This window comes from Pyrgilauda ruficollis, unplaced genomic scaffold (assembly GCF_017590135.1).
Source record: "Pyrgilauda ruficollis isolate IOZ18807 unplaced genomic scaffold, ASM1759013v1 scaffold24, whole genome shotgun sequence".
Classification (NCBI taxonomy): Eukaryota; Metazoa; Chordata; class Aves; order Passeriformes; family Passeridae; genus Pyrgilauda; species Pyrgilauda ruficollis.
The window spans coordinates 8,296,035-8,367,911 of NW_024523648.1; the positions used below are offsets into that span (position 1 = coordinate 8,296,035).

At 41.6% G+C, this 71,877-nt stretch overlaps 1 protein-coding gene across 1 annotated transcript; it reads left to right on the plus strand.

Moving 5' to 3' along the window:
* The first annotated feature begins 554 nt into the window (after nucleotides 1–554).
* Nucleotides 555–50,751, plus strand: PPP1R14C (protein phosphatase 1 regulatory inhibitor subunit 14C). The gene is made up of 4 exons (XM_041469969.1): nucleotides 555–957; nucleotides 40,138–40,221; nucleotides 41,554–41,586; nucleotides 50,585–50,751. Exons 1-4 carry the CDS (start codon nucleotides 670–672, stop codon nucleotides 50,657–50,659), a joined length of 480 nt encoding a protein of 159 aa, XP_041325903.1. The 5' UTR covers nucleotides 555–669; the 3' UTR covers nucleotides 50,660–50,751.
* The last annotated feature ends 21,126 nt before the right edge of the window (nucleotides 50,752–71,877 follow it).

The following is a 71,877-nucleotide window of genomic DNA, read 5'->3' on the forward strand; positions in this document are numbered from 1 at the left end:
TCCACATGGCTAATTGTTACACTGATTGCTGATAGCTTGAAATATCAGCTTTTGGGGTTCACTGTCCTGAAACCATTCACGCGCACCCATGCCCACACAAACCACGAAGAGAAGAAAACTATCGCATTCAGCGTTTTAGTGCTGCAGGTATGCAATGCATATAAACGTAGCGTGCGTGACGGGGCAATACTGCATTTCCTTAGAGAAAAAAAAAAAAAAAAACCAAGTCATAAACCACCCAGCGAGCGTATGCTCCCCGGGAGCGCCCTGCCGTGGGCACAGCCGCCTCCGCCGAGGAGCGGCCGCCGGTGCCTGGCCGGCACCGGGCAGCCCCGCGGCACTCTGGGGGTGCTCCACGCTCCGCTCCAAGCTGCTGACGCCGGGCACGCTGTGCTCTGCCGCGCCGAGCCGCTCCGACCGTGCTGCGCTGTGCCACCGCGACCCGTGTCGAGTCGCGCCGAGCCGAGCCGCTCTGAGCCCCTCCTCTGTCCCCGCCCAGCCGGTCCGGACCCACCCCCGGCGGCGGGGCCGCTGCGCCGCCGAGCCATGCGAGGCTTTAAGCGGCAGGTGCGGGGGAGCGGAGCACACGCGTAAGCGGCGGCTGCTGCGGCCCGGCGGTAGCGGCGGCGGGCGCCTTTCGGCTCGGCGGGAGCCGCGGCGGAGCGGAGCATGTCGGTGGCGACCGGGGGCAGCGAGGCGGCGGCGGCAGCAGCGGGCGGAGGCGGCGGGAACCGCGTTTTCTTCCAGAGCCCCCGTGGCGGCGGCGGGAGCGGCGGCTCCTCCGGCAGCTCCTCCCGGGAGGACTCGGTGTCGGCAGCGGCGGCCGTGGTGCAGGTCCAGCAGCGGCGCCACCAGCAAGGAAAAGTGACGGTGAAATACGATCGGAAGGAGCTGCGGAAGCGGCTGGTGCTGGAGGAGTGGATCGTGGAGCAGCTGGGGCAGCTCTACGGCTGCGAGGTGCGGGGCCGGGGTCGCGGGGTCCCCGGCGCGGTCGCTGTCGCCTCAGTCCCCTCGCCCGCCGCCGCGTCCCTCGCCCCCGACATCCTCCTCCTGCCCCGAGTCGCATTTCGGCGGTGGGCAGGGGAGCACTGTCACCGCCACCTCCAAATGACATTCCCGGTCCACCGCCTCCACCCTGCCGCTGCCCCGCGCCCCAGTGGTGCCTCGGCTCAGGGAATGGTAAAAGGTGCCCCATGTCCTATCGACAGGGTGTCCCCCGTGCCCTCCCGAGGTGAATAAGAGGGGACCGCCCTTTGGGGACGGGCGGTGGCTGCCGCACGGCCGGGCATGGAAGGGTGCTTTTCCTCGGGGGGGCCCGGCGGCTGCGGCAGGTCCGGGAATGCCAGGAGGTTCGCCCGCGGCTGTGGTGGCCGGGAGCCGCTGTCCCCGTAGCCTTCCGGGGCAGGGCGGACCGGGGCTCCGAGGCGCCTTCCACGGGCTGGGCGGGCGTCGGTCTCCGTTAGACGCGATCTGGCCCGGCGCCGGGAGCTCGGCGGTCGGAGGGCAGAGCGGTGTGCTGGGCACAGCAGCAGGAGGGAGCGGGACCTGCGCGGGGGCTGTGCGGAGGCGGCTGTTGGAGAGGAAAGACTCCGGTGCGGGTACGGTCCCCTCTGGATCGTGGTTTTGCGTTATCCCGACCTACAGGAGCGGGGAAGATACTGGCCAGGAAATCTTAGTGAGCAATTCGGAGGTCATTAGGACGAGAATCGAAAACGCTGGGGCTTGTATGTACGTGATTTGTACGTATCAAATGTGTTTTTCTGTTACTCTGGGCAAAGAGCGAGTGTTGCCAGAATGAATTCTCTTTTGTAGAGGGCAGATGAGCAGGAGGATGTTTCAAGATTGTTCAAAGAAATGGCAACTGTTGTCTTCCTTGTGGAGATAACGATGTTGTAAACCTTCTAATCCCCAATGGATCGTATCTTCCTTCCACTTCAGGTATTTACTCTTACCAAAACGTTAACGCTAAACTGAGGTTCACACATACTTTTCCCATCAGTCGTCTAATTCACTTTTGTTAGAGACTTCTGAAGTGAGATTTGTTGAAGCCAGATGTGAATTTTGCAGCTAGCATGTCCAGGAGCCAGCATCTCACTCCTGAGCATGCTGGAGCTAGGAAGACAAGAGCTTGACAGTCCTTAAGGTGTGGATGTGAAAATATAAATAACCTGGATGGAATATCAGCACACACGTAATACAAATGTTTAAAGAAACTCCTTTAATCTCAAAAGTGATTTATTGGCAGATTTGTTAGAATGATACATAAGAAATGTGCATGTCAAGTTAAACCTCCTCAACACACATCTATGAGCTGTGGGAAGGAAAGATACAAATGGAAACTCCAGTTAAAAATAATAAAAATAAGCAGTTCTTAGTCTTTGTCTTGGTGTGACTTGCCTCTCCAGTCTCATGACTTGTTTGGCCCCATAGCCTGTAGGCTGTGAGGGTTTTTCTGAGGCCAGAAGTGTTTACAGTCGTTTGTGTGAACTGATGATTCTGTGCCTGTGTAAGCTGATAATGTAGTTAGTGTCTGGCCTGCTGGATCTGTCCTCTGGTTTGACTCTCACTGTTCAAAAGCACCAGGCCTGTTTGGGCTGTGTGCTTTTGACGTGCAGGTGAACTTGTTCTGTTCATAAGAGAGGATGTGGTATACAGGACCAAAGCCCAATGGAATTGTTGCTGCTCTTCACAGTGTTCAAATCACAGGCTTGTTGGAGGAAAATAATTCATTCTTTTCCTTGCTATAGTTGTTGCTTCCAACTAAAGTGGAAGGATGTATGCTTTAGAATGTCTCCATTAAGGTGGAGACCATATATAGCTGAATAAAAATAATTTGTTAGATGGTTTGGTTTCTGAGGTGACTTTTAGGGGGAAAAGTGGTTTAGCATAACAGAACAAAATGTTTTTAGATTTGAAGGCCAAGGGCAAAATATTTAAGTCATTTTCTGCTCTTCTTTGCTATTATCCAGAGTCAGCACAGATGATGGTAGTGAAAAGGTCAAGCTATTAATATGTTATCAGAATAAAGTTGAAGATGTATGATGAGTGTAGTGATTAAAGACAATAGCAATTTAATGCAAGATGCTTTGCTTGAATCTGCTTGAATTACTTCTAGGCTTAGAGATGTAGCTCTCAGGCTGAAATTTAATCACCTATGCAGACAGTTAATAACCCTGTCTGAGGGCAGGTTGGGAGGGGGTTGGGAATTGCTCACTTCAACTTCTATGGAAGATCTACAATAACTTCCCAATGCAATGACATTTAAATTCTGTAACGATCTAAAATCTTCCAGGTTCTCAGAAATAGCCATTGAATTTTTAATCCTGGAAGAGCTAACCAATGTCAGTGTTTCATTGCTATTCTGATTCAGAGCTCTATTTCTAAGGAGCAGTGCACTTCATTTCTGGGAAGAGCAGAAATAAGTAGAGGGTGCTTCCAGTGTGGTACACTGAAAGTCTGTAAGAAGACTTGCATGTCTCTTTGTTAGACTGCATAAATGTAGAGCCTGCTCACTGTTTTCCATTTAAATAATGTTTGCTATTATGCTGAGATTCATCAGTAAGTGGATACTTGCAGAAAGATTCCCTTTATTCAAAACTAAACATGTACTCATAGTCTCTCAAGTACTTGCAAGTTAAGTCAGCTATAAGCCTGTCTTGGCATGGCGACAAAGTTTAGGAGATGAGGTTGGGAAATAACGAGACAGGTTTGTTTGTGTTCTTTTTCTAGTGGATGTTGTCTCTACTGGTACATTTTTAGTTTTAAAAATTGGATGCCAAGCAATATAATGGTGTCGGGAGTGTGACTTAGAAGGAGCTATTTGAGACTATTTTTAATGCATACCTCAGTAATATGACACAGAGATTAGCTTTAGAAAGGTTACTTCCACATGATGCAGACTCTAGGGATAAAAGACCCTTTACCTGAATGGTAAAGGTTATCAAGGTAGAAAGCTTTAATAGGACCAGGGAGACTTAAGCAGGATTTGCTTGGCACCAGAACCTGCCAGGCTAACGTACTCAGGTCAGGTGCTTCAGGTGAGTATTGGTCTGGCTGTCTGCTTCTGGGACTGCTTCATAAAAAAAAAAAATATATATATATATATGTATGTAACCTGTTTGTTCTGGTTTCTGTGAATGCTGAAACTGAGGTTATAATTGCAGGTTAGTACATTGAAAATGCAATGCCTTAATTGCAGGACTTGAACTGGCTTCAGTGATGACTTTTAATAGGTATCTTGGTACTAAAAATAGTTTCTCCACAGATGCTTTGTGTTTTGGGCTAAGTCCATTATTGGTCAAGAATTGCAAAATAATGCTGCACAGAACTACTTACATCATCACTATTCATTCCCTGATGGTTTGCAACTTGTAGTTCAGCATGAAAGTGGTGACAGACCAGTTTTCCAGATGTATGATCTATGTTGTGTGCACCTGCCAAACTTGTATGACTTTGTATATGAAAAAAAGAGACCACTGGACTTGTCCCCAGAAACCATCCAATTTTGCAGGTGACTTTCTGTGCTCTGGGGTCCTGCCTGTCCAGGATGATAGCATTTGCTATAAGTGGCACACAGATTTTTGCACAATAATGAAGAAAGGTTTTGCTTGTGCTTTGGATTTGTTGCTGAATATTTTTTAATGTAGAGATTTACATGTGCAAATCAAATGAGCCCCTAGACTTTGCACTCTAAAAAGCTTAATATAAGACTTGCATTCTGAGATATTGTTGAGCTTAGCTGAGTAATCAATTATTTTATTAGAGTATGTCTAGTGATGTATGGAAGTCAGTGCTTGGCAGGGCACATGATGTTGGTCTGGAAGTGCCAGAGCATTATGTCCAAGCCTATTATTTTTCCATTCCAGGAATGGAAATACCCTGAGATTGTTTAAAAATTCACTGTACAATAAAATACAGTTGGAAGAGATGCCCATAAAGGCCCTTCAGGCATTTCCTTTAAGAGTACAAATCCAAGTCAGACTGAGAATTGTTATGTGTAAGATTTTCTTCCATCTTCTGGTACAGATACTGCAATGACAAGAGTGGCATGAAGCACTGAAAAGAGTCGGGGATTTCATGTTGGCAGTGGAGTATGGGAGGGAAAGGAGCAGTTTAACTCAGTCCTGCACAGATCAAGAGCTCCCTTTGCCTGGTTGCTCAGTGACTGCAGAGCTGGAGAGCACCCTCTTTGTCTGTCTTCCTGAAGCTGCTGGGATATGCTAACATTTCCCTCCACACACTCTGTCTTTTCCAAAACAGCCTGGTCAGCATGCTGCTAAGGCTGCCATGTGGTGATGTGGACCTGATGGTATGATCAGGTACTACTTATGCCTCAGGCTCTGGTGAGGTAATGTTTGAAATTCATTATTCATTTCTCAGAAAGGCATTTGGTAAGAAAATCCACTGAGCAAAATGCTACAGAAACCAACTTTTGCCTACAGTCTCACTCTTTGAATAGACTTCTAACTTAGACTAAGATCTCAGAGATGGTAATTGCATGTGGATTCCTTTCTCCATGGATTAGAAGGTGGAAAGCGGCCGAGAAGGCTCTGAGAACTAGAGAGAGTGTCACTCCTTTAAAAAGATGCAAGTTAGTAGGAGGCATAATGAAGGATTTCTTTCTTCGGGAGATTGAGTTTTACAGTTCAGATGCATTGGAGTAAAGAACGTGTAGGTCCACCAAGGTGCTTAGAAATTTATTTGGATTATTTATTTTGGACAGCTCTTACAGATCTCCATGTTCTACAGCACAAACTTTCGTGTCCTCTCTTGAGGCAAGGGATACTGTACAACATACTTGTGTCAGCTGAAGAGTTGCTGTGATCAGAGACCTGTAAAGGACACAGGCAAGACAGGTGTAGCAAAGGCTTATTTTATCATGTAGCAGCCACAGAAAGGCATTTGAATCCCAAGAGCAGAAAATGGGAAGCCTAAGAAATGCATGTTGTCTTAAAACAAACCTTGTAAAATGCATGCAGTACTTTTTGGAGGAGTGGGCTTAAGGATCTGTAAGGGTAGCAAACACCTGACTGTGATAAAGCCAGAACCTTTTGTTTCTAAATGAACTTAAGATCTTGCCTTAAGTTCTAAAGACCCTACTCTAGTAGGAAATGTACCACTGTTCAGCTACTGCACTTGCCTTCTTTTTGCATGCAAAATGTGTACAACAGTGCAAAGGAATTCGAGGAGAGAAGTTCATCACAGTCAGGTACAAGGTTCTGCACATGGGTCAAAGCAGTCCTAACCACAAATGCAAGTGGGGTGGAGAATAGATTGAAAGCAGCCCTGAGCAGAAAACTTGGGGTGTTGGTTGACAAGAACCTCAACATGAGCTGGCAGTGTGCACTTGCAGCCCTGAAAGCCAATTGCATCCTGGGCCACATTAAAAGCAGCATGGCCAGCAGATCAAGGGAGACAGTTCTTCAGCATTTGCTTCACTCTTGTGAGACCCCACCTGGAGTACTGCATCCAACTCTGGGGCCCCTAGCATACGAAGGACAGGGACCTGTTGGAGGGAGTCCAGAGGATGGCCACAAAGATGACTGGGGGCTGCAGCACCTCTCCTGTGAAGGCCAAGAGTTGGGATTCTTCCACCGGGAGAAGAGAAGACTTCAGGGAGACTTAGAGAGGGCTGGCAAGACAGCTTGAGAGGGGTGTGTAGTGAGAGGACAGGGTGGAATGGCCTTAAACTGACAGAGGACAGGCTTAGATGAGGGTCTTCACTGTGATGGTGATGAGGCACTAGAACAGGTTGCCTAGAGAAGTTGTGAACTTTGCATCCCTTGAAGTGTTGAAGTTGGATGTGGCTGGCCTAGTGGAAGATGTCCCTGCTGATGGTAGGGGGATTGGAATTAGATGAGCATTAAGATCCCTTCCAACCCAAACCTTTCTATGATTGCAAGAAAATGATTTTTTTCTACTATTTGATCTTTGTTTAGTCTAGATGTCATTTCTGCGCTGGTCATGGTTCATTGTTTTATCTGAATCAGCAGCAATATTCTTGACTTCTAATTTAAAGCTTCACAACACAGATTATTGTTCAGCAGCTATTCATAGCAATTTTTTTGTCCTTTTCCTCTCTGTTCAAGATTCAACTGGTTGCTTTGCTGAAGCAGTAGGTGTGGTTGTTTTATAACAAGGTGAATAAATAATTGATTGCTTACATCACTTCAGATTTTATAATTGTACTTCTTATTAACAGTAGCTTCCAATCTTTGTGGCTACCAAGACTCTTGTGCCTTTAGGCAAATTGTTTTACATAGAGCCGGTACTTGATTATCCAGGGTAACAAAGCAAAAGAGGGGGTGGGTGGGAGAATGTGGATACAATGGAAAAACTGTGGATAAAAAAAAGGTAGTCTGCTACAAATCATGCAGTGACTGTACAGCTGAAGGGGAAGAGGGGGAACTGGTCATTAATCTACAACTTTTAGTCATTCAGGTTTATAGCAAAAATTCATTATATTGCTTTTGGACTTGAGTGTAGCTTGGATGTGTCTGTACTTGTAGCACAATTAAACTACAACATGGATGATCCATCCCCAGATAGCTGACAGCAGGTTATATTGTGCTTTGTTGAAGGTGCTGGGCTGACTTGTGCACTGTTGGTTCCTTGTAACCCTGTGTTATGACAGTCTCTCCTTATTCTTTGCATTAGCTGATCTAACCTGTGCTGTCAAAGCAAATGCCTGAAACAAAAATAACCCTGTTTAAATGAGGAAAATACCTATTTCATGGAATGTTTGACTCCTCTTATAAGGCATAGGGAATATTTCTAAATAGGTCTTGACTGTAAATAAAAAGATGTGAAATTAAGTCTTACTTCAGCTGGAACAAGTAGTGTGATAGCTGACTCTCATGACCACCCTAAACTCATTCTCTTTTGATTCATACCTTGCAAAGACTGGCTGAGCTCCTGGTTGCATTCTCATAATTCTCCCTTTAAAACAGGTTATCAGCCACTTTAAAAACACTGTAACGGGATTTAAAACCCAACCAAAAAAACCTATGTGGTTTGAAGAGCATACTACTGTACATAATGTGTACATACTTTACATAATATTCTGACAGTGCAGGAGATACCAATGGGGGGAAAAAAAGCTATCCCATCTCTAACCTGATTCAGTCTGAATTATGGTTCCCTTGTCTCTTGTCACTACAGGTGATAAAGCAGCAGCAGCAATATCAATACATTCTTCCAGTCTTGTGTCTTGCCTGCAGTATTCACAAGCCAAGATCTCATTTTTCCCTGCCTTACATCTAACTCCAGAAACTTCTATTTGACAGCACAAATTGAGTAGGTTAGACATGGCCATCCATCTTTGTCACTGCAACTTTTGGCTGCCTGTTGTAAAACATTAGCAGCTTCTTTTGCTGTTCTCCCATGTGACACATGGAATTATGGAAGTCAAGATTTCTAGAGCTTATTAATGCTGGAGAAGGGGTATAAAATCTTAATTGTATGCAGTCCCTACAGCAGCAGTACAACTTTATTTCAAAGGATAGAATAAATTTAGCCTGTTAAAGATCTTCTTGGAATAAGGAATTGTTTGGGCAGAGGTACACACTGAAACAAATCAAATCTTCTTTGAAGTGATAAGTATTTAATTCTGAGGATCACATTTCATTAGCAGAACTGTTACCTCCCCTCCCCACCATTCCCTCCCACCCTGGAAGCATGATATCTATTCTAGGAACCAGTTCAGCATGGCATCTTAAATTATTTTCAGGGAACACACAGATTGCAGCCCCAGAAGGCATCTTGTGTATTTTCAATCCATGTGATTATTTATCAGTAGCATAGATCTAGTGGATCTAAATATAGAGAAACATCATAACATGTTACTATAGGTCTTTAATTATTGGAACACTTGCAGATCATTAATTCAGTGCAATACTGTTCAGCCTGTAAAGCAAAGGTAGTATAGAAGGTAGTATTAATTGAGAGGCATAATGATAAGTAAGTCAATGGCTGGTGTGTGTAGTGGTGCCAGTCTAGAAGTGACACTTCCAGTGGTAACTCAGAAGAGTTCAGCATTCCAAATATGCTGCCAACAAGAGGATCACACACACTTCAGTCCTCTGTGTTTGACTTCATAAAGTGCAAATGATGGCACAATCAATGCCTAATGAAAATCCTCTTACCAGACTGTCTTAATACGATTACTTTCCAGAACACAGAACTGGGAAGGATCTCCTAGGTCACATGGTCTGCCTTCTTATTTGCAGATAAGCTCTTTGCATTTAATATATTTTTTTAACAGAGTAACTTGGTTATGTGATGTTTCTTTCCACATTATTTTATGTATTAAAATATTACTTTTAAATCCTTTAGACACTAGAATCTTTCCCATCCCTTCCATAAAATATAGAAAGACATAAACAAAAGACCAATACTTGCTTGGAGTGCGCTTGCTTGGACTTTCACTCTGGGGTGAAGTTTAAACAGATTGTAATTGTGCTTTACTGCCCATTCTTACTCTGGGCATCATCAGACTCAAGTGATGACCACAGCTAAGGGGCAGAAGTATTAAGACAGTGATTCTCCTGTAGGTTACTTACTACCTTATACCAAAATCTGTATTTTGAGTATGTCTGCAGACTCTGGGAGAAATATGCTAACTAATATTTCATGGAATTCATTTAGCACTCCTTAGAAAATATGTTAGTGGCTTAAGATCCTAACTTATTTTAGCACTTGAGTGATAACTTTTTTGAAGTAGATATCTAAATTAATTCTAGCATGATACAAGTAGTTAGTTCTACTTTAGGTGACTGGTATATAACATTTCTTACACGCTTTAAACACAAAGCCTGAGCCTTTACAATTGGTTGCTTTACATTTTAAAAGACAGTACTGAAGCATGTAGTGCATTTTTTTTTTTTTTTTGGTCAGAAAAGAATTCCAGATGTTCTGGAATAAACTGTTGCCTTTTTGTTTTTGTTGTGCTGGTAGCAATCATGCCATTTTAGGTTTATAGTCAGATTTTGTACTTGTGTTTTAGGTGTGTTGAGGTAAAAACTGCATAGTCTTCTTTCTTAAAACATTAACAAAAATGCCTAGAATTTGGATTATGTTCATACTGAAAACTGAATCCTTTCTGAGTGCAAAAACTGGTGAGGGGAAGGAGTGCTGGTGGTAACTAGCTCACTGGCAGCCAGAAACATTCCAGCTCTTACTTCAGCTTTTGCTGCAGTACTGCCTAGTCTGCTTAGCTAAAGATTTAATCAGCTTGCTTATAGCTAGCCAACTACTTTTTGTTTATTAAACCCAAGCTCCAGGCAGAAGATTTGGCTTAGTGTTGTGAAGTAATTGTGATAACCAGAGAATTCATTTATATGACAAAGCAAAGTATCAGTCTTTCACCGTATGATCTGGAGACTCTCGTCTCAGGTTAGGGGCAACAGAGGCTTCCAGGTCTAGTTCTGTAAAAATCAACACCTAAACAACATCTCTGCCTTTTTTTTCCCCCAGTAGGTCTCTGAACACTTTTTCATCTTTATTATTTTTAGGTTCTTATCAGATTTCACCTTAAAATATGTAATGACTACATTTAATATTAGATTTGTTAGCTCTTACTCTTGGTTAGTAATTTGCAGTACATTTAATGTAGCAAGTGGAAGGAGGCAGGACCATGTGCCAGAATACTTTTCTGGGAATCTGACAATGAGATTGGAATAAAATAGGGGTCCTATATAGTCTTTAGCTCCCTTTTCTTTTTGTCATCCTTGGTGGGATAGTCACAGCAGGTTATGCCACCTCCTGGATCTAGAGTTGTTTGTGAATTCATTTTAAAGATCCCTCAGGCACTTTTCCGTGTTTTGCAGTTCAGGGACTTGCCTGTGTGGCCAAGTGGTGTCTCTGGCCCCCAGGGAAGAGGAGTGTCTGCTTTAAAGCATGTTAGAACTCCTGCTGATATTTCTTGACACCAGTGGACCAGAGCCAAAATGCATTGACTGCCAGTCCCTGGCCTGCCTGCTGCTCCAAATGAGTATCTGGGGGGAGGGAGAGTCATCACTGTGTAGAACACACTGATATGCCCAGGCACCACTTGGAGGAATGACTTGTTACAAACCATGAGAAACTCTGTGTATCTCTTGCATGCTAAATTTCTTCAAAAGGATTACATTGCTTCTAGATTCTGCAGGATGTGAGCGCACTTGTTTTGATACCACTGAATGAAACATTCCTCCCGCAGAAAACAGACTTCTTGTCTCTCGTGTTAAATCTTAAAGAACCTAATACTTCTGGCTAAAGAAATTATAATGATTGAAAACTGTCATCTGTTCCAATCAGTAACACTTTAATTGGCTAGTAAGACAAAAATGTGGTGAGAAGACTTTGAGTGTGTCAGATACTTGATGTACCCATACTGTATGACTTTTATTGCAGAAGTCAATTTACACGCAGCTTCCCAGTGTAAAGGAAATCAATACTGGAGACTAACAGATTGTTTTTACAGGGCTGCTGAAACTGAGATGAGGAGAGCCATTTAGAGGCCTCATTATAGCACGTGCTCTTTCCTTGTGTTCTTTCAAACAATCTGATGGAGTAATTAATCCTTGAAGTGCCCCAAGAGGCAAACCTACTTAATTGCACTGCTGTTTAGCCTAAATTCCCGGACTGCACAGGACCTGGCGTTGATCCTGTTTGATCAAAATTTTTGCATGGAGTATATATTCCTTAGGTTTTTTTCATCTTCTCTCAGAAAAAAACAATCAATCTGTCAAATTTTACCTAGTGCAGCATGACCCTAGACATCATTTCATTCTTGCTGTAGGCAGAATTATGTACAAGTTGCAGGGAAGCAGTCAGCTGTGCCTGTTGTTGCTTGGAGATGGAGAGTGACCTGTTCTTGTGAATCACAGAAGGAAGGTATGCCCTGTGACTACTATGTGGGAAGTCATTCCCCTTGCATAGTCATCCAGGTAGCAACATTTAAGCCTTGTGGCTTAAGCTCTGTGCCTTTCAAGAGTGGCTAGGTAACGGTGATTTGGTGTACAATCTGTATTTGCTAAACTATTTGCCAAACTATTTCTGCCTGATGTGGAATTGGATGATGACAAAAAACCATGATGTGTCCTTCCTATCTGCTTTGGAGTGTTTTGTTTAACATAAGTGACATCCCGGCATAGACTTAGCACGTCCTATTTTTGTATTGAGAACACAAAGCATTTGTTCTGTCGACAGCACTTGATTTTCAACAAATGTCTTGTTAAGATTGAATCTATGTTATGGGTATGGTTAGGAGGTGTTGAATGCTTCTCTTCCACTGCTCAGTATAGTCTGTGATCAATGCCTCTTCTTCATTTAGCAATTTCACACTCTAGTGATTCCTTCAGACTTCTGTAGAGATGCACAAATTCGACAACAATTCCTTAACCAGCGTGTTCTGGATATATTTGGATAAGTTGAAGTAGTTTTGACAGTTCAGTTATGAAAACAGCAAAATAGCGGTGTTAGTACTGAAGAAGATTAAATGAAGTCTGTGACTGGGTATCGGTTTCTTCTCTAGGCTTGCTAGTGACACTGAAGCTGCAGAGTGCAAGGTTCTTTGAATAATGAGCAGAGATTTAATTTTTTTAAAAAAATTAACAAACAGAATGAGACAAATGGGATACCTGGTATGCTCTACTATGACTGGAAGTTCCTTCTTGGAAAAACAGGTATTTTGGTATCATAAAATCTTTTCCCTGTAATCACATCATCTCGCCAATAATTTTTTTCTCTGTTGTGCTAAAAGCGATAGAGCTGCAGCCATTGTAGCAAGGGATTGACTTTAATTATTAAAGTTATGGGCAGAATGAGGTGGAGGGTTCTCAACATTCAGAATCTTGTGGCATTTGCCCTTGTATTTCGTGTGATGCTTGTTTTTCATCGTTTAGTAGCAACGGCATGAATGCCAGAGAACTGCTCTGCCTTGTGTCTTGCCCACACCCCCACCTGCTGGCTATAACCCCGTCTTCACTGCTCGTGGCTCTAGGGTAATTTATCCTTTTAGGATGCATAGCACAAAGACACATCTCCTGCCTTGAGAACTGCTCTGAAATATAAGTGCTTGAGAAGTTGGAGTTGTTGGTAACTTTTAAAAAACCTTTGTCCTAGCAAGTCATAGCTGTCCTAGCTGTCATAAACACCATGCCTTTTACTAGAGGAGAACAAATACACCTCTCCCCTCTAGAGCTTGCTGCTGTGTCTCTGCAATAGACAGTAGGATATCCACTGCCTCTGAATGGGAAGTGCTGGGTTATCAGGGCCAGGCGGGAAGAGATTGGAGAAGAAAGTGGAAAGTTGTTCCTGGGGAGGTAGAACTAAGGTAGAGATGGTAGTAGGCATGTATAAAGTGTATAGTAGGTTGCCTACCTCATTTCCTATTTTACCAAGTTATTTCTTCCACTAGGATGTGCTTCAGATCCAGGTGTGTAGGTGTATGTCTCTTTGGCTGAATTCTGCTGGCTTTTTTGTGCCAGTTTGATAAATATAAGTAATTTTTCTTCTGCCTTGCCTTCTTCCTGTGCCCTCAAGTTCCTGATCAAACTTGTCCCCTCTGTCTTTCTCTACTAAAGACTCACAGAAATACTCATGGTAGTGAAAGAGAGAACTACAGAAGTCAGGGGCTGTAGGGTCAAATGAGATTGCCAGTAGTTTGCTATAAGTTTGCTTCTCTTCCTCTAGATGTTGCTCTTTGGACAAATAGGAACTGGAATTTTGTATTTTAGGAAGACTTGTTTGAATAATGTTTGAAGCAGTGCCAGTATTGGTGAGTCCGTTGGGGGTGGATTAGAGGGAGAAGTAATATGGTCGCTATCAACAACTGCTGGTATTTTCTACAACTAGTAAGAATGTCTGTACATTTAACTCTGAAGACCTATGATGCACTGAAATGCTTCTAAAGCATTTGTCCAGTGTTTTTTGTAACTTGTACATCAGATCTGGGCACATCTTCTTTGTACAGTCACCCTATCACTCCAAGTTGTTCATGGCCATAAGGACTTTCTTATGGATCAGGAACCAGGTCTAAAGGTCTGAGGTGCTAGCTGCAGCAAAAATGAAATAATAGACAGGTTTGCATTGATGTTCTGCACTCTGTACCTCTTAAAGGCATGTTATGAGGCAAATTTTTAATAGGGGAGATTTTCCATTCATGAAACTCAGCTATGCGCTTACTTAATTTTAGTACTCCAACTCCACCTCTGATACAGATGGTTAGTGTTAGAAAATTGCAGCCTTCCACCATTATTGTTGAAGTGACCTGTTCACCCTGTCACATTATGGTAGCTGCTTTTATTACAGAATACCACTATTTTCTCATTCTTTTGACTTAAAAAAAAAAAATTTACAAAAAGCAAAGCCTGAACAATATATGCAATTATTTCCATAGCACTGAACAGGAGAATTAGGGATGTATTTTGGAAGCATTGTAACAGACTGGCTCGCTATGCCTTGAAAAAGCATATTTCTTCCCTTTTCATTTTCACAGCTGCAGTGTTAAGCATAAAAGCAGTGAAGTTAGGGTATGTCTGACTCTGTCCTCCCACACTGGCTTGTTTTTCATGTCACATGTTTGTAACTTTTAGGACTCATCCATGTTTATGTGGGTTTTGATTTGGATTTGATTTTCAAATGGTCAGTTAGCAAATCAACATTAAGAAAGTTGCATGAAAGCCTAGCCTGGGAGTTTCTTGCCTTGGAAGATAAAATACATTGACATACATAGACAAGGCAAAGGAAGGGAAGCCATCTGTGCGTTAGCAAAGACTGACTTGCAGGGTAGCTGTGTACAGAGCAGTTGGCTTTCAGCTCTGCTGCTGTAGATGAGGAATCTGCCTGCTGTAGTCTAAGGAGAAGGGGAAGAATAATAGCAAGTGGAGGTTGTGTGTTACTGGAGAGGAACTAATATATGCAAAGATATTCTCGTTTGACATTACTCTGACATTGTGTTGGAGATATTGCAGGAAATGAGACACAGAGTGGAAACTGGAAGAAAAGGAGTGTGACTTCTTGTCTCCTCTGTTCTGATATACAAATTCTCCCCTCTCAAATCTTCTAATGCTCAGTATAGAGCAGCAGTGATGCTGGAGCTGACTTCTGATAAAAATGCAGCTGCAGAGCAGTGGTATTGCTGGTGAGGTTGTCTGGCACTGAGGGAAGAAAAACCTGAGCACCCTTGGGAAAGGAGGATAGCTGTGGAATCATAGAATTGATTAGGCTGGAAAAGACCTTTAAGATCACGAAGTCCTAACATTAACCTAGCACTGCCAAGTCTGCCTCTAAACTGTGTCCCTATGTGCCCCATCTACATGTCTTCTAAATACCTCTGGGTATAGTGACTCAACCAATTCCTTGGGCAGCTCTTTCAGTGAAAGACAACCCTTTCCATGAAGAAATTTTTCCTAATATCCAATGTAAACTTTCCCTGGCATGACTTGAGGCTGTTTGCTCCATTCAGTTGTTACTTGGAAAAAGAGACCAACACTTCCTTTCAGATACTTGTAGGGAGCAATAGGGTCTCACTGAGACTCCTTTTCTCCAGGCTAAACAACCCCAACTCCCTCAGCTGCTTCTTGTAAGACTTGTGCTCCAGACCCTTCAGCAGTTCTATTGCCCTTCTCTGGACATGCTGCAGCACCTTGCTGCCTTGTAGTGAGGGGCCCAAAACTGAACGTAGGATTTGAAGTGTGACATGAAGAGCTCAGTACAGGGTGATGATCACTTCCCTTGTCCTGCTGGCCATTCTGTTTCTGCCACAAGCCAGGATGCCATTGGCCTTCTTGGCCATGTGAGCACATGCTGGCTTGGGTTCAGCTGCTGTTGACCAGCACCCCCAGGTCCTCTTTTAATCAGCAGCTTTCCAGCCACTCTTCCACAAGCTTGTAGTGCTGCATGGCACTGTTGTGACCCAAGTGCAGAACCCAGTACATGGCCTTGTTGAGCCTCAGCCCAACAATCCCACCTGCCCAGATCCCTCTGCAGACCCTTCAGCAGATCAACATTCCTTCCCAACTTAATGCCATCTGCAAACTGACTGAAGGTGCACTCAATCCCCTCATCCAGATCATCAGTAAAGATATTGAGCAGGACTGATCCCAGTACTGAGCCCTGAGGGACACCACCTGTGACTGGCCAATGGCCAGCAGCAGTGGCTGCCCTGTTGCTGGGCAGGAGGTGTTCCTTGCATGAGCTCAGCTAGGGATGCCTCTGCCAAAAATGACTGCAAGAATGGTATTTGGTGGAAGATCTGCTCTTCAGTGTTGGTTTATGCAGTGGTCTGGCAGTGCTGCGTGGGGCTCACTGCAGCGTGCAGCCCTGGGCCCTGCTGCAGGTCACCCAGCTGCCACACCTGTTCCATGGGCTTTGCCTGGGGCAGGGAATGGCGGCCAGGGCCTGTCCCACCCCCAGCCAGGAGCAGGCAGCCAAGGGCACTGGGGCAGCTCCAGCTGTGGCCATCTCCTTGTGGCTGAGCCAGGGGCAGGCAGGGATGTGTGTCCGGCTCAGCAGGGCCGGTGGCTGGGCAGGGCTGGGGCAGCTGGGATGTGGCTGGGGCAGGGGCTCATGGCCCCAGGAGCTGACATGGGGGGTCATGGGGACAGCCCTGCAGCCCAGGCTCTCAGTTTGGCTTCCTGGTCTGGCTTGCCTGTGGGCAGAGCCCGTTTTAGGATACATTTTTATAGGAGCCTTTGTGCCTGGTGTTTCTTAAGGCTGTTGAGGGCAAATAGAGGAAATTTGTCCTTGAAGGGAGAGCTCCAGGTCTGGATTGCAGGCTGTAACACAGGGCTGTGGATTATGTTAACATGTGTGTCTGTCATGACTGAGTGTGCGAAGAGGTCAGTGCAGACCCGGCTTTGTTATCATAGCCAAAGTGGCCATATGGACCCTGATGGGAAGGTGTGTCTCGCACCATTACTTTAGTTTTTATGTAATGACTTGTTTTTTGAAGTGCCTTTGTTCAGCCATGAAACCCATTTAAATGTCAACTTCTGAAACCGCGTTTCTTATTTTAATTTTGTCACATCACAACAGTTTGATATGCTGAAAGATTTTGCTTGCTAAAGTCTTTGTTGCTGAGGCTGAAATAGCTGTAAAAGGCAGAGCAGGAGACAGGAAGGGAGAAGAAGGGCAGGCTAAGCCCGGAGTCCATCAATGCTGCTTGGAGGCCCTGCAGTCCTGTCGCGAGCTGGGGGCTGGCTGGAGGTGTTAAGAGGAGGAGAGAAGGCAAGGGCATGAGTGCTGTACCTGATCCACTGAAGCTGGCCATGCACTCTCCTCCCATCACTGTCATGCAAGTGCAGTGGTAGGTAACACAGGATTAAAGAAAGTACGGGAGCTGATTACTTTTCTGTTTGTACCTTCATAACATTTGGAGTACTACCTGACCCGTGAAGATTTCTGCAAAGATTCCTGTAGGTAAGAAACAAATGATTAAATTTGCTGGATAATAGTTTCTTTGCAGCACTGTAAGCTGGTCTTGACTGATGCTGTGTTAATGGTGCCTTAAAGAAAACTATCAGCAGGCTAATGGCAGCTTTGAAAACAAAAACTTACCTTGCTTCATCCTATTCATATCCAAAGAGATGTGCATTTCCAATCCTAATGATCCATTTAACTGCCAAGATTAAACACAAGAAAAAAATTATATGCAATTAAAAAGGAAGAGGCATGTTAATGTAACATTGAGGCTGTGTGTTTGAGGGCGGTCAAGCAACTGGAAGACAGATCTTTAAAACTGAGATTAGTTTTCATTTGGCTCTTAGAGAATTTTATTCTTCCTGTTTCCCAGATAAATATTTACATTGCTTTAATTCTGAAGCACAGTCTGAAGTGCTCAAAGGTTAATGAACAAAGCTTCAGCATTAAGGGCTAGCTAAGTATTTCCTTCATGTCAGAGATGGAAACAATCACTTTATGACACACATACTTGATGGTAGATACTACTGGAAGGTTGTTGGAATGATTCATTTGTTTAAGCTGTGTTCAATTGTAGGATCACCTCCATTTACTTTTGTAATTCCTGTTTCCTAAGAGTGGAGGTCCTCACTCTCTTCAGAAAAAAAGTTCCTTGTGAATTGCAAACTTCTACAGGATAGCAAGCTTGTAGTGCACAAATGAATTTGATGCTCATCTGGCATGTTTCTTTTGTGTGCAAGACAGCCTTGCATGTAAAACAGTTGGATGCAGAGCAGGTGCACTGACCTGGGCTCCTGGATCCAGTGCACTCGTGAGCAGCATGATCACTGTGTACTTGGCCACTTCAGTCCCACGTGCCTGTTGCTAGGACTGCTGGTGTCTTATTCCCATGGGGTTTTTTTTTCTGCATTAAACTGAGCTGCTTTTTATTTCCCAGGGAATTGTGGGAGCTTGTCTGTTCTTGGGGCATGTTTTGAAGGGGAAGGGAAGAAGATATTGTGGGAAAACATCAAATAACTGAATTTGCTTTAGGGCTGAAATCAAAGGGCTGTAATCATCAAAAGGTGGAAGAGAGCTAGCCCACAAGAAAGCGGCAGTGAGGGTTTTGCCTGTAGCTCCAAATAGGCCGGGGTGGCTGGGAGTGGAGCACTGAATGCAAGGTGGACTGACTACTTATGTGAGTGAGTGAGTGAGTGGGAGCTGGTTTGGAGCAGTGCATTAGTAAAGGCCAAAGCTGACTTGCAATAAAACAAAATGTTACAAGAAGGCCAGAATAGTTTCCCGTGAATAAAAAAGTTAAAATGAGACAGGTACTGTTGCCTTGGCTACTGGTGCGATGTGAAGATGCTTTGATGTAAACTTTGGCCCAGTGCTCCTCTCACCTAAGCCAGATTGAATGTGTAGATAACATAAGCCACCAAGCTGCTCTTACTGAGAGATTGGTAATTTTTAACTGCAGCTTGTTTCTCTGTACATTTGGAATCTTGTAGATTGGAAGCTCTACCACCTATTATTTCTCCTTTGATTCTATCAGAAGTGTTTCAGGGCTTCATATAACGATTCCCTATTTGAGTGCATACATGGATTTTCAGTTATAAAAAGTAGTTATTTTTTCTTTGTGTGTGCTTTCTGTTTGTTAAAAACAACAGCATGAGAGAACTTAAAAATTAACCTGCATTCCTTAGTGTATTTTCATAAGTAGTTACCCAGATCCACAGCAGAAACCACAGTAGGAAATGAGCTCTGGTCTGTATAGAAACAAGGTGAAACTGATGTCCTAATTTTTCTAATTAACTACATAATTGTTTAATCCCTTTGGAAAATGGTGGTGTAAATTTGTGTACTTTGGTTTTGAATATTTTTGTTGTACCAAGTATCTTATGCCTTGGCTTGTCTTATTCAGTGGTAGATGCCAAAGGCATTATATGAAGCATCTTCAGCATTTTTAAAGTGGAATAAATATAGAAGTACTCTTGGCACAGCTATCTCCTTCTTGCAGCTGAAGGTAATGGGGATTTTAAACAAAGAGATATTTGGTATGTTTGATTTCAGTGATTGACAATGGATTCTGTTGCCTTCTTTTAATTCTGCATTCCATAGGCCAGGTAGAAAGCTTGTGTTGGCCTCTTTTCTGGTCACACAATCCTACCTGGTTGCCTGTATTTTGTTGTGCTGAAATGACGAGGCAAGGACTGCTACACCCACTCCATATTCAGTGGATTTTATCCTGTGAATTCTTGTTATGGAAGGCAGCACTGTTTATTATGAATGTAGGATTTATTAATGTCCTGACGGCTGTGCTTGGCACCATGTGTGCAGAACGGAACCATTTGTGCTTTATCTAAGGTACCTGCCTGTGGGAGGAACATGGGTACAGTGTCTTTTACACATATCTTCTACAAGCTGTGAAGATGCATTTGAGGGGGTTGCTCCATCTTCTGTCTTCCAAACCATCTGGGTTTGGAAGAATATGAGAAGGATTAAAAGTAGATATTTGGCAGCTTTTGGCAGTAATGAGAAAGTGGGGTCCTCAAACAGTGTCCAAATGTAGCTTCTTTAGAAACATCTCAACCTTTTTTTTCTTCTTTATCTTCAGAAAACAGTTCTCACTCCTCCGATCCCGTATGTTGTCTTTGAACCAGCAGATAGGGATCTCATAAATGGCCCAAGCTTTCTAAGCCCTCTACCAGAGAAGTCAGATATTTCCTAAGCTGTTGCTTTGACAGTGAAGTTCAGAAAACAGGGGCATGCAGGGGTGGAAAGTGTTTGCTGCACTGGAGGGATTTCTCATGTTTAGACGTGCTGGTTCTGGAGACATTCTGAAAGTGGTGAGGTGAACTTTAAACTCTGCTTGCATCGGCCATTTGAGGGATTAAGAGGACTGGCACCAAGTGAAGGTCAGTGGGAAGGAGCTGATGATACCACTTTGTGCTGACTGGTAGGTCCCTGTGCCAGCCACTGCCTTCTCTGAGCTAAGTTTCAAATGCTTTGATTTGGTTTGCTGAAGCAAAGCTTGCCTGTGGAGGCTGCATATGTGTGCAGCCCAGCTCTGCTTAGTTGGAGCAAAAAGTCTATCCAGGAGCTTGGATTCAGGCCAATTGCTGCATGAGAAAATTCTCATTTTCCTCCTGTGTTTTCACATGCTCACTCAGCCTGACCAGCTCTTGGAAAAGAACTGATGTTTCTTTAGAATTTGAGGGTGTCAGTCGGCTCATCCAAACTTTATAATTTGAAACTGGGTGTTCTATTATTAGCTGTAGCCTGAAGTGATTTTTGGAATGCACCTGTCATTTTGATTATGCTTACTCTTTATTTGTTTTGTTTCCTTGTTCATTGATATGAGAAAATATTAAAGAAATGTGCATCCCTTGCGGCTTGTGGCTAATGTGGTATGCTAGAATGTTTTAGAATACCTGAAAAGAGTTTTAAAGGAATCTGGTAATGTAAGTTGGACAGAGTGATTACATGCAACCATGACTATGCATGGGAGTCAGCTACGGCTCAAGGTTTTGTTTGAGAGGAGGGAAAAGATAATTTGGAGCTATCTGAACACTGATTTACCATTACCAGTATTAAAACAGGTCCTCTTCCATTGCAGAAAGTCAGAAAGTCTTCTGAACTGGTGCTACATGGTATTTAAAAGCTGAGCAGGAGTGGGGTTTTTTTTGGTGGTTGTTTTTTTTTTTTTTTTTTTTTTTTCCAATGGGCACAAGCACTTTTTCCAAGCTCAGGACAGCTTGCTGAGCTCTCTCAAATATAAATCCTGAAACCTGCTTCTCTGACCTATAAGAGTTTGGATTGTAACTAGATCAGGATTGGCTGCATTTTAAAGGCATTAAGTTTATTTTTTTTTCCATTATTAGGCTAAAATGACATGTTAGAAATGTTTGGCAGAAAATTTTGTCTGTGTGTCTTCTGCCATGCTCTTATCACCCTAGCTTGAAATTGGCTGGAGAGATATTGATATTGTAACACAATGATACCTGTAGGATTAAGCTGCTTATTTTCACAAAATTTACACAACCTCCAAGTATCTCCACTAAAGCGAAGAACTTCATGCTCTTTTAGTTGGCAGTGAATCCACACAGGTAAGTTGTTATAGCTTCTGTTGTATTCTTGAAAAGGAAAAGCCTTTATTTGGGCACCTGAGAATCAAGATATGAATTACAGGAAACCCACATTTCCTTAGCACTGGTGCTTCCCAATGCATGTCATTGTTTCTGCTCCATGTAAGAACAGACAGGAGGAATTCAAACTCAGATGTGATACACAGCCTTCTTTTGAGTAGTTCCTTTGTTGGATACTGACAGACTAATCATGGCAGATTTATCTTTGTTTGTTTGTTTTTTTTTTGTTTTGTTTATGGAAGACTATTCACTCTAAAGTGTATGTTTTATTAAAGAAAATTACCTGCTAGCAGCAAGTCCCACACTGATGTGAACCACTGTCAAGCTACCAGTTGTTCCCTGGATCTCCTTTGTTGATGTACCATTTCATTGCTCTTTGGTGTGCCACGGTGCAAAATAGCAAACCACAAACAAAGAACAGAACAAAATGATCCACCTGAAAATACACCACCTCACTTCCCCAAGCCCCAGTGATCCTGGATGGTACCCTGGGAGTACCAGCTTTCGTTTACAAGAAATCTTGTGGAAGTCAACTCTTTTGGGATGCATTGGATGTAGTTTGCACTGAAAACTCCTTTGACAACTGAAAACTTTTAAAATGGAAAACAACAGAAACATGAGACAGTAGCAGCATGGAGCTTCCTCTCTTATCTTTTTTTTCCCAGGGAGGGAAAGGGAGTGCCTGACTTTGATCTTATTACCTTCCTTCCACCTGATTCTCCGTGTGTGTTCATGCAGTTTCATGTCTGGAGACTTGATTATCCTTTCTGGTTTTCCTGAAATATCTCTCATTTGAGAAAATCTGTAGGTGGAGGTGGAAAACCCTGTGAGAATCTGGAGGAACAAAGATTATAGGAGTCTTCCTCATTAACATGTTTGTGTCCAGGCTGATCTCTACAAGGGCTTCAAACCTTAAGACTTTGTATATTTGTAAAAAAAGTAGCCAGTTAAAAATAACTTTATTGTTTGTTTAACAGAGTATTATACTTTGAATTCCAAGTTCCTTTGAACTGGCTATTCTGTATCATACATAGACTAGCACACAACTGGTACTTTAAAAACGCACAGGAGTGCTTCTGGATTCCTTTTGATGGCAGCAGTTCTGTAACCCTGACTGTAAGGTCAGGCTCAATGTTTGCAGAAGGCGTGCGATGCTTATGCCTATCATGTTGTCCCCAGAATGGAAATAGGCTGCTGCAGGTATTTGGTTTACATGCAGGTGTTTTGTAGGCGTGGACCAAATTAAGGAGGAGTTCTACTGAAGGACTGTATTTTGGATTCCTTGGAATTAGTTCCTCAGCTATGCCCTGTAGGATAACGATGTTATGTTTCTTACATGTACTTCACTGGTGCTTGAAACTCTGGGTTTCAGAGTATATGCCAAGTACAGTGTCAGTGAGAACACTGCTGTCCTTTACACCTACCATTTTATCTTAAGTTGCAGTGTTTAACTGCTTGAAGTTTTCTTCTCCTGTATTTCCAATCCTATCTTTTATTTCAAAGGTGGAGTAATGTGAAAAGAATGCAAAATAGTCAGCTCTTTGTCTGACATGTACTGGTGATAAAAAGCTGAACTATGTTTAAGAACTGGAGCAGAAAGGATGCTCAGATTGTATTAGTTCCTTCTCTTGGCATCTGAAAGTAGAAAATAATTTTCTACAGAAAGGACTACTACACTATATTGAGTAAATTAATTAAATCTGTCCAATTTGAATGTTTGACTTGAGAAAGGTTGGGGTTATGGTTTGTTTGTTTGGGTTTTTTATTTGCTTTTTTTGTTTGTTTTGTTTGCTTGTTTTGGGGTTTTTTGTGGGTTTTTTGGTCGCTGAAATTACCATTTTTTAAGTGTTCAAGGTAACCAGCTAGTAGTGCCCATCTTGAGAGCTTTAGATGTGGTAGTAAAATAATTAGTCTTACTTTTTCCATCTGTAACACTGTATTTTAAGTTACATTAGTTGTGATTTATAATATGTGTCTTTTGGTCAAGCATTATGAGCAACACAGTTAGACAGCCTTTAAGACAGTCTGTCCTTAGTCCCATGTCCTGACCCAACCTTTGTCATGGTTCACTGGTTAACTTTATCAAGGTCTGAGGGAAAGCACTGTGTCCAGATTTTCTGGTCTAGGATGATGCTCTATGTTGCCTTCAGGATCAAAAACAGCAGCACTGTAACAGGAGGATGTAGGTCTTCCATGTAGCTATATGAGAGATACCATTGGTAAGATTTATCTGCTGGAAGACAGACCTCTGTGCTGTAGTGCTTGATGCTCTCTTACCAGTCTCCTGTTGTTTGCTGCAGATGGATGGGTTGAATGGACCTTAGAGACTATCCAATTCTAATCCCCCTGCTGTTGGCAGGGACATCATCCACTAGACTGGGTTGCCCAAAGTGCCATCCAGCCTAGCCTTGAATACTCCAGGAATGAGGCATGATACTATTTCTGTGGTAGACATAGAAAGCCAGGTGAGAGAAATCCCAACTTGTGAGCCCTGGGCCTTGGTTAAAAAAAAAAAATTAAAAAAAAATGTTGCTTAGCTTTAAAATATTTTCCAACATAAGTGATTTTGACCAGATGAAATTCTCATTCTGGAAGATATCTGCTCCTAAGTTAGATATGAGTCTTTACATGTTAAGTGGCTTTGTGTGTATGAATTTTAGTTGTCATGTGATGAATGTGTGTATTTGATAGCAGGGAAGGTGAAGAACAGAGAAGGCTAACCTCCAAGTGTTTCCAAGAAGCAAGATAGTTAAAGGAAAGTGAGACTCAGGAATGAGCAACTGAAGTGTGAATCCAGGTAAATTCCTTGAATGGTTCCTTGAGAGTGTGCCAGAGGCTAGAAACTAGCTAGCATTGTCCAGAAGGACAAAACACATGTTAGTCTCACCTGATGGCTTGCTCAAGCTGTTCTGGCTCCTTGCTGTAAATGTATTGTATTGGCTGAATTCCAGATCTAGAAATTTTGAACCCATATTACAGAAATCATGAAGTAAATTAGAAAAACAAAGTTGTCTTTTTATTCTTAATTGTTCTTGCCAGCAACTTCTGAATGATGCCCAAAATCTTATTAAAAAGGCTTTGGCAGTTGTTACAGGTCCTTTTGCAAGACAAAGTTACCATTATTAGAGTGCCCTACTGTGAGAGGCACTTAGTGGTAAATGCAAGTGAGATTTAGTACTGCCTGAAGAATGTCTAGTGATGGTGACTGCAATGCACCCAAATGAGATGGTGTTCAATCCATCCAAAAGCTGTTGGTAGTCTGCAGCTCTCATCTGAGGTGGCTGGCCTCAAAATAGGATATTAAAGATAAGCATCATTTTGGACCCTGAAAAGATTCCTGGGAAGCAGAGGATTAACTAATAATACTTTGTTTTTGAACACAAAGGTGGTTTTCTAGAAGGACACTTCAAAAGGACACTTGCCTTTCATGAGCTTGCAGAGACAGGGAAATCAGACACTGGACATCATCTCAAGACTGTATAGTAAAGTTCCCAGTTTGTCTGTTAAGTAAAAAACTGCATTTTAACTTCTAATCACAGTATTTTTCTGATGCACTTTCATGTGTTCTGGGGCATGAAATACATATTTAAGCTTTTAACCTCTCTTTATGGGGATTTTCAGAGATTTGGACTCAAAATTTTTAACCCTAAAAATTTTAGCTCCGGTAGCTAGGCATACTTATGAAGCAGGATATGTGTTGTTTTTAGCCACCATCTGGCCAGGGAGCAGTACACATAGGCATAGCCTGGGTTCCTTGTGGTCCTGTGAGCAAAGCAGGATGGAATTTAAAAAAAAATGTTAAAACACTTAGTTCTAGAGATGGCTCAGAACAAGGCCCCTGCACGATGAGTAGGCAAAGAGGCTACTGTAGTACAAACAGATGGATTTCAGCAGAACAAAACAAGATGTAGCTGTACATACTACCAGTAACACATCCTCTCATCTGGCAAAGCTTGTGCTCTTTGCTGAACCAGACTTCAACTCTGTTTGGTTATTTGTTTGGAGCATGTGTCTTTGTTGTGAGGATCAAAGTACTGCTGGAGGTACATGTGAGGTAAAGTGTCTGAGATTGTTTCAGAGTTTATATGACAACAACATTTTTAGTTAAGAGAATAATGTATTTTGAAATTTGACTTGTTAAGCACTCCTTTTAATAAGACTTGTGCTGTGTTGGTTTTCCTGTTTGGAATTCAAAGGCTGAGGAGTTAATATTCAATTTCAATCCTAGCTCTCCTGATTTACTTGCTACACATTTTTAAATTTTTTATTTTTTTAAGATGCCAACCATAAGGTTTCTTGGTGTAGTGCAGATGATACTGGCTGTTTTCATGTTTTTGTGGCTTTTAATGAACTTGAGCATCTCTTAGCATGGTGCCTGGCATGCTCTGAATTTCAAGACTGGAGCCTTGAGAAAGTTACTAGTTTAACCTTGACTCTTTTGATGCCAGCTCTTCTAGGAAGAGAAACTGAGCTGAGATTTAGCTTAAAAATTTTGGAACTAGCAGGGAGCTGTTTTGTGTCTCTTCATAATAGCTGGCCCTGACAGTTTAACAGAGCTTATTGACCATCTGTTTTGTCTAGTTTGCCACATGGCAGAGTAACAACTAAGCCAAAAAAACTGGTGGGACAGTGTATTAATTAAACAACTTTCTTGTGAACACTATCAAGATACTAATTTGATTGATATTGTACAGTTAACTTGAAGAGTTTTGTCCTTTCTCTTGCTGCAGTTGCTGGGTATTTAGCTGAAGACCAGAGGATGGTTGGTGAGGAAGGAGATGTTTGACTGTATATTGGAGTCCCTGTTTGTCTCCTTGCCCTCTGTCTTCTGTTAACCCACTCTCAACAGATGGAATCCAGAGTATATTACAGTCTTGTTCCCCTGCTGCTACTTCTGACTGCTGTTCTTTGCCTCTCACAAAGCTGGCAAAGCAACAGCTGTTTCGTAAGTTTTCTGTTTGAAGGGAGAAACATAGCAATGGGGGGTGGGGGGAGAGACTGAAAGACCAGTCATCTTGCTTGCATAAGTCTAGAGAGAAATATCATTCTTGTCTCTTTTTAGAGAGCCAGTAACTCCTCTGTGAACAGATTTCCTGTTCTTCAGTGTTTGTGTTCCTGGAAATACAATGCATCTTTCTGCAAGGTGAGAGGAGAAGTTGAGAGCTTTAAGCAAATAGCACTGGTTCTGTCTGCATGTACCTAGCTGGAGGAACCTGACTGTGGGCTGCTTGTTAGTGTGACTAATTCTGCTCAAAGGCACAGCCCCCTGGGAAGGCAGATTTAAAATCCAGACTGTGCTGGTGGCAGAGATGTGTAACATGCTCTCTGAAAGGGATGTGGTAAGACTTTGGCAATATCCAACAACTGTCTTCTTGATCAAGGAACATGCTGTAGGTAGCATCTCTGCATCTAGAGGATGAATCCTGTTGAGCTTGTTATAATGAACAGATGGCTTGTTAATATGTTCTGCTATGCTATGGCAAGCCATGCTTCTTCAAGGCATTGCTAGCTACACTTTCATTGCAGAAATTTATGTACGTTCTTTTTCTTCTGATAATTTTCTGTAGCGACGGGTAACTGTTCATGCATATGTGGATGTTGGTGTATATTTCTGGTCTGTTAGCATAGTCCTGAAGTGTATGTGTGTGTGTGCACTGTGTATATACTGTGCTCTTGGATGGTGTAACATGAAACAGTATTGCCATTCAGTGCAACATCAGTCTCAATGAAGCTACTGTTTGGCTCTATTTTTAATATACCTAGGCTGCTGGAAAGGCTTTGCTTAGTATGGAAAGACCTTCAGGAGAAAACTGAAAGACCGCTGCACACATTTGGGCTCTGTCTGAAAAGCTGTGTCTAGCTGGCTGCAGACAAAGCCTCTGATAACACACCCGTGTCTTGGCCTCTGGAAACTCAGTGCTAACCACAAACATTGCTCTGATTGTGTTCAGGACTTCCAGGAGTTGCAAGACTACACCCAGGTAGTCTTGGTGTGTGCGTTGCCCTACAGAACAAGGAAACTATTTAAGAAATGAGATCTTGAGTTCTCTCCTTTCTGGGAATCTTTGGTATTCCTGATAATTGAAAGTGGCGCCTTCTGGCATTTGAGGTATACTTGAGAAAATGACATTCCTCTTAAAAACTTTTTCTCCTCCTCACATATTCTTTTTTTTCTTTTTTCCCCCCAGTGTGTTAATTAAGGTACTTAACAGTAATCTGTCACTCTTTTGTTAACTTGATAATGTGAGGTTTATAGTCCCTCTACTAGGGCTCCAGCCCTGGAAATGAAGGGCTAGGCTTGATACAGCTTAAAAAAGGTAATATTATCCTGGAGCCGTAGTTCAGTTATAGGAAACAGTTTAAGCAGTTGTTTTCTTTAGCACATACATGGGAGTGATACTGCTAAGAAAGGGTGGGGGTAATAAGTGCTCACCCTTCAGCAGCCTGTTGGAGTTCTCTCTCCTCAGTTCAATTGCAATTGCAATTCATTGCAATTCCAATTGCAATGTCTCTGTTTTGGTATTGCCAGTCTGCAAAGTCATCTATTTTAAGGGCCCTCATCAGCCCTGGACTTTCTTTGTTTGCCTACATCATCTTTCTGCCTCAATGATTTGTGAGGACTAGCAGCTGTTGCATGAGCATCTGGAATTTTTATGGTCGTGCTGGAAAATATTGCCTGTTTGTGTATCAGAGGAGCAGAGGGACACCTCAGTGCTTTGGCCCCGTTCTGTTTTGGGATTGCTAACTCTGCCATGATCACGTATCTCAGCGCAGTTTTTCATTATCCAATATGAAAAGGTCTGTCACGTTTGCTGCTGGCGAGAGAGTATGTTGTGGAAGATGATAGGCTCTTTAGCATTTAAAAAGTAAAGCTGTAAGTAAATTAGAAGCTTCAGGAATTATTTCAGTTTTCTACTTTTATACAAAGCCAAAACAACAAATATCTTGCCTTACATTATACTTTTCTCCTTCTGTATGCCTTAAATTACTTCTCAGGCTATGGGTATGAAGCTACAAAGCTTTTGTTTCTTAAAAAAAAAAAAATTAAAATCTATGCATATCATCATAACTTACTTCTTTTTGAATGCCATATGGAAGAAAAACACACTGTTTTTCAGCCTGTGACAATTTCCAAAAATGCATATGATTAGAGATTGCTGACAATTGCTGACTTTGCATGTTGGTTTCTCTGAAAAATGGGTGCAAATATTTTCACATATATTTGACATCTTCTTAAGAAAGATAAATCTTGAAGTGAAGTAGGAGATGAGAACAAATTTTAGGCTGACCACAGCAAAGTGAGAGTTCAGTTGAAAAAGTGTACTGTTTAGGGATCAAGGGAGCTGAAATGGGAGTTCCTGCTGCTATGGGCTTTCTTGGAAGGCAGTTAGGCTGATATCTGTTCTTAAAACAGTTGTTGCAGATCATCTGCAGGCTCTGCCAAGGGACACTTGCTCAGTCTGCATTTTCAAGATGGCAACACAATTTATAAGGTTTGCTGGCTGTTCAGAGTGCAATTCTTTGGCTGTGAGCAAAGGTTAGCTTCTCTTGGGGTAAGTAAATGTGCCCATAGGGGCCTTTGTAGTGAAATGGGTACAAGAATGTGGGAGGAGCTGGGGGTCGGAAGGATTTGCTGGAAGCTTTTGTTTTACTTGGGCTTTGGACTTCTTCGCAATGAATTCTTCTCTTGCATTTGTGCTCTGGTGGCAAGGATGTGCTCTTGATGTGGAAATAGAGTGTCTCCTTACAACCCGTTTTTGGAGACTCTCAGGAAAGTGTGAATGTGTATACTTGAAACCACATGAATGGCAAGGCATTTTGACAGACTCCTGAGAGTTTTTAAATGGATGTATCTTAAAATGGTAACTGAAACTTAAATTCCTTTCAACCATGCTAGATTTGGGTATAATAAAAGGATTTTGGAAAGAAAGTGAGTGGTTCAAAGCTTGCTGGCAATTAGATATTGACTAAAACAAGATAAAAATGACACAGAACCCATGAGCACAGATGTCAGGTTGTGAAATGTGTGAAGGAAGGGTGGTTCTGCATGATGGAAATCCCAATTAACAAACCAGCTGGGAAGATAACACTTCAGTGCAAGAAAGAGATCTGAATTATTCCATTGAAAATCCCTATTTTGAAAGGAATTAATACAACATTACAATGACGTAGAATATAGTCTGAACTTACATGTTCAGCTTCACCTTCCAGCACTTTTTTAGAGCACATTTTTCTCTATGTTCCAGTGATACAAAATTTTCAGTTGAGACATTTATTAAATCGTGAAGTGGTAGTGAAATTGAGCTTTCTTTGTATGTTTCTTACTGGCTTGGCCTATTTTGTCTGCAGAGAAATGTTGGGCAAAGCTGGCTTTTCTAATTGAATAGAAGCACCTGCATTGGCATCATGATGACTCTGCCTTGGAGGTTAGGCAAGAATTTCCCAGCCAGGAGAGGAAAACACAAAGAGATGTTCTGCATGTTAAAAAGAAGTGGCCTTGTTTCTGTTGTACTGGGCAGTTGCATCAGTGTCACAGTCAAAACCATCTGATTTTTAAGGGCTGTCACAATTTTTGCTGACGTTGTCAAATACATGGTAAAAGATGAGTAAATAAGTTATATCTGATTATCAACTTCCATTTCCTAAATAAAGTGATGGAAGTATTTAAATGAATGATGGGGCCATGAACCAAGTAACTCTTGCCAAACTGTTTTTTTGGCCAGCTAGGGATCCCTATAAGCTGTTCCATTCCAAGTCAGAGTCAGTTTTGGTTACTCAGTGTTGGATGCTTTATGGCAGGGGCTCTGAGCAAGTGCTTCCTAAACAGCTGCTCATACAAGGACTACTGTGTATGGACACACTAGAGTTGGTACTGCAAGTGTGTGACCCCTGACTAGTGTTTCAGTCACCCATTCAAGCAACAGATAAATACCAAACTAAAAATAACAAGTCCAGGGCCCAGGGTAAGTATTTTCAGTCACGGATATGATAGGCTCTTTTGAAACTTGTTAAAACACAGGATACCAAGAAACTGATTTGATTAAAAAAACCCGAAGTTGTGTGTGCGTGCATTTGTTTTATCTTTACAAAATTCCATTTAGCAGTTAATTAGAGGAAAAATTACTCCTGTTGATTCTTTGAAAATTACTCCCTTAGCTTCCATATAATAATGAAATAAATAAATTTAAAAAAACCTGAGAGGGAAAAAATCTTGAACTGAAGTGGGGGGAAAAAAAAAGTAAAAGGATCTGTTATTTATGTTTCTTGGCCAAGGCACCTGCACAAGCCTCCAATGCTGTTCATGGAGTTGCAGGCTGCATCCAACACTGTATGAGTTACCTCCCTGCTGCTGATGGGAGAATGCAGCCGGTGAAATGTGGCAGGCAGCCCAGGCATCTAAATAAAGAGGCATGGTCTTCTGAAAGGGCACAGAAAGCCTTCCTTCCAGCAAGAAAACTTTATGGGTGTGCTGGTGACCAACAGTAGGCAGTGTGTCTGCTAGGCAAGCATGGCCTCAGCTGAGCTGGCAGAGTTAAAAGTGCAAAAAAACTTAGTTTTTCTCCTAACACATTATTCTTTCAATAGCAGCTTTGTGGCCCTGATAGCAAGCAGGTTTGAGAACTGTGGAAAGAGAGGAACCAAGATTTCTTCTTCTGCAGAGGCACTCTAGAGTATTTGACTGAGGTCACCATGTCATCATTTTCATATGGTCTATATAAACACAAAGGCAGCTCTGACAGTAGTGGTCACATTGGTGGAGAAATGTAAAGTGAATTTTAATGTCTAGTTTGCCCATACTGATTAAAGAAAGCCCTTGATCTCTGTTTCAAAATCCCACTGCCACCAGTTCTGGGTGTAGGTAGGCATGAATCTACATTGAAGCAGCTTGCAGAAATTATGATGCTTCATCTCTTGCAAGCTGCTAATATTATAAAGCTCTACCTACCAATGTTTTTTCAACAATTTCTCTATTGTTGTTTGGGAAGTGGTAGCATGTTTTATTTGAAGCTTTGTGTTGGCATAACTGTGTGGCACTGAGGCAGTTTAGGTGTGATGGGTAGCATCTTTCTGTGATGCAGTGGAACACAGTGGCAGGGGAGTGGTCCAGATTTTCCATTGTTCTAATTTGGAAAACCCAAAGTTGCATAGCTTCTATATATTGAGTTGTTCTCAGAACCTGGCCCTGCCTCCCCTTCCCTGAGTAACTTCAGTAAGGGTTTTGGCAGTGCTTGTACTCATCTCGTTGTGCTTTAGCTTAACTTCCCCTTTCCCCTCCTTCAGCTGACTTTTTTACACAGTTGGCTGTCTTATTTTTCCCCTCACTCCTTATGCAGGTTAAAATGTTGTGTTAACCATGTTATGATTTAGGACTTAACAGCTGACTTAAACTTAGTGCCTGTAAGTGTAAGGAGTTTGGGGGAAATCGTGGTGTGTTGCCATCGTTTTTCTGCCCTCTAACCTTCTAACTGAAGGAAAGGCAAAACTGCAGTGGCATCTGCAAAGACAGCAGCTGACTCTGTGTTGAATGTCAGTGCAGGAAGGCTTGTGTTCTGGGGGAGGGTGAAGATATTCAGGGAGGCTGGGTGGGGAGGCTTGTGCTCTGGATATGGATGTCCATTCCCTGCCCTCTTTCACAAAGACTTGCCCATAAAGGGAGCTTTCACAGGAATTGCATTGAGGGATTGATGTTCTTATCTCTGCCCAAAACCCTGATCCCTCCTTGCTGATAGAGGGACCCCACCTGGAATAAGGGCACAAGAGACTTGTGTCCTTTTGAATCACCTGAGTGCCAGGATTGTGCTGTTTCCATTTTTGTGTGATTGCATGGGATTTTACAGTAAAAACTTCGGGGTGCATTTGCTGCTTTAGAGGGGCTGGTTCTTTGAATGGAACTTGTAAATGGAATAGCATCTGTCTGTTTCCTCTGCTCTACTTGAGAGCCAAGAGGAGAGGCTGATCTATCATGTGCCAGCTTGAGACAAACAATGGTTCACAGTGACTGAGGCAAGAGAAAGAGCCTGCTTGGGTAATGAGATGGAAGAACTTGGCTTGAGTGGATGGTTCTCCCCTGATTATTAAAAATATTAGTTGTTAATTGCTTTAATGAGGTTCACAACTAGAATATAAGTGTTTTGTGTGCTCTGTATATCCATTGCCATGGTAATTTATTTTTCACTGCCACTTGAAGTCTGAAGTTGCAGCTGTACCTAACTGCTGGCATGTACATGGGCATTAAGATGCCTTTATACTTAAGGGATTCCCAGAAATTTTCAAACATTTTACACCATGTTTTTTATTTGTAATTGTTTGTAAGTAAGGAAGTTTGAGCTGTTCTTAACTATTGTTAAGTAACATTAACATACAGGATAAGTGTTCCAGTTTGCTTAGGGTGATATCATTATACAGGGTTTGTCCTGCTTGAGATCATTCTGATCTGAATTCCTTCCTCCTTCCCACCACCCAAACTCAGACCCCACAAATCTGTGACCCTCATCACTTACTCTTTCTAGGCAACTTGCAAAAGTACTGATTGACAAGTCATGTCAGGTGACATCTCACAGAGGGATGTCTTACCTTTTGTTTGACTCTAAATCTCTAAATTTGTCATTATGTAGACTGATTACATCAAAACTGTGTCCCTCTTTTTTCTCTAAGGAACATACTGCTCAAACTGGTCTCCTAACTGTGTGACAGGAGAAGATGGTGATGGTTATGGAGGAGACCAAGAATTCCTAACAGTGCTCTTTCAGGGAAGGCTGGCTAGGCTGTGGGGTAGGCATGCTCTTTCAATTGTCCAAGGAGTATGGTGGTATCCTTTTGGCATACAATCCTATGCTTTTTCTTATAGTGTGTCTCTGGCTGGGAGCAACACACACCTAACTTTCATACTGGCCTGGATCTGGGATGCTCTCAGGTTTACATCTTGGAGCTTGAGAGTGCTCCTTGTTCCCTGGGCTCAGACATGAATTTCCAACAAATTTCCTGGTTGAGATTTCCTTGTAATATTATGTGTACTTCCTAATATAAGCTTGGGGCTCTTTCCCACTTATCTACTAACCAACATAGGGTAAATTGGCAGATGCAGGCAAGGCTTTTTACAAGCAGTTTCTTTTTTCTCTGAGCCAGGTGGTTGTGGGTAAGCTTTGGTCTGGAAATCTAATTGGTGTGTTAATAAACTATGGCACTTGAATATAAATGCTCTGCCAACAGGGTTTGTTCTCTTGGTCTGAAAGCTGCCCTAATGCAGCTATGTTTTCTGGACCATGCAGTTTGTGCACACTGGCTGAGCAAGCTGTGGTCCAGCAGTGCCTGCCTGTGTAAACACCATCACTGTGTGTTTAAGTGTCTGTCCATCTTCTCACCTTTTCTGCAGCTTTGTTTCATCCTCTATATTGCTAGACTTTGCAAATTCCTAGGTAAGCTCCCCTTCTGCTTCACAGCAAGGTTTGTAGTCCTCCATGCAGAGCTCTCTAAGCATTGTTCTTGGCATTGCTCTTGATTTAACAACTGGCAAGCACACTTAAAATGTTCAACTTGTCCAAATTGAAATAATCTGAGCTGAGGAAGTTCACAGTATGTACCTGCCTCAGCTGGAATATCCTGAAAAGCTTTTTAGGTAAGATTTCAGTTATTTCTGAGGTTGAGATTAAAATCAGGAAGAAAAAAAAAGTGGCTTTCCACATTGCTTGAGGACTTTCAACAGCCAAGTTGAAACTTTGGTATGTGTGATCTTGGAAATTTTGGAGGGACCAGATTTGCTGTGCGTCGGAGATGCCTGTGGCCAGTTTATGAAAGTGTTTTCAGTTTAATCAAGCAACTCCCCTCCTCTTTCACTTGTGCTTGTCATGTGCCTGAACTTGTTAAAGTTTGGCAATAAGCTCAAAGATTGGCATATGTGAACAAGCTTGCTCTGTGGGTAACTAGAAGGGGCTGGGCTCTTGTAGTTTCATCTTGGCAGGGAGCCCTCATCACGGTGCCTGGGAGCTCAGTTGCTCCTTTTCTGCTTCCAGCAGTCCTTTCTCTGGCCCTCAGTTGTAGAGAAGGGGTACAAAAGATGGATGTAGAAGCAAATACCGAAAAAGATAGGAGTGGAGGTGGTAGGATTTTGCAGGAAACAAGATGTTAAAGTAAAAGCTGAGCGCTACATTTTTAAGAACAGGAGCAGAGGGCAGTGTGTGCTGTAATAAAATTAGACTTGTTCTCCAGACCAAGAATTGTGTGTAGGGCTCAGGAGACCTTTCTGTGCTTTGCCAGCAGCTTCAGGGGCCCTTGTGTTTGCAAACTGTTACCTCCCTCTAGTGGTGTGTGCACAAGGCTGTGGATTGCTAGCTCCTGGGTCAGGGTGTGTCGGATCTGGACCATATCGATAAAACACCATAGCCTTGACTTTATCCAGCCCTTCCTACCATGTTATGTGGATGCATTTGGTGCACCAGTGAGATACTGGGCAGATTGCATAAGCCATTCTGTTGACAGGGGTGCACTTTGTGTCCCTCCTTTGTCGTGTATTTAACTGGATCCACATGATGTCAGACTTGAAGACAGGCTCAGCACAGAAGAAGGCTTCTGTTAAAGAGCCACACTGCCACAGATAAATTATGATTATTCATAAACAGTAGGATTATTGACTCAAAATGAGTGAAGAAATCTTTGCCATGAATGTCTCTGCACTTCTATTCAACAAACAAGAGTGATAGACAAAGATAGACTTGCTGTTGGTAGAAGAGGCTGCTGCTCTGGTTGGAACAGATTGGGTACAACACGGGTTTTTCTGCCTCTTAGTTGGAGCCAAGACTGAAGGGCATGTGCTCAGGAGTGTGAGGCCTCTGTCTCTCTGTTGCCTTTGAGATTTCACGTTCAGTGACTGATTGCTAATGAGATAAGTGCCTGATGGGGGAGAAAAGAATATGTAACTGCGTGCTAAAGATTGTATCATACTGGGAGCAGCATCCTAAATGTTATCTGATTATCAGCAGTACAAACTAATATTCACTGTTGCATGAACTACTTCACCTGGACCAAAAAAAAAAAAAAAGAGAGCTGATTTTTTTTTTTCATGTTCAACATTAGATCATGATGCCTGCTATGGCATTACTGCTTTTAATATTTTAGGATTGGAGAAAACATGCTGTTATTTAGTAATTGGGTTTTACCACTGAGGAGTCTTGTTCTTACTGCAAATTTCATGAACCCTGGCACTTTTGAGTACCTTCTTGCTGTCTTCAGCATCCTTTTCTAATCTTCTTTTCCTCATACCAATCAATAGATGGAACAGTCTTTTTGTCTTGCAAATAGCTTTATTTTAGCTGTGTATTTTGACTTTGCACTTAAGTAGGATTGGCTTTAAACAAAAAAAGAGCTTTCTTTAATTCTGGATTAATAATTTTTGATCAATTAAACTATTTTTTTCTGTTTTCACTTTTATCCACTTTTCCCCTCATGCATAAGTCCCCCAAAACAACAGAAAGCTTTGAAATAAGAAGCACATAAGTTTTTCTTTTGAGTTTTCTAAGAATTACTATTTGGTCCTATTAATTTACCTGGACTAAGTGCAATCCATTCATAATCCCACCAGGTTGCATATGCAACCAATGATTTCTAGTCCTGGTAATTTATGGGTTTTTAAATTCATCATTGTGAGACTTGAACCTCTGTCTTGCAGTGCCATCCATGCCTGCAGATGAACTGGTTTAGAACTGCCTTTATTAGATACCCAGCCTGTTCTAAAATAAATAAATATTTTAATATATGAAATGGATAGTTCCAGAAAAACTGGTCCTATTTTCTACTTTGATTGTGGTCTTCCAGGACTCTGAGAGAAATCCCTGATTCATACAATCTGAAACTTTCATATGTCTGAATTGTAAGGTCATCTTTACTTCCTTTTCCTTAATTTTTCTCTTGTTATCCTTTCCTGCTGTTTCCAAACTAATGATACAAATGATGACTTTAACTTTTCTTGCTGTGTTTAACTTCTCCTTTCTTTCCCAGATTTAAAATCTAAACTAAAAATCAATCAAGCTTATTTAATTATTTCCCATCACTGCAAATGTGGTGATGCACGGTGAATAACAGTGAGGATATGGGATAATAGATGAATTTGTCAGTTGGATTTATAGTGGGAAGTTATCCATAGGGCAACCATTGCCCTTTAAATTTTAAAGCCTCCAATAAATGTTTAATTAGTAGATACTTGGAATGATGTCAGACTTGCTTTTGCTGTACTGGAGGTGCTGTCCTCAGGGTCAGCAGACTGGAGTGTGCAAGTGTTCTTCAAGATGCCCGTGCAAAATCCAGCCCTTTGGCTTAAGCTGCTGTGGGAGCTGGTTTTGAAGACCTTTCTCTGGTCTCACTAATGGATGTTCACCTGTTTCTGTTCCATTCACCACTGCCAGCTGGGGAGGTTACAATGTCTTAAACTGCTACAGCTGTTTGCTACTTAATGCATGTCTGTGCCCAAGGTCTTTTGCCAGTAGTCTGCAAGGAATTAATGCAATCTAAAGACTAATGGGTCTGTCTTTCAATGCAAGGCTGAATTTAAGTTTTATTAAATATCATGGAAGCTGTCTTTGATATTTTCTGACTTTTGAATGATTAAGCAGAAATCAGCTCATGTTCTGCCTACATTGTCAATGCAGACTACAGAGGGTGCTTAAAAGGAGAATGTCCATCCTCCTCTCCCCCAAGAGAGGATGTTTGATAGATGTTTGCACCCAGAACCCCCACACCCCTATTTTAGCTTCTCTGGAGGCTGCTCCCTGTCAGCATGCTGCTAGTGGTTTTTTGCCCCCCCCCATCTGCTTTATGCATCTCTTACTGGAGCAGAACTGGTGGCAGTGTTTGGTTTCTTGCACTGCCTCATGACAGTAGCAAGACCCTTAAAATAGCATCCTTTGGCTATGCACAGACCCTTTCAGGCTTGGCCCAGCCCAATCTGTATCTAGCTGCTGAATTGTAATTGGAGCAACCAGACTAATCTCACCAATAAAATCTGTCAAACAGAAGGCATGACTTTGTCTTTCCTGCCTCTGTCATTACAGCTGTAATGGGGTAGTCAGGCTCCTGACCTAAGGGCATGTTTTTCATGCCTTACATGAAACTCTTCAGATCCTGCAGGCGCAGTAGTTCAGATGGAGAAAAGGTGTTTTGATTGTTTGTTCATTCAGCCAAAAATAAGAGCAAGAGTTACCTTTTTGGGTTCCCCCTCCATTTGTGTTATGTATCAGAGTTCCAATCTGCTGTAAAGTAAAGAAGATCCACATGATATTTTACAGAAAATGTAACTTAATTGAATGCCATTGTGTCAGATACAATTATAGTTCCTTGTTTCAGAAACATTTTTGATTTATTTTGTGTTATCACTTTTTGTGATGTACAGAAGCTGTGTTGCCTCTTATACTGAAATTTCAGTGAACTGCTGGTGCAGTTGACCTCTGAATTTATGGTACTGTGAACCTTGAAGATGTAGGAGAAAGTTGATTTGAATAAGAGGGAAGAAGCAAGGATTTCTTCCATTTGACTGGTACCATTCAGAGTAAAACTAACCTTTCAGGAGCACTCAACTTCGTTGAAGTGTGATCACAAAAAAGCATTATATACCTTCTAAGCAATTTCTCTTCACTGCTGCTTTTCAACATTGTTTCAGTTTGCTAGAATGCCGCTCCAAGGGACAAGAGTTCAAAATGTGTATCTGACAAAATACTCAATGTGCTGAACAGCACTTCTGAATGCAGACATATGCACTATTGCTATTTACACAGTTCAGTGGATGTGTATTATAATAAGTTTACAATATTAGCAGTAACTCCAGGCACCCTGTCTTAACAGTATTTAGCCTGAGCTGCTTAGATAAAATGTTCAGGAGATTTACTACCTATGTGGGGAATTTCTGGTTCTTGGCGTGATATGCGAATTAGCATAGAGTTGGGATTATAAACTACTAAGTAACTGTACCACTGTTATGGATTATTCTTTATCCTTTCCAATTCTGATGGCTTTTACTGAATATATAGCCTATGGAAGACTTCTCTTCCTCTTGTTTAAATTGCTAGTGAATCTGTTGCATTGGGTTAGAAACTCCCATATTGCCGGATTGTGTTACAGTAATTGGTATCTTTGCTTCATCTCAGCCAATGACCACGCTTCCTTTCTGACCAGGCTGATTGGGCAAAGGGTGTGCCTTGTGTATTTTTGTTCATTGGGTCGAACTGCCTGCATGACTGCCCTACAGTGTCCCTGCGCACTTTTCTTCAGAGATGGGGAATGGGGAACTTAATCATCCAACTTCAATCCTTCCTCTTCACATTTTAGCTGGAGTTTAATACAGTTGTTTGCCACTTTGGTGCTTAACTTCATTTAGATTAACTTGAACTAACTTACCGCCGTTGCTAATGTTTAGACTTTTACCCAGCAACAGAATAATTTTGGTATTACCTGAGGCAGTTGCTATTGGAGCTGTTAAATTATTTCACAATTGTTGAAACTTCTGCAATTTGCCAGAACCACCACATTTTTGTAAAAATGCTTCTGTGAAGGATCTTGAGAAGTGTTAGTGGGGTACAAGAAGGCAGCAGCTGCTGCTGTGATCTTTTTGCTTCATCCTGACTTTTAAATGCACCCTCTGCTTTGGAGGCTTTCAGGTCCCAGTTTTCATTAGGTAGGTGCCAAAGTGATGCCACATCAGGGAGTCGATTGATGGCAGTGTACTTGTGGGAGAGGAGAGTCTTGCAGTGCCCATGTGTTGGCTTAGATGGAGGAGGGGCAACAGAGGGGCTGTGTGCCATGGCACTGAGGCCGCTGTCAAGGCTGGACTTGGTGTGGAAGAGTGGCTGAGACCAGAGTTTTTTATGTGCAGCAGGGAGCTGCATAATGATTTTGATGAGAAAATGTATAAAATAACCAGCAGAATGTTTTTTGCATAACTGAAAATGCTATACATGGTGATATCTGCGGATGATGAGTTCTCATTGAGATTCTAGAGCTTAGAGGTCCTTCAAAATGGATGGACTGCTGCTCTGACTCAGAGAGCAAGGCATCTGATGTGTTGGTGATGCAAAGAGAGAAGTGTGTGGGTGGAGGAGTGTAAGACTGAGTATTCTGAGAGTATTCTATAAAATATTCTATGCCTTAGACTTTGTGCTTCACTTCAGGTACTGAATATCTGAGTTCTTCATATGGAGCATGTATGTCATCCTTGTAAGCCAACTTTATGCAAGGGAGGTGGTCCACAGTGTTACCAAGAAAAGCAGTCCAATCAAAAATACTTTCAAAACAATTTTGTGGCTTGCTGCAGTTATCTACTTCCTCTTCCATCTCCTTTTTTTCCCTCATCCTCTTGCCCAGTTCCGTGAGAGTAGCGTGACTTGTCCTGCTGGCCATGCGTTAGTGACATGTCCTGGCTGAGAGCAAAGGATTTCTTAAGATCTGTCACCTTCTGTGAGGCTGGGGCTTGGCCTGGTGCTGGCCTGGGAGCAAGGAATCAAGCCACCATCCCCTACTGATTTCCTTGTCTGGCCCCAGGAAGATGGGTTTGTGTGCTATCACTAGGCTGCTTTTGGGGTTAGTTAAAAGAAGCTCTATGGACTGAGTGGGTGTTTTTGCATTTCAGGAAGAAGAAATGCCAGAAGTAGAAATTGACATTGATGACCTTCTTGATGCAGCCAATGAAGAGGAGAGAGCTCTCAAATTGCAGGTAATATTATTTTATAATTTTAAATCGGAAGGTGGCTGAAGTAATGCGTCTGGATCAATACCTTGTGTTTGATTGAATCCACTGTAAATGTAGAATTACAATGGAGAGATTCCTAGATCAGTCTAGCATAGTCTACCAGGCTGTTCAAAGTAATCAAAATCCTTTTCGATAAAAAAAATTTGCAAGGTAGGCGATAAGCCTAGTAAATAAAAAGAGAAATATGCTAAGCCAAATTAGCCTCATTCAAATTTGTACAATTATGTAAAATAAAGAAGAGAAAACATGGGAAAATGAACATGAAACAGCACATGGAAAAAGCTGTGTGACTGAGAGTCAGTTATGATGACCAGATAGTTTCTGTGATTCACTACAGCAATAGAAATGTGTATACAGACCAGAAATCTTCCCTTGTGCTTAGCCTACTGGCAATTATTTCTGCCTGTACTAGAAAGAAATTGGAACCCATCAAAAAGTTCTAAGAAAGGGTAAGATGGTCAGGAACAGGAATTAGGAGGGAAATTCAAAAGCTATTTGATGAAATTAAACAGTTTAAACCCACTCTCTAAACTTTTGAATCTTGTGTGAGGTAGGAGTTAATGAATGGAAGAATGAGGAGGAAAAGAAATATCATTGCCTTAATATAAATCTCTCTCTAAATCAATATATAAAACCAATAGGAAATGTCTCCATTTATGATCTTTTCAGATGCAGTAAGAAAAGGAAAATTGTTCTAGAGTCATGGCTTGCCCTCAGCTTGCTCCTGGGAGGTGACTAATGTGGTGCCCTGATGCAGCACATCTCATTTTAGTGCCTGTTAGTGCCCTTCTCTCAGTGCCTGCTGGCCAGCCACAGAGACGTGGGGCATGGCCCCAGGCTGTTTGCTCAGCCTTCATAAATAGCTTTGCTGCTTCTGCCTAAACTAGCTGCAGCAGGCCCCTGCTAGGAATGCCCTGCTAGGAATAACTAACGTCTCTATTTCTGCATTGCAAAGACTCTCATGTCCTCACAGAAAGCTGCCTTTCACATGTCTGTTCCTAGGAGAAATCTTCTTGGATTCTCCTCCTCTTCTCAGTTTTCCTTGGAGACAGGGAGACTTGTAACTTCCTACCTGGAGAAAGAAGCCATTATTTCTTTCCTGGTACAAATAATTCTGATCCACATAGGGAGCAAAGGTGACTTGTATAACTTCGGGTTTTCAGTAACATCTTCATTCAGTGATTCCTGTTCTTGCTTCTTTTCTTTCTCTCCTCCCTTGTCAGGTTTCATACAATGCCTTGTTTATGTTCACTATTACTCTGTATGGATACTGACCTTTTCGTATTTTGCTTCTAGGAAACTCTTGTAGATTGCTACAAACCAACAGAGGTAAAAGACTTTTTAAAAATGTTCTTAACCTGTGGAAACTGTAGTTATGTTCAAGCTAAAGTAACTTTATTTTTATTCTTATGATAAAGTAATTAGATTAATATTAATGGCTATCTAATCTAGGTGATAGACTTGGAGCTTTATATCCTGAAAATGTTTGTGCCTGTCACTTGGCTGCAGTAGGAATGTTATTGTTCCCTGTGGAGGAACTGCTGGTCATTCCTGCTGAACTATCAATATTGTTTACTGTAATGTCCTTCTGACTACACTGAGTTTTAAAGCTGCTTTGTTACAAGAAAACTAAATATAGTTATCATCAGATGGCTAAAATATTTGCATGTTGGACTGTACTCTTGACTGTGAAATAATTTAACTTTATCTATGACAGTAAAATTTATTCTGAGAACTGTTATGCAGATATGCAGCTTAGCTAATTGTTTATGTGAATGGACTTGAATGAAATTGTGGGATCACCTGGATTTAGTTACTCAATTTTCAACTTGTGTATCCATTAATGTGTCCAGTGCCAATATAGCCTGCTTTTCATGTGTGCTTACTAGGAGGAGTAAATAATGTAAAAAAACCCCTTTGACTCACTGTAAAAATCAAAAGTCTAGGTCATGGGTCAGTGAGTTAGTTTCATTTATCTAGTCAGTTCTTTCCCAGAAGTGGCTGCTGCACAGTATTTAATTGAGGGGTTGGCTTACAGGATTCTTCTTGTCAGAGACCTTTCAGCTGTGCATGACTAGAAGCCAGGTGTTTGGTTTTGAAATAAAGCTTCAAATAGGTTGGTTCTTCTGTAATATCTGCAGCTGTAGCCATATAAACTGGTGGGGCTTAAGAATAGTCAAACTATCAGGAAGAACTGCTGGTGTGGTTGAATAGGCACTTCACAGTCCATGAGATATTTTCTTCAAGGCTTTTCCATTTTTATTGGTTCCTGTGGTAGACTGGGAGGATTCTCCAGAATTGCTGGTACAAACATTTTGATAGTGAGGGAAACTGACCCAGAAAGACTCAACTGATAACACCTGTAGAGTTTGTTGTGTGTTTTATCTCGGTTGCCTTACAGCAAATAAAACACATCTTCCATTATGGAGATGCCATAATGCCAAGTCTTCAGCTGTCTCACTGTAGTAATGCTACACCAAAAATGACCCTGTCAGCCTTCTCCAGCCTCTAAGCAAGTTCCATTGAACCTTGGTGCTTCTTCTTAAGATAGGTGTGAAGATGGATACAGCATGTGGAGCCTGGTGTGGCTCTTGTCACAGGCTAGTAAGAGAAAGCTGGAGTCATGACTAGGTGAGAGGAACAGGCTGCCAAGGGCTTAACACTCAGTCATGTGCTGACCTCTTTTCTCTGTGTTATCTGAAGGCAGAGATCAAATAATTACTCTTCTTCCTTCTTCATTAAACATGCCATATGAATGATTTTTTTTTTACCTGTGAAGTCTGACGCAGTGCAAGGACAAATTTCAGAGAGCTGATACGGGTACATGACAGATGTCAGTGAGTGTTCCACTGGAAATCTTGGTTGTAGAACTACAGGGAAGATTTGTGTCATACTGGTAAATTAAGTTGGTGTGGCAGTTCTCAGGAAACAACATCCTGGACACATCCTTGTCTGCCTTCAAGGCACCTGGATCAAGGTGAGATTTTAGTACTGAACTGGTGACCTGTGTCTTCAATTCTTTGTGGATGGGATGGAGGCAGCTCCCTTATCTGTAAGAATTTTTATCTTCCTTGACAAACTATAGAGATAGCCAAGTTGAGAGGGTACTTAATCCACTCACTCTCTACACTAGTTGAAAGGAGGTTGTAGACACATGGTGTTGGCCTCTTCTCCCAGGAATTAGTGATAGGACAAGAGGACATAGCCTCAAGCTATGGCAGGGGAGTTTAGGTTAGACATTAGGAAGAAATTCTTCACAAAAGGATTGGTAGACTGGAATGGGTTGCCCAAGAGATGGTGTTGTCACCACCATGGAGGTGTTCAAGGAAAGGTACTTTGTGCCATGGTCTAGTTGACAAGGTGGTGTTTGGTTGTAGTTTGGACTTAATCTCAGAGGCCTTTTCCAACTTAATTGATTCTGTGAGGATAGTTTCCAAAATGAGTCACATCCCAGGACTGTTTTACAACAGCAACTTTTCTTCTTCTATGGCTTGGTGAGCCCAGTAATACTGCATTGACTGCTCGCTTAGGCCACTTAAAAATAGTGATTTTTATCCTGCCATGTGTGAACTAAAGAGCCTTTTAGTTGGCTTAAACTTTCGATATGTGGATCCACACCTTGTCTAGAAAATCTGCAATCTTTTTATATTTGCAGACCATTCCAAACTATTGAGGTACTTGGCTTGTGGAAGGATTTTTAGAAGATTTGTGGAGAATAGATATGAGCTAATGGAATTTCTCCTGACCAATGAAACACAGTCTGTCAAGTGCACTAGGGATTTTATCATCAAGAGTTATACAATTTGCAAAAGGTAGTAATCCCTAATTGGGGGAAAAGTTGTGTAATATGATGTCTCTGCTATTCAGAACATAAAGAAAAATAGTACAGGCAAAAAGGTTAATAACTCAAAGCTCTTACCCAGCTGTGAAAAAAACTCTGTAAACCTGCAAATGTATATCTTAAGTCAGTTTTGGTCAGTATCTTCCATTTAGACTAAAGGTTAAGGAAAGACTGAGGAATGTTTGTATGTATCCTGGATTTTTTCATCAGGAAGCTGAGTTATCCAGGTCACTTAAAACATGGAGAGAGTTCCCAACCTCTTTAATAATTTGACCAAAGACAGTAGCTGACAGTAACTAATGAGGAACTGTCACAAAACCTTTCTTCTAATGGAAATACAGCTAGACTGTTGAATGTGCTTTAAAATATTAAAAACTTTTCTTAGGTAGCACTTATGGCTGTTTTAATTTGTATGGAAATATGCTTAATGTGGGACCTTCATGTAAAGAATTATTATGTACACACACTTAAAGGATTTAGTATCTGCTAAATCAGTGCCATAGTTAAATTTTGGATCTGAACTTCTATAATTGAAGAGGAGCAGGGAGCAGCATCCTCTTCCTGCATCATCTGTGTGCCAGTCAGTCCTTCATACAGTCCCACATGTCACTTGTGGAAAATCCCACTCTGACCTTTGTTGAGTTGCTGTCTCAGCTCTGTCTGATGTTCTGTGTCATCATCTGATGGTGGAGAATTTTAATGTTCTCAGTGAATAGAACAGATTTCAATATAATCTGCAATCTTGATGATGATCTTTAGATATTTTACAATAGATTCTTATTCAGGATAGGAAGACAGTTGTGACTGTGAAATTCATTAGGTTTTTGCAAGACACATATTTTGAAGAAGGCTGACTAAATCTGTATTGCGGTTATTTCTGCTATTGGTAACAGCAAGGCCACTTGTTTAGACTGGGCATTGGAGAAAATTTGAAATATTTATGGCTGATGTGAATTAGCCATAGTGGGACAGTCAAAGTAAGACAGGAAAAATTACAAGGAAACTCTTAAACTGCTATGGGAGAGAAATCCAATGAGTGGGCAATTTTTATGCTCACTGGCTCCAAAAGATGCAGCTGAGCAACACAAGGTCTGCAGATAATGAGTGTTTGAAGAGAACTGAATAAATTAGATTTGCAGTTTATTTACTTCTTTCTTTTCTTATAGAAATATACAAAGCTTCAGATGAATGAGCTGGAGATCTTTCCCATTCAGGCAGGATTAAATCTATTTTGTTAGTACAATTCTTCACTTAGTGCAAAATGGGAGAAAAAGAAGATGAAATTGCATCATAAAAGGAAGTTGCATAGCTGGAAGCTTCTCATAACAATTTTTAATATGGTTTGCAAACAAACTATGTTGAATTGTTGTGCATATTTTCTGGAGAACTTGGGCAGAGATTTGATTACTGCCTACTCAATTACTTCAGTGGTTGGACTATTTCAGCAGCTTCTAACACTTTTGAAAAAGGTAGAGTTGCATTTGCTTAACTGTATGTTTCTCCAAGTTTAATTCCTAGTTGGCGCAAATGACAGGCTTGTGATGCAACTTTTTAGATTGTCTAGGCACTGTGGTTTTTAAAGATAAAAGCTGTTTTGTGTATGTATTGACATATTGTATGTTTTTAATATACAGGCATGAATAGAAAGCTCAATGCTTCTGAAACAGAGTCCCATAACTTTTGAAGCACCTTATGTTTATTTTGGTCCTAATATGTTGTCAATTATTTCCAGTTAATGTTACTGTTTGCTTTTTTCTATTGCAAGGCAGCAAGATGTAGGATACCCTCAAGAAGCAATAGTCACTGCAGATGTGTCCTAAAGCCTCAGTGCAGTATGCTGCCTTACATCTGGGCAAGCCAGGGCACCTGATGGGTGGTAAATTATTAAGTCACAGCAAATGTATTTTGTGTCCATGTTACTTGAAATGAAATAGGAGAATTTGTAGAGAAAAAAGGTTAGAAAACATGCTTGTTTAAAAGCAATGCAGGCAGATGCATTTCAAATAAAAGATGCTTTCTTGTTCATCCATTTGACCGCTGAATTCAGTGAACTAAAACTTTTTATGTGCCTGCTGAGATCTGCCCTATATTGTACTACAACGTTGGAGGGAATTGAGGTTGCATGTTTTCATTTCTGCAAGTAATCATGAACACAACTTATAAATACCCATAGCAATATCAGAAGGGAAGAGCAAGTGGTGATTTGACAAGAATAAGCTGTGCTTGTTTACGTGCTGCCGAATTGGAGAATAATTGGGCTGCAAGTCTTAACTGCAGCTAAGCTTTGTGGTGTGTAGTTAGTGCCTTATACAGAGCTCACCAAGAAGCTGAAGTGCTGCAAAAATTTCATGCTCTGGACACTGATGGTGCTGTGGCCTCACTGGAGAGGGCGTGGGGCGTGTTGAGGGCATCATTCATTGAGGCTACAGAGATGCTGCACTGGCTCTTGCTAATAGAAGGCATCTTCTGGCCCTGCTCTCCCAAAGCAGCTCCCTTTTCTCTGTACAATTGGCTTTAGTGGGGGTTGAGCCTGTGTGGAAAAGAAAGTATTTGGCGGTGAGATGGGTTATTATTCAGGTTCTTTCCCAATCAGCTGTGGGATCGCTCTCCAGGCTGACTTTAGTTTTTACATCCAACTAATAAAGCCATCTCCAAGAAATAGCCTTGGGCAAACAGTTAATCTTGGTTTTTGACCTGGCTACAGGAAAGTAAAGCCATGAAGGAAAGCTGACTTAGGATTCATTTCATGCTCTAGTGAAGCAGGAGGACTAGAAACTCTAAATTTTAGTTTAAAAACTAGTCCTACTACATGTGTACTGTTTGAGGAAGAGAAATATGGAGAGGCAGAATCTAATTAGTCTCCAGAATTAATTGGAAGACTTGAATAGGAAGCCTGGAATTCATTGTCTGTCAAATGACCTCATTAAAACAATGAGTCACACCACCAAAGCAGAGAGGTGAAGTGATTTCCTCCCCTTTCCTGAATTATCATTTCACCTTTGTTTTTTGTCTTTATTTTTTCCCTAAGGCTGAATATAGATGAGTTCAAATGAACTATAGATTTAGTCTGTCTCTCATTAAAATTTGCCTTTAGAATTAGAGAGATGTCTTCTAGAAACAATGGTTTAGTATTACAAATTAAAAAGATTCTCACTACTTGTAATAAGGGTGCCTCCTTGCAGAAAATCTGTAAAAAAGAATTTTATCTAAATCTGCATACATTTTTGCACTTTCTAAAAACTTTATTTTTTATTTTATTTACCAAGGCACAAAGTGCTGGTGTGAGGTTTTTCTTGTATTAGAAGTGCATGTAGCATGTGTATTCCTGGCTATAACCCTTCAAGGAATAATGAATAAGTTTTTGAATCCTTAGCTGAATTATTCCTGTTTTTTAATTCCATGAATTAAATCAATATATATAGATAAATAATTCAACCTGTGCTGCAGAAGTGCTTTTAACATAGATTAGTCCATGATCAGCTTTCAGACATCTGACACTAAATTTCAGCATATCTTGTTAGGGGGGATTTCAGTAAAATGCTCTGTGTACGATGACTTTTGTGTACAAGGTAGAGACAGATGTGGATATTAAGTCTTGACTCAAATGGCCACAAGGAACAACACTGCAACCTTTGAGCGATGGCTTAAGAAAGCAAAATGTATATTGCTGACGTAAACTTGAGTTGGTTAGTTGTAAAGAGAAGGTTTACTGAAATGCTGTGAAGTCTCCTTTCTTGCCTTCATGAGGGAAAATGTGCATCTTTTCTAGAACACTGATTTTCCTTCATGGGGAAGGAAAAGCAAAGCAAAAAAGGCACAAGCACCAGAGCACAACTGTGTTTATGACAGCCGGCTCCATGCGAGTGTCAGATGCAAAGTGATACTTAGATCAGAAGTGTGCTGAACCAGTGCTGTGGTTTGGGTGTCTATGGGAAATGCACAACAGCACTACTGTGTTATGCAAAATGTCTGCCACATGCAAAATGCTCTTGTTGGGTTTTACTCTTTGGTAGTGCAGACCCTTATTTCAAGCGAAAAAAAAAAAGTTCCAGGGGGATAAAGCCTTTAAAATTATTATATGTACTTCTTCAAATGAATGCCTTCTCTACCGTAAGAATAGTTGCAGTTGCTTCAGATCTCCTTCAGGGGCTTGACCCTACAGTTTGGTTTATTTTGGCAGCAGTAAGAAGTTTCTGGGTAGTGTTAAACTTGCCTGAAAACCTCAAGCACATATCTTGTTTTGCAAAAGAAGGCACTTCTGATAACTCTTCAAAATTAACGGGAGGAATTCCTCTCTTTTGCTATAATTTCATATTAAAAAGCAACTGACCCTTGGCTACATTTCATATCTAAGGGAACCTTGCTTCAGACTCTACTGAGCTGTGGGAGAATGGGCAGAGGAGTGGCAGGGTGGGATGTCCCTAATGACTACAGAGTACCATAGGTGTTCCTGTCTGCAGATGTCCCTTCCCATAAGGCTCTTACTTCTGTGAAGCTGATGGAGGCCAGATGCATTGTCTTCTTGTAGAGTATTTGTGGCTTGAACAGACAATTTTAAAAGTTTTTCTAAGGGAATAACTGCACGTCAGCCCGTTCTTCTCCAAAGCTGTCTTAATCTGATAGGACTATAATTTTTTGGGTTTTTTTAATGGAAAGACTTGTTGAGAGGCAATACAAATGACATTAATCCCAAGAAAGACTCTTTTAAGATCACTTTAGTGAGTTTATTTCTCTAATGATTGTACTGAAGGGCTTTATGTAAGTTTGACAGTAAAAATCCTAAAGTGTGTTTATGTGTTTCAAGCAGCACCATGCAATATAGTTTTCCATTATCTAACAGATCCTTTCAGTGATGATATGGTGACACAAAACTAATGCAATTTTCTTGAAAGCTGTGAATTTTTAGAGTAAGCATGTCTTTCTCCTTCTGATTTTTTCAGTGGAGAAGTACTGGACTGTGACAAGTATAAAGTTTATATTGTTCCAATGGCTTATGCCTTTGTGAAGTAAGACAGCCTCAAGAGGATGGAGGGAGATGATTTGAGGGTCTTAAGAAACCTGTTTTTCTGATCATCTGATTAGGCTGTCTGTCCAGATGGGGAGCATGATATTGATATGCACAGATGTATTCCTGAAGTGGCCTTCACTTAGTTCAGGGTGGAGATCCCACTGTTGTGTAGCTGCTCTGCCTTTGCTGCTGTGCAGTGCAGGCACAGGTAGTGTGGGTGCAACAACAGCCATGGTGCAACAGTACATGCAGTTCACTGTAGATGTGCATAATCTGTAAGGAAAGGAAATTGGTCTGTTGGGACCATGGTGCTACCAGAAAAACCCGACATATTTCTTATTTAAAATACACATTTATGCATACTTTCCTTACACAAAGTGTCACATCTTGTAATACATGTTTCCATGTGACCTTTTTTGAAAGGTATTGTGTTGTCATTTAAGTGGTAACTTTGTTCACTGGAATTTTTAACTTCAAGCATTCATCCAGGAAATCACGCTTTTAGTTGTTTCATAAAATCATAGAATGGTTTAGGTTGGAAGGGACCTTAAAGATCATCTGGTTTGACTGCCAAGGGCTGGGACACCATCCTTTGATAGGCTCAAAGCCCTGTCCGACCTGGCTTTTCACATCAACCTAACTGAATAATTACATTCCATGTTTACAGCTAGCTGATTTCATAAGAACCTTTTTGTAGGTTCAAACACAGTACTGTGGATAAACATTATTTTCCCAATGTGACAGTAAGGAGGTCATGTAGCTTTTCATGCACCTGCAAGAAATTTTATACCAAAAGAATTTCAGAGAATGGTGCAAATATGTAAGCTTCTGTTCTCCCACAGTTTAAAAAGAGGAAATCTGCTGAAACTGGGGAAAATACCACTGTGAATAAAGGCCTAGTCCATTAATCCGTTTGTTGTGTTTTGGGTTTTTTGTTGTTTTTTTTTAGGGGGGGTGGGGGTTGGCATTTGTTTGTTTGTTTTCAAAGTAGTGTCATTGACTTAGTTCCAGCTTGGAAAGTAGCAGGGCAAGAAGAAAAACAGCAGAAATTTTTAGCCAGATCAACTTTCTTGTACAGCTCAGCATGCAGCCAACCAAAATACTAGTTCCAGCATGGAGAGTGGCAAGAGAAACACCTCTTTTGGCAAGAGTGCTGGTTTCTGTGCAGGCTTAAGCTGTGGAAGTCTGCTTTGACTGTCTTCCTTGCATCCAGCCTAGGTTTTGCTTCGTTCAGTAGCTGGTGCAGTAAAAGCCTGAAAGATGGGTTATAACTGAGCTGGCACAGTCACAAGGAAAAGCTCATTGTTCACACTTCTGCTGGATGGGAAGGATGTGTATAAGGTTCCTGGCAATCAGGTCAGGGAAATTCCATCTTAGCAGTAAAAGCTTAAATAAAAATATATAGTTTGCATTTTTTTTAATTGATTGTAGTATTATGGGATCATTAAAATTGCTCATATTTTCTGTTTTTTCCCTAGGAATTTATCAAAGAGCTGCTAACTCGGATAAGAGGAATGAGGAAACTCAGTCCCCCTCAAAAGAAGAGTATATAAATAACTCAAAGTAATAGCACTCTGTAAAAGACATGGCAAGGGAAATGGGACTTTGAATACAAGACCTTTATTAAAATAATTGTCTTTCTCCACAACTTTTTTGATTTTATTCAGTTTTGACTCAAGGAATTTTTTTTTTTTTGGTGTGTTTTAAGGGTTCTTTTTTAAGTGTCAATTATTTTTTATCAAAAAATATCAACAATTTGGATGCTGCTCAACTTTCACCTGAGGATTACTGAAGCAAGTGAAGAATCCAAGATTTAGAGATGAGGGGCAGCAAGCCTGTGTGGTGAACCAGAAGATCTTGTAAATTTACAGAGCTAGGAGACTTCTCCTTGCAACTAGTTGGATAACGTTTCTTAAGTTGGTTGTACATTTAACTCATGGATGTCAAGTTTCTTGTGCTTGTCTGTACATAAATTTTAAAGTGGGTTGTGAATACTGTTTCACATGGATGGAAGGAGAAGTTTGTCGTAGTAAATTATTTAAATGGTGGTTATTGCAAATTTGCTACCAAAAGGTACCAATTTAGATTACTAAAATGAATGCTGCCATTTTTCTAAATACCCTTAAAGCAGCCCAGTGAAGAATCTCATCATATCTCCTTGTTTAGACTGCAGCATATGAAAATTGGGAATTTTTAAGGGCTTAATTTCTAGACTTAAAAGTTATTTGATTGACTTTGATGCTTTGCCAGGATCACTTCCTCTCCACCTCATGGTGTCTTGGAGCTGTGCTAACCTATACTGAATATGGGTCTGGAGTGATATCTAGAGAAATGTCCGTGAGCATTTAAAAGCTGGTTCATGCTGGAGGAAAGGCAGTGATACCAAAATGAATTGCAAGTACTGTATTGCATTTAATGATGTGGTCTTAATAAAATGCAGATTCCTCTCCTATAAAGGTAGGCAAAAGTAATACAGCCTTTGTTTATGGCTCTGCCCTGAGAAGTGGGAGACTTCTTAACTTGGGCTCTCGTAAGAGCAAGGGCAGAGATCCCTGCTCCCTTCTGGAAAATGTCCTAACTAGAATGTTTGATAAGCTACCATTTACTGGTAGGTGACATTAGTCAGGCATTTTATACCAAGGGTGCTCTGAACATATTTTATTTTTCAAAAGAAGTACATGTTTGTGAATTTTATGTATACTGGCAAGCTTTTTTAATGTATTTAATTTTGTAATGTTTACTGATGATTTTATTTACCAGATATTTACTCAAATAAATGGAACAACTTGTGACTTGTTACATGTACACTTTACAAGACTACTGTTGCTGAGTAGGTTTGTAAACGGAGTTGCTTGTCAAAAAGAGAAGCCTGTAAGGTGGTAAGTACATGTGAACTCAGATGTATTGACCCGAACTGGCTTTTAATGTACTCAGTATCACTCACACTCCTGTAACCTGGTGCACAGCTTCACTTTTGAAAGTCTTCTCCAGATGAGGCCTTTCTTCCCTGTGCCCTAGGGAATTTGAAAAGGGGTGAGGAAACAAAGCTTGGAAATTCTTTCAGATAAATGCTGATAAATTCAGATTTCTTTTTGTCCACCAGGGATGGACTGTAGGGGAAGGCTTACACTGGGTGGCTCTCAGTTTCCTAGTGAAGGTGTGGCAAAAGGGGATCTTTCAGAAGGAGACACTCTACCTTTCTTCCTTTAGGCACCTTTTTGGATCCTCAAGAAATTCCAGCATCCCTGAGAAAAGACTCACCTGCAGCACTTTAAATTTAAATCTTGTATCTTGCTGAAGTTGCAATTTATCTCTGGTTTGGACTTGGTGGAAATTCTCATATTCAGAGTTTTGAGATGGAGTCTGAAACGACCCACAGTTTGAACTATAAGGGTTCTAATAATTTTCACATTCACAGATGCATTTTGTGACTGCACTGACAATTTCAAGTATCACTTTTTTTTCCTTTATAATAATGGTGTGTCAAATCAGATGTCAATTAATGGCAACTGTACCAGTTCTCTCATTACCTACAGCAAAAATTACTATCCACAAATATTTTTTGTTTAATGTTTTTTGACTAAAATCTGCCCACCCAATTGTACTCATGACATATTTGTGTCTTTTATCCTATTCATTTTGCACTGAGTAGCTGTGGAAAGTAGCAGTGTACCCCTTCTAAAACTAATAGGTTTGGTGGCACACTTAGAAGTGGTGAAGACTGGGACAGTCCTTACTGTTTTTTTGTCTCCTGGAGATGGGCTAAGTCACTTCTGAGAAGAGTTTCCTCCAGCACCACCGGGTTTGCTGTCTTAGAAGTGTCAGTGAGTAAAACCAAGCTCTAAATAGCTTTTGTTTGCAGCTGGCCTGATTTTTCTGGGGACTTATGAGGTCTCATTCTTGCTAAATTTTACTTAATGGAGCTGCTCTTGGCCTTGGTGTTAGTGAGGGGGAATTGACCCATTCACTAAAGATTTAATTGTGCTTTATGTCTTTATACTGCATGGGTGTTCTTGGCTCTGGGGCAATATTCAAGGAGCATATAAATAGCACACTGTTACTGAAACAACTTGAAATTAAATCTTACAGCCCAGTCTCTTTACGGTCTTGGCTGGACATCTTTCATGAGAAGGGCCAAGTTGCTGCAATGAGAGCTTCCTCTGGGCTTTTTAAGTGGCTAATGAAAGAAACTGAAGTTCCTTCTTATAAATACATAGTGAAGCTGAGGTTTTTGTTTTGGAATTGAAGTGCCTTTGCAGTGTTAAAAAATTGCCTTCAAGAGCATGTGTTTCTGGAGTCTGCTTCATGACATAATTAGCTTTTGCATGTTTTACAGCAGGACATGACAGTTGGCTTAGAAAGGAAAGCAAAGTGCTTGTGTAATCATACTTAGTGTGCCTCAGGAGGCTGCAGTGACAGGGTGGTGTATTCAGTGGCACAGAAGAAAGGACATGAACCGTTTGCCTGCCAGCCTTATTTTAGTTTCATCCCCCCAACAATGGGGAACTTACTCCTGAAGTTGCCATTCATGCAGGGAACATCATGCAGAATGTGAAGGGAAAGTTTCTCTATTCTCAGAGAATATAGCCAAGAAAAGCAGGAGCAAAAATCTGCCCTGTTTGTGTACTTGAAACTCTTTGATGCAGAGTCTTAGTACGTTAGTACTTTATGCTGGTAGGTAAAATAGCATATGTGAAATTGAAATTACTCAGCAATTTATTTCTAAATGGCTTTTCAGAGTCAAGACAGTCTTAATGTAAACATGCAGCTCCAGGGTAAAAAAAAAAAAAAATTGCCAGCCACATCAACAGAAGACCTATTTGAGTGGAAGTTAGAAGAAACTGCAGGTCTTATTCTGAACAAACAGCTGAATGGAAAACTCTGGTGAAGTGCTGTAACAAAAGGAAAAATTGCTTCTTGGCTGCATAAGATTTGTCATTGTATACTGCACGGATTGTGTACAGGTACTGAGTAACCACATGCAATACTTTTCAGAAGGTGTTGAGATTTAGGGAGGAAGCCAGAAAAGAAAGCGGATGTTGGGAAGTCCAGGAAAAAAACATCACTAAGAAAATTGTCTGTTAAGAAAACAGAAGAGTCTTGTGTTACTGCATATATTTGTGTATGGAAAGAAAATGAGAAGTGTCAATGCTTTCATGTATTGGAGAAAAGCATGAAGAGGAGAAATACCTGGAAGATAAAGGAAGGAATCTTGAAGTGTTGAAGAAGATACAGAATCCTGATGGTGATGAGCCCTTTGAGCTTGCTACTGTGGGAATAGGTGAGATTGACATCTATTGGTATCTCCAAATTGAAATTGGATGCTTTTCTAGATAAGTTGTCATTGGATAAGTTATTCAGTTTCAGTCAAGGTAATCAAAGGCCTTAAAACTCTAGACTTCTGCTTCATTGGGTTTTGTTTATTTGTTGTTTTTTCTATGATTGTTTTTGGTTTTGTTTTGGGTTTTTGTTTTGTTTCTTGGTTGGTTCTAGATTTTTTTAAAGCAGAGGAAACTAATAGGAAATTGATTTCTATGTATTATGGCAAGTTAATGACGTGCTTATGCAGATTACTAATACTAGCTACATATTTTATATATAACTCAACTACTTTTTACTTGAATTTCATGGTGCAACTTTTTGTTTTTTTTTTTTTTCTTGAAGTAAGCAAATAGGAATTGTGAATGTAATTAAAGTTACTGTTGAAAGCTAGAGGGAATTGAAGTGAAGAAGAAAAAATGTGAAAAGTGCTTAGTCACATAAAATTTTTGCCCCTGGAGGATTCTGTCATAGGTGTGTAAATAGAGTATTTCTGAAGTTTTGAAATCGCCATTTGTAATAATCAAACCTAGAGCTGATGGGGTTTTATTTGTTTTGTGGGTTTTTTTGGTGGAAGTAATGGCTGAATTCTATGAACTTACACTGTTTACTGACTTCTCTGTTTTCCAATAAAAACTGGCATCAGTTGTTTAAGAAACTAAGCTATTTAAAAAATGATCCTAAAAAATGTGTATAAGACTGAGAATTCTTTTGGAGGTGCAGCTAACAGGTTTTGTTTGGTAGTAAACTCAGATGTCTTATTGAATTGGTATTTTAGTTAAACTTTTTACCTTCTAAGATCAAAATGAAAAATATCCTGTGGTAGCCCTTAGCAGAGGTTTCAGTCTGCCTAACTGTATATTACTGGGTTGGACTCGAAGCCCATAATTACTTGGCAAAAAATGTAGCAGCTGTCCTCTTCAAGGACAGAGATTTGTTTTACCACCCCTTCTAGGGTCAAAGGGGATGAGAGCACAACAGGTTTTCCTGCCTTCCTAAAGGAGGATCCTACAGTTAGTGTCAGCAAGGCTTGGCTTTTGCAACAGTTTTGTACCCAGTTTCTGCCACTAACCATCCCCAATGAACTGAGTGTTTTCTGATCTGACTTTCCAGACTTAATTTCAAGCCTGCCAAAGCAATAGTTACTAAATCAGTTTTGGTGCCCATTGTCTCCTGTACCTCATGGTGTGTTTGCCAACAGTCTGCATTATTTTCGCCCATTCCTTAGTTTAACAGCTCAGTTATTTCTCTTGGGATCGTTTACTACTATATGGAAATGGAAATGTGTCATGGTGCTATTTCTGCCACAGTGTTTCTGCTGTCAGTACCAAGTCAATCCAAAAGACTAGAAAGGATGCTGTAAATTTTAGTGTCTTCTGATTTATGGCCTCATACTGCTGGGGTTTACTCACTTTTTGCATTATTTCTTTATTTCCTTGAGTAAGTTTTTATCAGTGTGTGCATGCAACTCAGCCACAGGCTATAGGAAGAGAACAAGGCTTCTGGAAGTAATCAGTTTCTTTTATGTTCTGAGAAAGAAATATAAATGTGGTTTTTACTTTTTTTTCCCCCAAAATATCTGGAATATGCATTTGCAGAGCCTCTGAGAAAGAAATATAAATGTGGTTTTTACTTTTTTCCCCCCAAATATCTGGAATATGCATTTGCAGTGCTACAGAAATGTTCTTGTTTAGAAACCTCAGGGTGTAGTGTAAGTGATGAAACAAGGGCTAAATGGTGGCAGACACACAAACTCACCAAATGGACACATTCCTTTTAGGAAAAGGAAAAATAAAAAATAAACCCACATTCATGTCTCCTGAGCTCAGTGTTTGTCAGAGACTAACCTACTTCTCTTAGGCTCTGCTGGGCTTTGTGCTGGTCCAGGCAGGGACCCTGGGGTGGTGGGTGCTGGTCCTTGAACAATACTGCAGATAGGAGCGCATTTCTGTAACTGCAGGTCGGCTAAATTGCTTCATCCTGAATCCAGTGTTTGGGCTGTTAAGAAGCCAGGGTTTCAGGCAGTGTTGGTAGGATGTGTCATCACTCTTTTCCATTTTGCAGTGACTTGTGATGTGTACAGTCTCTGCTGCCACTGCCACTAAGGAGTACTGCAGTTTTTCAGGCATTAAATTAGGAAAGAGCATGTTTTCATTTGGGAGGTGCAGTAGTTTGTTACCAGCCCACACATACCAATAACTTTGTTCCTCTGATGTAGGTACCTAAAAACATGCCTTTCAAATAGGAATAGCTGTAAATACACTGTTACCAACTGGCAGTGTCTGGTTTTGTGAGAAAATGAAGCTGTTCAATGTTCTTTTTTCTGAACTAATTTAATTTATGCATCCTAAACTCCAATTAACTTTTTAATACAGGTTTCATAGTCATAAGAAAAGCTTTAGCACCTTTGGGGAATTTTTCTGGTGCTGGTTTAGATTTAGAACCAGGCAAAAAATGATCTGATATTGGAAAAAGGCTATAACTTGTTTGTAAGATTCCCTTCTTTAGAGTTGTCTCAAAGGTGTGTCTGTTTCCATATCAACAATGTACCACAGTAGTGCTTGTTTTATAATGGTAAATCCTGAGAATTTTAATAATTTACCTCATGTGTTGGCTCTTTCTTTTGTCCTCTGATGTGCCTTGGCCAAGAGTTGATATTTAAAGTATTGATTATTTCTTCATCTATGAAGCTGTATGTTCAGCTCAGCACTTAATCAGTCTAAGGCTGTGTTTTTTGTGCTTGGCACAAGGACAATGTGTTTAAAAATATGTCAACTTCTCAAAAATTTAAAGTTTTAATGCCAGTGTTGAGCGAAGTAATAATTGTTTAACATTTTCCTCTCTTAGTTACCTTTGAAATCTGAAAAACCAGAGTGCTTCCTGAACTTAGCATGATTTTTTCAGTTCTAATCTTGTTAGCTGCTTCCTGATTAATTTAATACTTGTATTTCTTACAGTTTTTATTTATAGTAGCATTTAGTATCTCCTCTAACAACTTTTCACCCTTCCTCAGAATCCTCCTCTTCTGCTCTCATCCTTTTGCAACAGAAATTCAGGTATATCAAAATTATGCCACATCTGCAGCACCAGCAAAGATAACTAGGCAGGGATTCAAGAGAGATCAAATAAATCAGACTAACCCACAGTATTGCTGTATTTTCTTTGCTGGAGAAAGTTAGGCTGTCATGCCCAGCCTACTCCTGAATTTCACATCTTCTCACATAAGCAGACTCTTCCCTAGGAGAGTGTGTTTATTTTAGTTGTTTAAGCACCCAAAATAAAGCGCTTAAAACTCTGGGATTTGGTTCAAAAATCTCAGATGGAACTAATTTTTGAGATTTTAAAAAAAATTAAGTTTGGGGCTGTCCTTTGTATGCAACCACCCAGTCTTGTTAATTAGAAGTTGTGGGGCAACTGTCAAGTATGCAGGGGGGCAGGGACCCCAGATCAAACAGCAGACATGGAATATGCTGCCCTTTCACTTCTTTCAAAGTTCCCTCACTGTCTGAGCCTTGCTCATCTCAAATGCTCAGGAATTATAAGACAAGTGAAACAGGCAATCTGAGGCTGGAGTCCTGAATCTTTTATAATGCTTTGATTATTTCTTGAGTTGCTTTCTCAGGGACCACTTGTAATTTGTTCATACTGTTGATGGAGTACTGAAACGTCCTTTCCCAGCTCCAGCAATTTCAGGAACAGAAATGCTGGGAAAGATGCTGGGCTTGTGATAAAAGCATTAAAGTCAGAGACAATCAGGGAAATAACATCTGTAGATGCTGGAGCTGACCTTACTCTTGATCTGCTACAGTGCCCTTTTGGATACATCTCATGTAGTCCATGGAGCTCTCCCTGTGCTGGTAGAAGCTCAGGCCTGCTCCTGCACAAAACCCTACGAGGCAGACAAGCTAGGTAAAATTAAAATATGCTGCTGTTACTTGGCATTAGATGTGGTTTACTCTTTATCCATTTCAATGCAGGCTACTCATTTCATTAGCTGGAAAGCAACCTGCCTTTAAAGTAGGTTGGTGGTGGAGGCTTTTATATATCACTTCATCCCTGCTTTACTGCAGTACACAGGGACCCTGGTGGAAAAAAAGCAGTTCTTCAGTGAGTACTAGAAACAACCAGCTCTCTCTTTTTGGTATAAATAGTTGAGGACAGAGAGAAGCAAACTCATTTTTAATATGTGTTTAGATTGCAAGTGAGTTGCAGTGGAGCCTAGCTAATACCCCAAGCAATTATACTTCCAAATTTTGCCCTGTGGGGACAGAAGAAGGCTGTCACATGCTGGGCTTCCTGCAAATCGAAAAAGTCTTTTGAGTTCTCTTCATTTTTAAAAGAGTCACTTACTGAGAGCAAACAACTCTAATAAATGAATAGTAGCTGGTGCTCAAAACTTGGCAGAAGGTTTCAGAGCTGTGTAATGGCATTTGGGAGGTGGATACACAGCTTTCTATGCCACGTTTGTGGGGAGCTCCATAGGGGGAACAAACTGAAATGACAACATTTTCATTATATCCTTTTTCTGTAAATTACAGAAATTTAGGTGTGGGATTCAGTTATCCACAGATCTTTCCCTCATGATCTGGGACTGCAGTAGTGCTGAGGGAAACAGATAACCAGCAGCTGCCTTCTGTACAGAGCTCTGGACAGGGATTATCTTACAACATTTGTGTGACTGCTGTTGGGAGTTATTCAAATTGAACTGGAACCCTCCCCCTGTTAGTGTAGGGCAGGGAATGGAAAGGGTTCCCAGAGAAAGACCAGGTCTGCATGGAAGGGCAGGTGATCCCACTGGTTTGTCTGGTGTCAGACAACTCGACGTTGAGCCAGAGGTGAATGCCACAGCAGTGCCTGAAAGACTTGAAATTATTTACTTAGACATAGCAAATGATTGAGCCCTTGTATTTAAAGACCACAAAATACATTCCTCCTTATTTGTTTGCATTAATTAAACAAAATTTAGTTATTTACTTCATCTGTTATTCTGGTGCCTGCTGACCTGGTCAAGACTGAGATTTCTGCCCCATCCATCCTGTTCCAACATAAAAATCTCCTACTGTCTGCCATGTTGTCATCTGTCTCCTGTGTTGCAGATTTTGGAGAAGTGTTTTCTGCAAGAGGGTATAAGACAACATTTTGCATTAACCCACTGCCATGAAACTGGATGTTAATTCCTACTGCTTGCATTATCCCTACATGGATCATGACAGCGTGCTATCCATCACCTCTTAGGGAAAAGAAAGACTCCAGTGAGCACAGCCTGCCTACTGGCTCCAGCTGGGACTCAGATAAAACACACAGATTCTCACAAGCTCACACCTAAAGTGGTGTCAGCGAGGCCTGTGGCTGAAAGCCTGGCATGGGTGATGCTCCCGCCTGCAGATGTCAGGTGGGCCTGTTGGGAGCAAGGAGCAGCGCTTCCTCTCCTCCTCACAGAGCTCTGGACAGTCAATGTGCCAAAAGCTTTGTGTAAGACAGTCTGCTGCCTTTAGGAAAACAAACATGTGAACTCTTCTGTATCTAATTAGATCGCATTGTCAAAACAGGTTGTGATCAATCTCTTTGAAGGAAGGAAAGGAAATCCCAGTGCCCCTCATAAACTTCAATAGTAGTGCTTCTCAGGACAAACATCTAATGGTATAGCAGTATTTTTACTTCCTTATTCCCTGATTTCTAGTTCCCTAAAAGAGTGGAGCTGGTCCTTTCAGCAGATGATATGTCAAAAGCATTCAAGAGGAAACTACAGGAAGCTGGCAGTGACTTGGAAAAATGAAGCAAATCTGCAGGGACTCTCTTGGCTGATTCAGTGGCTTTCTAACATCTTTCCCTTCCAGCTGGACCTGCCTCCTGGTAGCAAAGGCCCTGTCTAGGCTGAACATATCAGAGACAGCACACTGACCTCTTTAATTTCTGAGGATTAATGAGGTTTTACTGCTTAAGGTAAACACCTAAATTAATGCTGAGAAGCTTTGCTCACATTTCTCTATCTTTTTCCATCCTCCATCACCTCTCAGTTATGACTCACTGGCAGGAATCATAAATAATGTAGTGTTTTTAAAATAACTCTGAAAAAATTGAACTGTGTAGTATAAGATCACTTGTGAAGGAGGAGCTGTGGCAGATGTAACAACTGGGAATCCTGCTGAGGCACTGTTGTTGTTTGGATATATTTCAGAGGTTTAAATAGGATTAAGGTATTTATTGTTATTAATGGGAAAATAATCTTTATCCTTCCAGAACATTAGAGATATGCTGTTTTTTTTATGCTATAGAGGAATACTCTATGGGCAAATACAAGGTTCTTGTAGTCTAAATAGTCAAGCTTGAAGCTTGTGCAGACTGAGGATTTTCTCTTACTAGCAACACACACTGCTCATTCTGCTGCAACCTTGTTAAGGCCAAAGGCTGAGGCATTCATAATAACTACTGACTGAAGTGCCTTGATTTATTGGTGTTCCACATGGAGCACTTTAAATGGACCTTTATTTTTAGAATAATACTCTTCACAGTGTTTCACACCTGGAGCACTATAAATTTGAGGCTCCCAGCTTGCTGGCCATTCTTGAAAACCATTTTCAAGATATCTATATTGATAGATGAACAAATAGCATATGCTATTTGTTGTGTGACTGCTTGGTGTTACAGCAATAAGACAGAGAGAGAAAAAAAAGATAGGCTTTAGGGTTAAATAAACTGCCATATTCTGACAGGATAATGCTAGCATCTGATTTTTAGGGCAGGCCAAAGGCTTTTACCCCCCATAAAAATCTTGGGTTAAATTTGAAAAAAACCCCACCACCTCAAACAGCCTTCTGTTACCCCAAGAACTCTTAAAAATTCAGAAGGTAGCATTATGTAAAATACTCATTTTACACTGACCACTGCTTCCTCCTTTGTCCCTGGTGTGTGTGCAGCACTTCCTGCTATTTGAAGTGGGGAGAGGTGTTTTGGTGTGGTTGCCTGCCTCAATTCAGGAAATATGAATATTTTTTGCTGCTGAGGATGGTCTTCCTGGTGTGTGGAGAAGAGCAAGGTCATCTGGAGCAGCAGCCTAAGGAAGGGAATAAATCAATGAACCAAGCAAAGGCAGTTGCTGGTAACTAGCTAAGGATAAAGTCAGGCTGTGGTGTGCAATGTTCACTGTCAGCAAACAGAGCTTGAAATCCTCAAGCCAAATGGCGAATTTCTGAGCTCAGGATAGGCTTGGAGGAAGTGGAGTTGTAACTGGATCTTGGGATGCTGTGGTCTGAGTGAAGGTCAGCTTCAAACAGTGCTTGCTGACAAGTGCAATAGATGAGTTGCTGTGTGAGCTGGCTTTAATGGACTTGAATGAAATAAGAAACGTGGGACCGTGAGTGCTGTTAAAGGGTTTTGTGTATGAAGCCATTATCTCTTGGTTTTATAGTCTCACTGTTTTTGCCTGGCTGGGAGATGGCAGAAAACCTTGTGGAGCTCTTTCTGACCTGGCTGGTGGGTAAGAAGAGACCTGGGTGCCTGACTGCAGGGTTTCCAGCCCAATGAGCAGCCTGAAAAGAACTGGATTATTCAAATGCACTATTTAAACCCTATAGATACTCTGGGAAAGAAGCAGCACATGTGAAGTTTCTTCAGTGCTTGTCTGATTTTATGTTCATGTATTGCTCCTTAGTTTAACTGGCTGCTGTGGTTAGGTAATGCTGCCTTGACATACTTGCTTTCAGATGCTGGTAGTGTGCCCTGGACCAGGGCTTGTTCCAGCTCAGTAGAAAAGTAAAATAAAATATTCCTGACCTGTTACAGAGAAAGTCCCAGACTGCTCCTTGCTGTGCTTGCCCCCATGGGACACTCCACTGTGTCCCTTTAGCTTCAGGCTCTGACGGCTGTCCTTGCCATCCCTCACCCACACCCTGACCCCTCCTGCTTTGGCAGCTCTTCTTTGCCCACAGTGGAGGGTGACTGGACTGCCTCCTGCCTCACCCCCTCCTGCCCCCAGGGCTCTGTTCAGCTGTAACATCTCAGGGCTGTGCAACACTGTGAGTAAGATGTGCAGGTCTCTGTCCGAGCTGAGGGCTGATGCTTACAGCCAAGCAGCTGCACAGCATCTCCTGTGAGCAATTACAGGGATCTCCTGAGCTATTACTGCTCTGATGCACCTGGGGGATGTTCTGGGGATTTCCCATTTGGCAGGGAGGAACTCGCAATACAAATGAGCCTGGGCTGCAAAAAAGAAAAAAATAAAAAAAAATGCAGTTGATAAAGGATATTATCTCCTCAAACTGTAATTTAGGCTTGCTCTTGTGCCAGCAATCTTCTGTGTGGCCTTATGACAGTTGTTTCTGTGCATCAAGCCCCCCTTGCACTAATGGTCCAGGGCTGGTTTTGTCACAGAGATATTGCCAGGGTAAGTGCAGCTGAGGCCACAAAGCATTGTGGTGGCATGAAACACTTCACTGTCTTGATTAATTGCATCCCATAAACAGGATGTCTAAGTCACCTAACTCACAGGACACCTCACTTTCACCTTGATGAAGTAGATTTTCTTAGCTTGCCTGGATATTGTGTTGATATTGTAAAGCAGAAAGCAAAACCAACCCCGAAGTCCGGCACATAGAGACAAGAAAGGTTATTTTTAACAGTGTGGGAAGTGCTGTACTCACAAGGCTAATGCTGCCCACGGGACGTGCCTTGCATTTTGCTTAACAGAAGCAGAGCCCTCTCGAGTTACAAAGCTGAAGGGGAATAGCAAGCTGGTGTGCTAATAATTCCCATGTTACTATTTTTAAAGTTCTGCCTGTGTTGTGTGTAGCACTGTTACCCAGCAGTGCCTCCCAATGCCAGGTTACTTCAGGCAAAGTTGGTGTTTGCATTTAAATCTGTATTAATTTACTTGCTTTTTGTTTGCTTCCCTTCTCCTCATTATGGTCTTGTGCACTTGCACATGGAAAAAAAAAAAAAAAGATAAGCTTGTAGTCAGAAATTTGAATTTGACAAAATTCAGGTTTGTTGTCTTGTTCAAATACTCAGAGCTGTATTTACAGAATCCCAGCATCCCTCACCTTAGTTGTGGGTACACAAAATGACTTCCATGAATTTTTTTGCCTTGATGGCTCAATGCTTGCCTAGTCAGCTTGTGTGTGGAAACACCATTGAACATGTTCAGGCAAGCTGATGGGTCAAATAATTCGAGGTACGAAGCTGCTTTCTCCATGTCCATCCTGGTCCCCAGTGGAGGCTCGCAGGGAGGTTTGCTCTGCTGCTGTGGGGCTTGGTGGAGCCTCTGCTCTGCTGGCAAAGCTGTCTGGGAAATCTGGTTCCCTTGCAAAGGCTCTGGTGATACGTACCAACGTATGTGAGGATGCCCCTGAAAGGAGAGCTGCTGGAGGAGCAGACAAGGCTGTTATTAGCAATAAAAGCTGAGACATTTGTGAGAGTCCCTCTGAAAGAAAGTGCTTTTTTTTTTTTTAACAAGACTGTGGAAAGCCAAAGCACAGCTTGTCCTCTGCAGTAACGCTGTTTCTTACCCCTTCCATGCACAGGGAGATTCCAGCACATCCCTTGCCTGTCAGCCTGTTGGTGCTGTGATAAAGCATCCCTTACCTGGGGGCGGCAGGACTGCTGACTTCTGCTGTGTCTATAGTGACAAGCAGCCTTCCCAGGTGCGTGGAGTAAAGAGGGATGGGAGAGAGCTGAAGGGGAAAGGAGGCAGCTCATTTTTTGGGTCTCAGGGGCAGGAGGTGGGAGCAGAGAAGTCCTTACATGTTAAGCAGTCTTGCTGCTGCCTCTGAATCCCCTTGCTGTAGTCTCCCATCTGCCAGCACACAGAGGTGTAATATAAAGATTATACCACTGCACCTTTCCAGGCTTCATTTTTATTCCACAGGGGGTTAAATTATTTATGTGCAGCACAGCAGCAGCTGAACCTGCTGTTAGAAGGTACCTTGTAAGACCTTTTTAAATATTTAATGCTTACTAACAGAACGAAGCAGGAGTAACTAAAGTATTGAGGATACACTCAATTTTTAAACAGTTAAAACAAATTAGGCAACATGTCCGAAGACAAGCATGCAAAGGCCATTTGCTTCATACCAAGTGGTCTGCACAGTGACAAGAGACCATCTGGCTGATCTGGATTTTTATGTGGGGCTGACTGCTCAGTTAAATGGATGGTGCTCTTAGAATCATGATTCTGTAGGTTCAGCTGCTTGGCAGCTGCTGGGTCTGTCTTTTGGTCAGCTACAATGGGAACCAGGCACTTTCCTTTATAAAGATGCATCTGCTGTGGGCAAATCTCGCTGTGGTATGTCCTTGTAGACCTACACCGGAACTCTTGCTCTGCCAGCTTCCCTCTATTTTCCCTTCTGCGTGGGTGGATGTTGCCAAAGCGAATGGGTAGCGATCGTGCTTCCCCCAGGCAAAGAAAATAGAAAACATTCTCTGGCAGCTTTCTTGATTTCTTATTCCAAATTTGTGTTTATCTTATCAATATTCATGGTGCTGTGTATGTTCTCAGGGTATCTCATAGGCCAGTGCGAGACTAAGTAGATTCAGGAAAGCTCTGTTCTCAGTAGGGGTTGTGGAGCAACTGGACTTGCCCAAGATCATGCAGAAAGTACAGGGCATGTGGCTTTGCCTCCAAGTTTGCTGGATATGTTACTGTTCCTGGCTGCTGCCACAGCAGCTGGGCACAGTGTCTCTCCCACTGTTGCTGGTGGTGTCCAGAAACAGTAAGGGGCAGCTGTCTGTGTGGCTTTACAGCACCTGGGTGGGAGGAGTGGGTACGACTTACTGACCTCAATCTTCCAAGAAAGGCCAATGACTTTTGTGGAATGTAGAACAGTGATCTTGGGTCCCTGCAGGAAAGGAGGAAAAAGACAAACTCAACACCCAGCTGAGGCCTGGGTGCAGGAGCAGCCCTGTTTAGAGCATCTCCTCTCTGTCCACTGATGCCAAGGGGCAGGAATAGCTCTGCCAGAGTCAGAAAAGGTTGTCGGCTCTGTGGGTGGACTGAGGATATCTCTGCACTTGGGTCTGGACTGTAAAACACAGGCTGCCCAGGACAGCTGCCAGCCATAAGGATCAGGGGTGAGGTTAGCACAGAGGACAAAGGGGAGAGCAAATGTGTCTTAGGGAATCACTGCGCTTGAGCTTTGCCTCTCCCCACAGCAGGAGGGAAGATAATGTGGGACACTGGATTGCTCTGGAATAAAATTATATGTACAAGAGCTTGTGTCAAGCAAGAAGAGCTGTGTCTGAGAAGAAATATGAAGATAGGAACTGATTGTGTGAGAGAGGTGCAGGGGAGAAGCAGGTGAGCGACAGAGAACAGCTTGAGATGAAATGAAAAAAGTGGAGCGGAGTACAAGCAAGAGACATCAGACATAATAAAAATCTTGGCAAGGACTAGAAAGCATAAAATGAGGTGTGGCTGAGGGAAAAGAAAATATAAGTATTAGAAATAAATTTAAAATTTCCAGGGCTGCAGAAACAGGGGAAGATAATACAATAACATGAAATAGACAAAGCACTAGCACTCATTTGCCAGGATAGATCAGCGCTGTAATTATTTGAGTAACACAAATACACTTCAGGGTTGCTTAAAAGGATTATATGGTCAGAGCATAGTGAGTGCTGGCTGCAATAGCTGACAGTAAATAATTACAAGTGGGAGGGCTAGAGTTACTAATTATTGAAATTTCCTGCACTTGCTCATTATAAGATGCTCATTTTGGTTACTGGGCTGTATGACTGGGCTGTAATTTTTCATACCAGCTGTCTGCCCCAGGCTGAATGTGTCTGAAAAACAGCGTTTGAGGACAACTGGGACATTTCAAGACAACTGGGACGAGACTTGGGATCACGAAGAAGATGGAAGTGGGGACAGACAATAGGAGTATAAAAGCATGCCCCGTGTGCCTAAGGATGAAATCAAGAAGACAAAAGCCCAGCTGGAGCAAAGACTTGAGGCAGGCTTTTAAGAGTAACAAAGAAGGAATCCTGCAGGTATGGTAGCTGCTAAAAGAAATTCAGGGTAAATATGGATCTGCTAACAGAGAGAGGAGGTGGCCATGTTTGACACAGAAAATGGTGAAGTGCTCAAGCACTTGAAAAATAGTTACAAAGAATGCAGGACCCAAATCTCTCCCAGTATATCAAGGGGTGATGCCCACTGCATCATGGGGTGCTTGGGTTGGAGCCAAGGTAAAAGGAGATGGGTACTGCATAGTAAAGATACCCAGAGGGGTTTTGAAGGTTTTTGGGGCTGAGCTAGACAAAGAGACTGACTTGATGTGGCTTTACTGATAGCCCTGCTGTGAATGGGGACTGGACTGCCTTCCAGCCAGCATCTCCTTGGTTCCTCTGAAGCTGTTGTGGATAGTGGTGCTGTGGCTATGCTGGTAAAAGCATTTTATTTGAGAAGATTTGTCTCTGTATTTTAGATTTGAAAGGAAAAAGAGGTTGGGTTTTGGGTCATGGTAGAGGTCCCAAAATACTGTCCAGCAAAGCAACCTTTATTTCTAAGTCTGCAATGACAACCTGAGGTTTTCCCCTTTGACTCTTCCTCTACTGTCTGGAAGTGTGTGCCATGGGCAAAATATCCCATCTTCCCTGGTGCTGCAGATGGTAAAAGAGTCAAACCAGGTCTGGCTCTCAGATGTGCTTTTCTGCAAGTGGCAGCAGTCAGCTGCATGTCTAAACTCTGGCAGGGTTTGCACATATTTTTCCCCATTTGACATCTGAATGTTTCTGACATACTTAGGGATCTGATAGGATGACACTCTTGAAAAACACTGGAGGAAGCAAATAATTCTTTCTCTGGAGCAGGGATTAAGTTGTACCTCATGCAGAAAAATAAAGGTGAAACCAAAGTAACTGTGAAGTAAAACCCAACAATTCTGTGTAGTAAATAAATGGAAGAGCCCTGTGGGGAAAAAAAGATGTCACATAATAAAACCTGTACAGTAAACAAGAACAACTGACAGAAGTAATGTCTTTTTTTTTTTTTTTTCCTCAGATTTCAATTACCCATGTTGTGGCTGGTGCCTGGCAGTCAGGTTTAAGCAGGAAAGATTTCTGCAGCAGCCTTGCACAGCAGACTCTAGTTTGCCCTGAAACCAGGAGAGCAGCATCTTGATAAAAACAGCACTGGTGTATTTGTAGACCCCCTTTTAACTTAGCAGGCCTTTGGCATGTGAGGAATGGGTGTAGGCAAACAGGAAATGTACCAATGTATCTCCTGTCTGTGGGGCAGTAGTTACAGACACAGTTACAGGAATTCAGAAATGTGGTGCCAATTTAGTGGGTCAGAGAGACAGAGCCCAGCCAAACAAGCTGAAGATCTGAATCTTAGCACAGAGTAGAGGATATTCACTTGCTGCCTCCTGGAACATCACTCTTGGCCAACTCACAGAAGGGAAAATCCTTACTCAGGTTTGAAGTCAGGAACCAGGGCAGAAGAAAGTGTGAGGTTCTTGGATTGGAGAAAAATCACCAGAGGAGCTTGTGGGGTCTGTGCAGTTCAGCAGATTTCTGTGTGACCTGGAAAAGGGGTTAGCTGTGAGCTGCCAACATTTGCTGATGGCATTAAATTGTTCAAATTAGTTAGAGGCAGAACCAGCTGTGAAGACATGCAGAAGAACCTTGTAATAGTGGGTGACTGAGCAAAAAAAAAAAAAAAAAATTGCATATGACATTCAGCATAAATGAATGTTCAGGGATGCATGTAAGAGCAAAACTGTTATGACTCCACATATAAAATGATAGCCCTGATAAGAGCTGAGGGAGCAGGGAGATATAAATCAGGAACTTGATCTGGGATTACATCAAACACCTGACACACTGGTAGTGATCAGTACTGTGTGATGGTTAAATAAATCCGACATATGAAATGTTAGGAGTTATTAATGTGTTAGGGAACAGAACAGAGCATACTAGTTTTGGTAAAAGAGCACTTTCTGCTCTGACTTCACTAGATTGGTTTCCCAGATGAGGAGTGTTTACAACCTTTGTGTCATTCCCTTGTCTCAGACAGAGAATGGGGAAGGCTAGTAAAGGAGAAGTTTCTTCCTGTAGTATGTAATGTAAATTTGACATCAAGGACTTGTTCCTCTGTCAAAAGAAGCCAGTTTTGCAGGGTGTGGAGGAACAATTTGAGCCCCCCAACAACTGCTGTGGGGAGAACCCCATAGCCCCATAATATTCTAGTTCATCTCAGCCCAAAGGTTGCACGAAGGATCCCTTTCAAATGCAGTAAGGACAATCCATGTGAAAACTGATATTGGGGTGAGGTAATAGCTTAGGATTATCTTTAAAAAGTGGGAATCTTCAGTAAGATGCAGTAAGGAGTTCTTGGAAGAATAAAGTTAAATAGCATTACTGAAAGGAATGCTTGGAGGTCATTTAATCTACCCAATTTCTAAAACCAGCATTAACCTCTGTGGGGGGATAGAATGTAAGAGAATAGAGAGTGCAGGAGGCAATCTCACCCCTGATGAGTTGCAGCTGTTCTAATTAACAAAGATTAGGAACAGGCCTGCCCTTAATAGGCCACAGCTGTGTCAAATAAGGATGAGCGCTATAAAAGAGCAGGTTAGCTGGTCAAGAGGGGAGTTGGGGTTTTTTGGCTGTGTTATGAGTACTGCCCGTGAGAAATTACCAAGAAGGTAAAATGGAATTTTGGCAAAAAAATGGCAACAAACCTCAATGTGAAAATAGGTTGATTGGGGGCTCTTTGTGATGCAGTGGCTGTGTTGAGCAGTTTCAGTGCTCAGCCGTGGGCCAGTCCTAGAGCAGTGAGTCCTGTGTAGATCAGTGTGTCCTGGCTAGGCTCAGGAAGAAGTAATGAATCTTGCGAGGTCCGAATTTTTTCTTATATCTATTCACATTATCTGTTTTTCACTGAGGCTGTGATGTTGGTAGTTTATGCAGGATGTTGAGATAAAGAGACAATTGAATTGCCAGCCTGGGCTGGGAGGGTTAATGGCAAATATGTACTACAAGAAGAGTACTTCAGGCACTTGAGCAGGTGCTGAGAGAGAAGTGATTGGGTAAGACTGACCCCCAAGTGCACTGCCCAAGGAAGGCTGAGGAAAATTACCAGCTTTTCCTGCTCACGAGAGCTAGTCCTTGTCCAGCTGTTGAGTGGCAGGTGGACACTGATTGCCTTGTGTGTTTTCTCTGGTTGCTCTGAGAGTACCTTCCCCAACAGACATCAGCTCTAGGTCTTGCTGTCTCCCACAGAAGCTGGTATGTGGGCTTTAGGTGAAACTTCTTACTGGGTTGGAAAAGCCAGCTCATACACCCTATGGGTCATTTATTTTCAGTCTCGCTTACTGTTGTGTTGACAGCTGCTTCCAAGATAGGTTTGTACTGGGAGTGAGGGTCAGCATGTGTGGAGATTGGGAGTGGTGTTCAAAGACAGTAGACATAGGATTGTATCTTAAAGACCTATTTTGACTGCCTTCTGCATGGTTTGGTGAAAAGGATGAAGAAGGACAAATGAAATCAAGTACCTTGGTTGTGTCATGTCCCTTCCTGGTTCCCTAGCTCAGCTTCCCTAGCTCAGATATGTTCCCACAGCTTCTTGCTGGTGAGCTCGTGTGGCAAAATGAAGGCTGTGGATGACCTGAGTCTGAGGGCTGTGGCAGGACAGTGTCTCAGGAGCTGGGCACAGGGGGCAGTGAGCTGCTTGCTGCTGCCCAGCTCTGTTCTCTGCTGTGGCCCAAACGAGGGCTCACGGGCTGGCTTTAAAATATGCACGCTTTCTGTCACCTGCTCACAGAATGAAAAATTAATATGCTTATGCACTGACTAAATTATGCTGTACACTAATTCCTGAAGAAAATGTTGATAAGAGTGCTTTGAGAAAGACTTTTTAATATCCTTTCCAAGTGACTAAAGGAATTCCAATTAGACCTTACATGTCATTTTCATTTCCCTTGTCATTGCTGTCTAATTCTGAAAAATGCTTCCATCTCTGCTGCTTTCATGTATCATCTGCTTTTCTTATTTGTCCACCCATAATCCTGGTGGGTGACATGGCAGCTATTTCCATGGCAAGAGCATTACAAATTCTAATAATATCTTTCACTGAAGTAACACTTTTATCCCTGGAGGAGCTGTGCAAAATGAAGTTTTCTATACATAATTTCATCACTTCATATGGTTTTCTAATCTTGCATTGTGCAGTTCCTGCTCACCACATTGCATGTAACTTGCTGGAAAAAAACCCCACAACACTCCTTTTTTACTTTGTGGTTTTGATCTAAAAAAATTATCCTTTTGGCTTGGAAGTATGATTTATTTAGGTTTTGGATTAGAAACAAAGGTATTCAGCATTTAAAAATGTTAAGAAAGTGTCCCTATGTGCTAAAAAAGGTTTATTTTGGTTTGTGTAACAGAAAGAAAAAACCCATCCAACCTCTCTGAGTTTTAGCTAGACAGCTTTGCATTTGGTTACTTCTATCCCATGCATCTGTACTCTGAAAAGTAAAAATGCATTTTTGTGCTGAAGATTTTACAAATAATGATTGTTTTATCTGCCATAGAAACACAGCTAGGTTTTGTGAGGGGTGTGGCCAGCGCTGAGCACCGAGCTGCAACGCTGCGCAGCGGCTGCTGGGGTGCTGGGAAGGGAGCACAATGCCCAGGCATTATCAGGATAGAGAGGATTTGTGTAGGCTGCATGTTAATGACTCAAACTGCAGTTTCTCCAAGGTACTAGGCTCAGCTTCTCTCAGGATGGAGGACAATGAGCAAGAGATTTTCCTGGCCAAGTGTCATGGTTTTAGTTCAGCACAGATGGGGAGAAGATTGCTGTTGAACACTAGTGCTAGTTTGTTGAGGTTTTTACAGTACCTGGGATTTCTTTGTCCTTGCTAATTAAAAACGTGTCTGTGAAATGAAGGAATAATAAAAAATAGACCATTACTTCCTTGGGTGTTGGCTTAGGACAAAAATGGTATTTCCTAGAATTCTCTAACAGTTCTGCTCTGCGGCTGAATATGTGTTGTTTAAATTGGATAACTACTGCTGCAGCCTCCTCTCGAGAGGAGAGAGGAACTAGAGTTCATTTGTTGAAACTCTCCTCTGCTACATTTATTCTTACACAGTACTGAGCTTACCCTTGGCTGGTTTCCTATTTAATTGCTGTTGATCAGGAATAATTTCACAGAAGGCAAAAGACTGACACTGCAAACGCTGCCAAAGAAAACTAAGTAACGCACAAGGACTAAAAGTCTCCTTGTGCATTACTTAATTAATATGCTTGAGAACAAATAATATAATTTGAGTCAGTAAAATGTTCAGTGAATCACTGCTTCATAACCATATCAACTTGCCAGAGATGCCTGTGCAAATTTGTATTTTGCCCCTGGAGAACCTGTGAGCTCAGTAATGTCCAAATCACTAGTACTTATGTGTTTAGTCCATATTTGAGTTCATTTTTATTAATCCAAGGTTAAGTATGGATTAA

Bases quoted from the DNA above. Each gene is read 5' to 3' on its own strand.
- PPP1R14C (XM_041469969.1), top strand. From the start codon at position 670: ATGTCGGTGGCGACCGGGGGCAGCGAGGCGGCGGCGGCAGCAGCGGGC. The intron at 40,222-41,553 runs GTAATATTATTT...TTTTGCTTCTAG, and splicing joins AGAGAGCTCTCAAATTGCAG to GAAACTCTTGTAGATTGCTA. The intron at 41,587-50,584 runs GTAAAAGACTTT...TTTTTTCCCTAG, and splicing joins ATTGCTACAAACCAACAGAG to GAATTTATCAAAGAGCTGCT.